Below are 60,948 nucleotides of genomic sequence, written 5' to 3'. Positions count from 1 at the left end.
AAATAATAATAAATAAATAAATTTCAAGTGCTTCAGCATTTCACTGTTTGAATAATACTTATTTTTTGTATCATAATGCAGACCAGTTTAACAAAGGTGCTGGCATTATACTGGTGGAAGCAGTGGGATACAATTTGAGTTTTCTATGGCTCTTTACCACAGCCTGCCTGAGCACATACTTCAGCACAAAACAAACTGAAGCTGACAACAAAAACAATGAAAAACAAACTAAATCTACAGATTTTAACAATATAAGTAAATATTTGACCTACTTTTTTGAAAAGATTCTTTTTTTTCTGACATCCTTTCCTGACTGGCAGCTTTTACAATCAGAGTTGTGATCAAGGTCCATTCAAGTGACATCTAATGAGCATCCTGATGCAGTCATGTGACAAGTGAGTGGCTCTGACTACCCATGACATCATTTCCAAAACAGCAGCATACCTGGGGAGCTAATTTTAGAAACCTAGTTTTCTATTACCAAAGGTCAATTTCAACCAGTTCAAGAATACTAAACCTTAAATAATGTGTCCTATCGCACATATAACCTAACCTCTAAAATAATTTCACAAAGAAGAATGTTGGAAAGACCGATCTTCTGAGCATGCTTCAGGCATCCACTGGAAGATTAGTAGTGAGGATGCATGCTGAAGTAGACTGTATCAGAGAAATCTTGTGTGGGGAGTCTGCCGAATTGCTTCTTTCACAGTCATTCCTACTGCTGATATTGTGCTAGAGCAAATGCTGGATCATGAATAAATTCTCACACTGTATTTTGACACACTGCAGTGTATTCTAACCGATAGGCCAGGAAGTCATCCTTTCAGAGATCCACTTACATATACCGCTACCTGCAAGTAGTATTCAATATTGGTGATTCAAACAAGATGTGGTATAATTTCCTAGAATGAGAGAAACCTTTGAACATGCAACCATTTTCCTTCCAGCCTGAAGCAGTTAGGTCAAATACACTCATCTGCATATCTTCAGGACTATGACCTGAGACTAGGCTGCAGACATGTTGAGAAACTTGTACACATTCACACAGCAGCAGCAGTAGCCAAGGAAATGAAGCAACCCTGACTGGAGGAAGGAGCACAGTCAAGGTCTATGGGAAACTTTGGACTGATTTACTTCTAATGCATCCCGGCAAGAAAGACTGCCCTTGTTAAAGCAGCAGGAATTAGACACACAATGTCATATTTGCTGCCCTGCTAGTCTGTTCCTACAGACTGGTTGCCCTCCACAGTCATCTCCCTACCATCGGCCAAGGGAGAGAAAGCCCCATCCAACTCAGGAGCAGTGTTGGGCAAGATACTTAAAAAGTACTTCTAAAAAGTAACTGAGTTAGTAACTGAGTTAACTAACCCATCTACACCAGGCATTTTGTAGAGTATATAGAAGCGTGGGGCAGTGGTTTGACTTGAAACAATTTTTTTTTACTATTTTCCTTGAAAAGCATTTCGAGTTTAATCTCGAAATTTTGACTTGATTCTAAACCTGAACAATAATAATTACAAATTTAATGTATTATTTAATGTGGACCCAGGGCTGGAGTGGTAATCCGGCATACCGGGAATTTGCTCTGTGTGCTGATTCGTTCATTTTCATTATCGACAGTGTATTGTCCGATAAGATCTCTTTATGCAAACACAACCTCCTCTTCTCTGTGCGCTGGTGCACCTTGTAGAACAGAGTTTAGTGTGGAAACAAGTGGCGAAAAGGTGGAGCTGAAAAGCTGACACCTAAAAAGAAAATAAACTAAAAATAGCTGTGACAAATGTGTCAAATGGACCCACAATGTAGGGCTGCTTCTTCTTCACCGTCCACAGCAGCATCAGCAACAAGAGAGAAGAAGAGGGTGAAAATAAAGGGGTGGGGAGACGTAATCAGAAAGTGACATATTCAAGAATCTCTAAGAATCTAAAAGCCGAAGTTTCTTTTAGTCATTCAGAGGTACGGCCCTGAAACACACACACACGGGGCGAATAGAGAGAGAGGGAGGAGCATCGCTGCGTACATTCAGCGCAGACCAAAGCTACTCTCAGTCCATCGCTGTATATCCAAGCCAGATGTTCAACCGGACCGCACGTGTGCCTTCACCTTACCCAGATTCAAGTTTTGCTTCGTTCATCAACGTGCCAGATGTCTGTCGCCTATATCCAGAGTTCCCCGTGGACAGAGCGACGATGGACCCAGTATTCCCGCCTCTGCAGCACGGGTAACACGTGGTTCACTCACTGTTGTGTGTGTTACATCTGCTGCTCTGATTTCACTGACTTATTCTATTGTTGTACACTTCGCGATGTGATCGTTCAGTGTCACAGTCTGACATCACAGTGATACTCACGGTTTTTGATACGGGCGACACGGGCGGTTGCCCGGGGCGGCATCGTGGGGGGCGGCATCACGGGCATCGGCAAAAAATAATAATAAAAATAAATAAATAAATAAAATTGCTCGTACTCATGCTGCCCCGACGCCATGCCAGCGCAGTTTGGAAATGGCATAGGCGTGCTGCTTGCGGCACAGGGAGGAGAGGGCGGGGCGGCGGGAGATTCTCTCGCTGGCTGGAGAAGCGTCTAATAACCATCTCACAAAATAAAACAAAATAAAAACAAACCAACAAACACAAAAACAGCAGACATCATGATACAGACTTATAATTTGCACCGATGTTTTTTCGAAATTCTATACGCGAAAAGTGAGCACGAGAGCCCTCGGTGCGCCTGCTTGCTGCTGAAGTCAAAGTAAACTTTATTGTCATCTCCGCTACATACAGTCCAGTATATAGAGAGACAAGAGGACGAGGCTCCAGTTACAACAGGGCAAGTAAACAAACAATAAATATAAGAAGAGTAAGAAAATAAATACACACTTTAGGACTCGGGGTAAAGGGATCAATAACAATTCAAAATGTATATTTTATACTTTGGTGATTTAATGTCTCACACACAACCTGTCGAAATGGGAGGATCCCCGGCTGCTTCCAATTAGAGCACATTTCATTCATAATGCTGTAAATCCAAGCCCATTATGTGTTCATGATTTGAATCCTGGGTTGTGTGAAATCCCAGAAATAAACCAAAGTGAATTTGTGAACTAAGGTGTAGGTCTGTTAGGTTATGTTGTGATGATTCTCAGGATGGGGGATGGGTGTTCATACTGGAGTGCAAAGTTAAAACCAAGATGGACAAGGAAAGTTCAAAGCCATCAGGTCCTCAGTTTAGAAAAAAGAGAAAAGAAGAGGAGGAGAAATGAGCAAAAGATACAGGTAAGCAGATGTGTCATTGGATAATGGCAGGTCATCCTGAAACAATCAGAATCAGAATACTTTATTAATCCCTAAGGAAATTGGAGTGTTCGCCCAGGGCGCCAGACAGGCTAGGACCGCCACTGGTGATACTGAAACACAAAACCGCTGATCACAAACTTTATGTTAAGAAGAAACTGTGTGAAATCAGAAGTGTTCATTTTGATCTCGTTTTTTTTGTTTCGCAGTGTGACGCCCCCAAGCGTGCCACCAAAACAGGAGAAGTGTTACGACTTTTGTGACCAAACACTTAAATTTGTTGATGGAGAAGATGATTTGGACTGTAAGTATCATGTGGGCACTTTTCAAAGTGATGCCCAACAAATTCAAATCCAAAATATAAATAATGATAAAAATAAAAGAAAACAGTTTTACCCATATTCACACTAACTAATGTTAAATAAAACTCATCAGCATTTATTCACGTGTAACACTGATCGTTTGCTTCTGTGTGATTGTTCTCAGTTTTGTGTGAAGACTTCAAATCTCTCAGAGCTCAGATGTCCTGTGGTCACGCTGTGACCCCGACCTCTCTCACCAACTGGTGTCGCAGGTTGTTGGACCAGGTAGGCCACTAAAGGTTGGCTTTGCTAGAATAAACAAGCAAACAAGTAAATAAATAACAGTGTCATGCAGGATTGTGTTGATTTGTAACAGGACAATGTTATGAGCTCGAATAAATAAACAATAATGAAAACAGGGTCCAATATGTCATCATTTTTTGTTGTCGTGAATTGGATTGTAATGTTTGCTTTCATGTAGATGAGAAAGAAGCTACGCTGACTTAAATCAACACAGAGCAGCTCACTGCTCTGTAAATTCACGAACTTCTCTTAGCAGAAACCTGCTGTGCTCTCAGGGATATAAAACTGTCAGAAATGTTCAATTTCTGTCTTCTCTATTGTAACTTGTAGTGTTTAAATCAATTAAGTTGAATTGCCTCTGCAATTAAACCTGTAATACATCACATTTCTTTTCCAACTTTGTGACTGTGCATGTTGGCTGACTGATCTGCCCTCTGTGAGGCCTCAGTGTAGCTTTGAATTGGACCTGTACTGTTACAGCTGTGATCATTTCAGTATTTCTATAGAGTAAAGAACATAAATAGCTTTCAGACAAAATATAGCAACACAACTCTGTTTCATCAATACAGCAATACAGTTGTGATGTATGATGAAATATTTGAGTGTTTGTAGTTTTAACACTTTCATGCGTAGTGGTCACTTCAGTGGACAGCAATTCAGAGGCTGTTTTCTTGGATTTATGTTGATGGTATACTTGCACATAAACCACTACATTGGACTGATGTGTCACTCCATACCCAATTCATAAGTAAAAATGTATGTTGTCCACCTAAGTGGACATGTAAAGAAAACAATTTGAAAAAGAACAGGTTTTAAAAAAGATGAAGTTCAAAAACCTTGTTTTCATGACTAAAAGTGAATAGAATAATTAAGAAACAAATCCAGATTGAGGTTCTCATAATTCATGCATGAAAGGGTTAATAACGTGCTGAAATTTTTTTTTTTAAATTGTTTAGTGTTTTGTTTTCAACATGCGAGTCTATTAATTCTCACCTCTCCATATTTAATAAAGGGTGAAAGCAGGTTTGTGTGTGGTGGGTCTGGTTGTAGTGCTGAGTGGACTTTTGCAGAGGTTTGTAAAATGGCTCTTCTGGACCCTCAAGAAATGGAGTACTTTCAAAAAACCATGGAATTCAACGCTGCCAGGCAGACACTTACTACTAAGTTGGTAAGTGTTTCATCAACATGTTATTATATACTGTGAATTTAGACTTGATAGACATTTTGCTATTTATAAAATGTTGCCCCACCTCTGTCTCCATGTAGTGTCCTGGATGTGGATTCGCTGTGACGAGAGAGAATGGGTCAGATTTGAATGTCCTCTGTGAAGTGTGCACAGCAGTAGCAGGACGGCCGTTTGAATTCTGCTGGCAGTGTTTGAGGGAGTGGAAGGGTGCACGGCCTCGGAAGGACCACTGTGACAATGGTGGCTGCTGCAACCCATCACTAGAAACATTAGAAAAATGCCCAGATATCACATTGTGTCAGTATGAGTATGAGGATGAGGATGGCGATGACGATGAGGATGAGGATGAGGATGGCGATGAGGATGAGGATGGCGATGAGGATGACGATGAGGATGGCGATGAGGATGACGATGAGGATGACAATGGCGATGACGATGAGGATGACGATGAGGATGGCGATGACGATGAGTGTGATTCTGGAGTCCGTGTGTGTCCCTCTGTCCGTGCCTGTCCCACCTGTGGTTTGCTGTTGGAGCACAGCAAGAAGTATTGCCCATCAGTTGTTTGCCCTCGATGTAGTGGGACGTTTTGTTTTGTGTGTCTCAAGCGCTCTGGCAAATGTCAGATGACCCGGTGCATTCCCGCCCCCAGACAGACCTCTATACCTGTGTGGCAAAAGAAATAATGGGAAAGAAACACTGCTGTTAAGTTTCACTTTATTTTTACCGAGAGTGTCTTTTCTAAATACATTCACTATGTTGTGTTTTAAATTCTCTGCTTTGAAAAACATCAGGCTATAAACAAAAATTATTGTGTTATATTAGTGAGAAATTTACTACCAAATATGATCTTTTCAGATGTGTTATGCTGAACTGTAATGATAAATCTGAAAAATGTCGTTCATTTATAAATTCAGAATAAGGTTAAACATTCTGTGCGCACATGCTGCCCTCTGGTTACTTACAGATTTAACCTGTCACGTCTCATTTCCACACATTTTGTTTGTAGTCCTAGCTACATGATAATAAGTTGTTTAGAGAATATGTTTTTTTCAAAGTAGCTATGTTTAATCAACGTCAATGTGTAAATGTAAATAAAAATGTATCTGTGGGGAAGGAAAGCCAGCAAAACACTGTTCAATGAAATCCTGTGGATTTTTATTTATTCCTTAGATCCTGTAAGTGAACACTGTCATGTAAAATGTGATATTTCATTATACATTATTTAAAAATGGTAGAAATGGACGGCTAAATTAATACAGTAACTGAGTTAAAATACAGATATTTTCATTATTGTTAGGTTACTCATACAGTCTCAGTAGGAGAAGGCTTCACCACTTTGTGGTGTTGGGTTGGGGAGTGCAGGTAAACCTGTTTTCATTCTTTGTTTTTCATTTCTAGTGAAACATTTTATAACGGACAATATAAAAATATTTAACTCTTAATCTGATTAAAGTTTAGCTGTTTAGAGGTTAACTTTAATTTCTAGTTGTTGGTGTAATTCCAGGATATCAGTATATTTTTCACTCTGTTTAAATCGTTTAAAATCATAGTTAACTTATTTGCATGTAAATCACAGCATGAATTGCGCTGAGGCAAATATTTTAGTAATTTCTGTTTCCCCAAATCCAACTTACGATATCTGATATATAATACTTGTGTCAGAAAAGCCAGTCTGAGACTGTGAGATGAGGCTAAGCTCTTTGCCACTGCATTCAGCACCTGGTCGTGGTGCCACAGATAGCAGCCATCGTGGAGAGGCTGTGGGCAGCTGCTGAGAAGATGATCCAAGGAACCTCGTCTAAAGGGGAAGAAAGGGGTCTCACTCTTTCTCAAGATGACAATGGTTTACCAGTTTAGCCAAAACATCTATTTTTCCATACTCCCACAGTCCTACTGCTCTGCTCATTCCCCGTTTGTCCACACCTCCTTCAACCTCTTCCTGATGTAGGTGGTGTTACTTTTTGACCCAGGCCTCTAGGCCTATCACCAGGTTGCCGACACGGGCCTTTTGTCTCAGATGACCATGATGAAGGCCTATGATTCCATGATAATCAGTTAACCATTGTAAACTTAGGTGCTTGTATTCCAAGCATGAATGTTCTGCTCTCCCCCTTAGTGCTGGTTAAGTGATACATTATGAAGAACATTGCCTGCATTGGTTTGGTTGCAGAAAATGTATTACAGAAAATACACACTAAGATTTAAATATGGAACTGAAGTCGACGTGTAAACGAAAAAGTTTAACTAAAGATGAAACATGTAAACGATGCTCATCATAATGCTTCTGAGTGTAGAAGTAAATCTGGTTTTCAACATGATTTCAAACACCGTCATTCAGCTGAACACTGGAAACTACCTATTAACTAGAACTGTCTGTATATGTGTTTGATATGTAACCAGAACAATGTTTGGTTTGGTTTTTGCTTCTTTACATCCTGGTTGATGTGCCAAATGGTGGCCCTGAGTGGATTCATAAGTCCTGTTGTACAAACATTCATATTAAGTAATTTCAACATCCAGTGTGATGCACATTCAGAACATTGCAGTGGCAAAAGGAACACAATAATCCCCCAAACTCTCTAAATAAAATAATAAATCCAGGTCATAATGCAAGAAACACAGCGTCACTAGTCGGATCAGCTTTGACTACCTGGTGTACGTTCATAAAAGAGTGATAAAAAATAAATAAAGCTGGACTCTCAGCAGCACTAACCCTTTTATTACATATAGCAAAACCATATAAGTGCTGATCTGCAGTCGTATGACTTCTGGTAACTGCTGGAGAGAAAGTGAAAATGACAAAAGAAAAATAAACGAAACAATCTTGGGGACGTTCCCTGGTGTGTGCAGAGGTCAGTGTCTGTGTTTACTGCTCAAACCTGAGAAGGATAACAGGTGGGATCCAAATGAACAGAGTTCAGATATTTCCAGGAAAACTGAACCTTTAAATTTGTCTAAAGATGATGTGGTTTCACTATGAAAGCAATTAAAGTTTGATCTCTACGGCTTAGTATGTTGTTGTTTACAGGTTAAGATCTTCTAAATTTACATATTTTCTCAATGTTTGTGCAGGTAATGAACACCTTTACTGTGATGTGAGTCACTGATTACATAGTTTGAGCAGTTAAAGAAGTTGCAGTATTTTTAAGATCCTTCCACACATTTTCACTTCTCTTCAGGGAGTGTGAGGTCTCAAAAGCTTCAGCTTCTTTTTTTGAAGTCACAATTTTCAAAACAAGCTTTTACATAGCTCATTATTTTTAGGTAATGAAGCTGAGAATGAAGAAGCTGGCATGAGAATCAGCACCTCCAAGTCTGAGGCAATGGTTCGCAGCTGGAAATGGGTGGAGCTCCCATCAGCACCACTGGTCAGAGACGAGCTGCTGGAGTCGAGGACTTCAAGTCTCCTGGGGAGTTGTTCACGAGTGATGGGGGAGTGGAGCAAGAGATTAACAGGCAGTTTGGTGTTTTACTTGTTTGGTGTGGAGAAGAGAGCTAAGCGTAAAAGTGAAGCGGATAATTTACACGTTCTTCCCCTCACTGTGACGGTCACGAGCTGTGGGTAGTGACTGTGAGAATTAGACTGTGGATACAAGCAGCAGAAGTTTCTCCTGAAGGGTGAGGGCTCAGCCTTAGAGATAGAGTGGTATTATTGTTGTTGTTGTTGTATTCTTTGTTTAGAAATATTATTGTAATTTTATTAGAATCATGAAATGATAAATGCTGGGAATTCCACTCGTTTTATAGGCCCGGAATAAAGGCTATCAAATAAACATGACAGTGGTTTTTAGAGTCCCAGGGGAAATCCTGTGTTTAAAGTAGTTTCACTATCACTTTCTCTTTAGACATTTAGAATAAATGAGTTAACTTTTAATAATATTGTGTGAAAGCTGAGCAGCATTACATGGTTAGTATATGTCATTATTCAGTTTATCCACATGTAACCAATGTTGTACCTTTTAATATTTTACTTATTTTACCTGTGGGTTTTCCTTCCTTCCTGTAATGTTATTGCTGAGAGACCATATTGATAAGTGAAAACGTTAAATGTGATCTTTTGCAATACTTTATTGAAAAATGTGGTCCAAATGCAGCAATGTTGATTTAGAAGTATTTACAGGAACAGCTAAACTAGTACAATAATCAGGTTAAGCTGGAAATTTCCCCAGAGAATGTTTCTTTTCCCCAAAACTAAGGTTTTGGACTTCATTTTCTCCATGCCCCCTGACTCCTCTGAAACAGTCTTCTCTTTTGTCAAAGCAAACCATGAGAAAGCCAGATTTATTTTTGTTTCTTCGATATTTAACAGTCATTTAACATTTTATGAATATACATTTTTGTGGTTGCTAATAGAATAAAACATGTCACAGAAAATAAACAATTAGATTGAAAAACATGATCCAGGGTCATTTTTGAATAAAAAAAGTTTAAATAGATATGAAACACACAATGCTCATCATAATGCTATTCAGCTCAGTTTAGATTAAATTAGTCAAACATGATTTCAAAATGTTTTCAAATGTTGTCATTGACATAAAAACTAAACCACTCGACATACAGAAATCAGAGGAATGTGAGCAGAATAATGACATTTGGTGATATGTATTTATTCATGTAGACTGTAAAAGGATAATGCGTGAAGTAGTAAATAGAAAATCACTTTTTTTCTCAGCATTTACTCTGTGGAGGTTGCTCTATGTACTGTTACATTTTTTTCCTGTTCTTCCTGTAATGATAATTTTACAAGGTTCCTTCCTTATTGTTTGTATCCTCAGTTTCAGACAGTGGATCTGCGTGATGTCACGCACACACCTCTGACTGTGAGCACAAATCCCCACCAACTTGTTAATAAAAATAACAAGTTGGTTAATTAAAAATGTACACCCCAATTAATCATTATTCCTTCCATGCAATATTGAATTAGTGCTGGTATGGTAGGAGGCATAAAATGCAAAGAAAGCACAAAGGAGAAGGAAAGCCATAGATGCCATACTTCAGAGTTTTGTTCTTTACATGTATTTATACTTTGGTGTATCCTGTAACTTTGATATAATCAGATGAATTCATGATGGACTCCTTCATCCTCCATGAACCTTAATCACCATCTGCACAACTGAGCCGGTTTTGATTCCGTATTTTGTCACTGGTGCAGAGTCGTCGTCCAGTGGCGTGCCATCAACGTGCAGCTTCATATTATCCTTTGTGTATCCTACAAAAGCTTAACAAAGCACAGAGAGGATTTTACTTTACTATGTCATAAATAATTTTATTCTGTTCCCTATGTTAGAGTGAGCCTCATCAGAATGTAATAATAAATAAAGCTGACTGGTAGCAATTTTATTAATGATACTAGGGTCGCTTTTGTATATGCGGTTAATGCCATTGGCAACACAATTCCTCCACTGTTTGTGTTCCCACACATACATTATGCAGACCACTGTGTCAGAGATGGACCAGTAGGAAGTATTGGTAGTGGAAATAAATCAGGATGGGTGCCAGAAACAGATTTCCTCATCTTTCTGAAGCACTTTGCAAACCACACCAAGGTAAGCCATGATAAAAAGTAATGGAATTGCGATGCTGGTGAACAACTACATTTTTTCAGCTTCATTGTTATGTTCAAAATTGGTGCAAGAGTTGTAGGTTATAATGCCCACTGAGCCAATGAGGCCAAACTCAAGGAAGACCAACCAAAATTAATGAAATATTCAGTTGCAGAAAATTCCATAATTTGTCTTTTTTGGGGGGTTGGAATATGTTCAAAAGCTAGATTTCTGCATTCTGTCACACACACACACACACACACACACACACACACACACACATAGCTACATAAATGGCTCTAAGTGCATTCATGTGTTGAATAAACAAAGATTACACGTTAATGTTTTGTTAGTACCCTTATTTCATTGTGTTACATTTTACCCCAGGATATGTTACAACTAACCCAGACTATGGGGTTAATTGTAACATTTCACTCTTCGTGTTTGAGACCATACCATGCAATGGGTAATTGTACTGCAGAGAAAATAGCTGCACTATTTAATAGCCGAGACATGTAAATACTTTGCATTACATTTTGAATCCACTACCTTAAAAGAGCTTCAATTTACAGACAGAAATGTCAAAAATGTTACAACTATCCCCGGTCTCCCCTACTATAGAGCTCCATAAACGATGGTAATTGATCACATGAGACCACCGCAGAAGAGCCTGTTGTCCGCTTATTTGATTCTGACATCACACCATGACTCACACAATAAATGATGTAATGTAACCCGGTAAAAATTAAAGCAGATAAATCAATTACTTACTTTTGTATCGGTTATTGCGTTGATGGATGCATCATGCATGCTGGGTACTTTATTGGACTGGCTTTATAAAGTGTGCTACGCTCCTTTTCAAGTTGCGACATTTTATTTTTCTTAACCTTTTCCTTCATTCTGCTACAACTTTAACATATTCTGTCCAACTTCTCTTACCTGCAGTAAAAACCTGAATATGTAGTTTTTTATTTTTGTAATGTAAGACACAAAAACTCTAGAAAGAGTCAGCTGACGGTGTTGCTGTTACCAGTTCTAGAAGTAAAAGGTAATAATTTCATGGAATGGAGAATGATTTAAAACATTTTTGTGCATATATACGTACGTCAGAAGTGCATATATCTTGCCACACCGCATGTGCGGTAAGCTAGCTAAAGTAGTTACTGTTAGCCAATTACGTTCAACCTTATCACAGATTTTAAACCCTTATCCAGGGTACATTCGCATGGTTGCTGTTGTTTCCACTTGGTAAAGTTTGAGGGTTCTAATAAGGGTTGCCAGATTGGGTTGATGCTTAAAATCCTGCCAGATGTTATCTATCTATCTAGTTCTCAGAGAGAGAGAGAGAGAGAGAGAGAGAGAGAGAGAAAGTTAGATAACATTTATTATGATTGATTTCTATATGCTGTATCTCAGTGATTTCTATGATGGATTCATGTCTGTTTTTAGCGCAGTACTGTCTTACGGTCCATAGACCACAAGCATCCAATTTCGATTTTTCGGCCTTTTCCCTTGCATGTGCAGATTTTTCCAGATCTTCTGAATGTTTTGATTATACTGCACGTGATGAGATATTCAGTCATCACAGACATCATCCTTTTATCATTTTTCTGCCACTTATTTGTTGTGTTGCTGGGAGGAGTATTCAAGGTGATAATGTCCAGAACCTCGATCTCATTGGCTACCTTCTCCAGCTCTTCTGGGAGGACACCAAGGTGTTCCCAAGCAAGCTGACAGACATAATCTGTCAAGCATATCCTGGGTCTAGGGTATGTTATATTGTTTCAGAGGGGTCTGCAGTTACAGTGTACCTATTGCACAGACTTCTCACTGAAGTGTAAATCCCAAGTAACTCCACCATAGCAGAAACCCTCTGCCAACTAGCTGTGCCTAGAATTTCCAGAAAAGTTGTGAACATAATCATTGACAAAGGCAATGGTGGCAGAGTCCAACCCAAAACAGGAACAGATTTGACTACTGAAATAGGCTCTTGTTATGGTTGTAAAGGGACTGGTAATGTAATGTAGACCACGCAGGCAAATTCCCAAACATCCTCATAGAGCTGGACCAATGTTCTGCAACCCACACAGAAACAGCATTGCTTCTGAATCTGAGGTTCAGATAAGAGATCGACTCTCGTCTCCAGCACCCTGGCTTAGACCTTACTTGGGAAGCTGAAAGGGGAACCACCACTATGGTCTGCCACTTCAGAGGCACAGACCCACAACATCCAGTGCCTTAATGAATTCAGGGTGAATCCTATCCTGGTAAATGGTAAATGGCCTGCATCGACCCAAGGGGCCTGGCTACTGGATACTTGACGATTATATCACAGTTCAGTGCAGTTTTTTTTTTAATTTAATGATGATTGTTTACTAAATGATTTTAGTATGTTTAATTAAAACTTGATGTGTAAAACATGCAGTTCATTAAAATAAATTATTTCCATTTCAAAATAAAAAAGAATCCCTGAAGTTAAACATACAAGCAGTTTAATATATAGTTTTAACAATGCTTCTAAGAAAGGAAATAAATAAAGGAAAATGGATTTGTAGGTTGAGAAGCAGAGTTGAGTATCAAATCTTCTGAGCTAATCCCAAACAGCTCCACACTTTGACCCTACAATCCAGCTGCTATAGGCAGAATCTGGAGTCACTGCAGAACCTAAAGCTTCACCATGTTCTGGTTCCAGTGCATCATCCTACAGTTTCCCTATGACATTCCCCTGCTATACTTGGCCTTCAATTTGGAGATGGTACTGTAATTAATAATGCTGCTGCTTGCCCTTGAAGAGCCCAAGCTTAAAGGTGCTTTATGGTAGTAGTGTTCACATCACCATGCCAAGGAATTCAGTGTAGAAATAAATCTCCCTGTTAAGCAAGATTTTACATGTTATCATTCTGATGAAAACTACCTAACACACTCTCATTTGTAATGAACTGGTTCTTCTATAGCACTTTTCTACTCTATCTGAGCACTTCCACTTTATACAACTACTTCATTCACCCAATCACACAAGCACTTTTCTCCAAGCTGTTAAGTGCTTACTATCTAACATTCACACTTGGAAATAAAGTGCATTGGAGAGCAACATGGGGTTGGTATCTTGCCCAAGGATATTTGGCAAGCAGACTAGGATTGAACCACCAACCTTGCAGTTAGTAGCTGACCTGCAACCACCCCATTTTGTCTGCTTTTGTTGTTGTTGTTGTTTTGTTTTTGTTTTTTGCTGCTTCACATCTGGTTTGTTGTGCCAAATGATGGCTATGAGTGAATTTATCAGTCTTTTTGTAAAAACATATAAAAAATAAAACATTTTAACAGCCAGTTTAATGCACATTCAGAACACCACATTGGCAAAAGCAACACATGAAGCCCACAAACTCTCCAAGTAAGATAATTCACACAGAGTCTCTGATTGGTAGATCAGGTACTTTCCTCAACTTGAACTACTTGGTGGAAGGTTTCAAAAGTAGTGCAATAAAACCCATAAGTCATTAAACAAATGAATAAACATTGACCCCCCGCAGCACTAACAGGGATTGTGAAAGTGTATAAAATAATCACAACTTCTAATCTGTAGTCACATGACTTCTCATAACTGCTGAGTTGAAATCGAAAGAAATAAAGAATAAATAAATAAAAATCTTAGGGGCATTCCCTGGTGTGTGTGAAGGCAGTTTCAGTGTTTACTCGTCATTCGAACAGGTGAAAGGATAGCAGGTGAAATCCAAATGAACCGACTGGCAACAATCCCAGAAAACTGAAAGGACAGGGGAAGGAGAGGGACAAGGGTACTGGGAATCTGCTGACAGAGAGTAGTGAGGGTGATGCAGATGGAGGTGTGCAGTGAGGAAGGAATTTGGCAGAATGACCATGGTGCAGCATGAGCAAAGCACCACAGCACTCGTGCCAGCAAACAGGAGACTGTGAATGGAAAACCCAAACAAGAATAAATCTTTTGATGAAGATAACAGAACCAGAATCACAGCACAGTGGCAAGATGAGAAGATTCAACAAAGAGATATGACCTTCTGTGCAGCAGAGTATGCTGTTGCAAAGACGAAAGTCTTCTAAATTCACATTTGATATCTTTATTTGTGCAGATAATGAGCAGCTTTACTGTGATATGAGGCATGCACTGGCTGCACAATTAGACCAGTTAAAGCAAGAACAGTATTTTTAACCCACAGATTTTCCCTGATATGGAAAAGTACTGTGTATATATATATATATATATATATATATATATATATATATATACACAGTACCTGGCAATATTTGGATGGTCCTCAGAGTCACGTCAGCTGCCCCTCTATCTCCAGATGGCTGTGGACCCTGGGATGGCGGTGGCAAAGAAACTCATCCTACTGACTTGGAAGTCAACTACCCAACCAGGTTTGGAGTACTGGCTCAACAAGATGCTGTCTGTTCTACAACTGGAAAAGCTCAGACTAAATAAACTTGGCACTCAAAACTAATTTGGGACGATGTGGGGGCCTTTTTTGGCCCAGTGTAACATCGATCTGCATTTATAAGAACATTTTATGTCAACACATTTTATGACAACTTTTTCTGTAAAGTTATTTGCCAATTCATTTGTTTACCTGAGGGTTCCCACATTAACTATGGCTACTATTGGGAAGGATATCCTTGGTTTCTGCACCTTCTCTTCTTTTTTGAGTCTCTAATGTCTCAACATGTTTGTCTGTTTTTTGTGTGGAATATTTTTTTTAGTTAGTTCTTTATTTATATTCTGCACTAAAACTGCTAAATAAAATATTTTAAAAAATAGATGCACCAAACTTTGTTAAATGATCCGACATGTTAACTGCAGGGCTGCAGCTTCTGCACCATCTACGGCAGCACCAGCAACAAGAGAGAGGAAGAGACGGAGGAGTGTGAAACTAAGGGGTGGAGAGATGTATTTAGGAAGTGACAGATTCAAGGATCTGTAGCTTTGAGTCATGATATGTTGCACTGCGGTGCAAGAACGAACCTAACAACAACCAACCTAAATTTTTACGGATTTTTTTTTTTTTTTGCTATTATTTTTAACAGAGCGACCATGGGTCAGACGCTCGACACCTTATACGCCAAACGTTACCCAGTGTCAGGTGTTGCTCCGGTGTTCGTCACCGCGACAGATGTCTCTCGGCTGTATCCAGACAGAGCGACGATGGCCCCGGCTCACAGGTAACACTCTGCGTGGTTTACTGACTGATGTGTGGTCTGATTTCACTGCTAACGATTCTTATGTTTGGACTTCTATTGTTGCAAATTGCGCGATGTGATCATTCAGTGTCACAGTCTGACATCACAGTGGTAGCTACTGAAACACGAAGCCGCGGATCAAAAAGTTTATATTAAGAAGAAACACAAAACGTGTGCACGTATCCGAAATTTGCGCAACACTGCCGCGAACACACTATTTTATCTTCAGGTGGATTTTCTTTTTCGAAGTGAAACCGTTAAGTGTTCATTCTGATCTGTTTGTTGTTGTTTGGCAGTGTGGCGCCACCAAGCGTGCCAACAAAACAGGAAAAGTGTTACGACCCTCATGACAAAACACTTAAATTTGTCGATGGAGAGGATGATTTGGACTGTAAGTATCACGTGGGCACTTTTCAAAGTGCCATCGAACAGATTCAACTACGATAATAATAAAATAAAATAATTTTACCTGCATTCACATGAACCAAGGTCAAACAAAACGCATCGGCATTTATTCCTGTGACATTGATTTTTTTTTTTGCTTGTGTGTGATTGTTCTCAGTTTTGTATGAAGGCTTCAAATCTCTCAGAGCTCAGATGTCCTGTGGTCACGCTGTGACCCCGACCTCTCTCACCAACTGGTGTCGCAGGTTGTTGGACCAGGTAGGCCACTAAAGGTTGGCTTTGTTAAAATAAACAAGCAGACATATATAAATGAATAACAAGGGTTGGCAGGGTTGCATTGATTTTTAACAGGACAATGTCACATGAATGTGAATAAATAAAGAAAATTTGAAAACAGTGGCAATTATATCATCGTTATTTTTTGTAATGAATTGGATTGTGACTTTTACTGTCATGTAAAGAGAAAGAGAGAAAGAAGCTACGCTGACCTAAATCAACACACAGAGCAAATTGTAATTAACTGTAAATTAATTATATTATCTCAGCAGAATCCTGCTGCCTGATCATGGAAATAAATAAAAAGGACAGAATTTTTCAGCTCCTGTCTTCTCTGTTTTAAGTTGTTGAATTTAAATCCTTTAAAGTTAAATTGCCTCTGCAATTAAACCTTTAATAGATTTCTTTTTCAACATGGTTGATTGTGCATGCTGGCTGACTGATCTGCCCTCTGCGAGGCTTCAGTGAAGCTTTGAATTACAGCTTTTCTGTTACAGCTGTGATAATCATGTGTGTGTTTCATCAAATAATTACCACATATAGCAATACAGTTCTGATGTTTTATGAAATATTTCACTATTTATGATTTTTAATCTAACTTACAGGGGAAAACAAACAACTCATCAAATTGTTTGGTGTTTTGTTTCCAACATGTGAGTCTAATCATTCTCTCACCTCTCCTTATTTAATAAAGGGTGAAAGCAGGTTTGTGTGTGGTGGGTCTGGTTGTGGTGCTGAGTGGACTTTTGCAGAGGTTTGTAAAATGGCTCTTCTGGACCCTCAAGAAAAGACATACTTTCAAAAAACAATGGAATTCAACGTTGCCAGGCAGACAATTGCTACTAAGTTGGTAAGAGTTTCATTTTAATATTATGTTTACTGTAAATGTAGAATTGTAATTAGACATTTCATCAGGTATTAAATGTCTCACATCTGTCTCGATGTAGTGTCCTGGATGTGGATCTTCTGTGACGAGAGAGAATGGATCAGACTTGAATGTCCTCTGTAAAGTGTGCACATCAGTAAAAGGACGGCCGTTTGAATTCTGCTGGCAGTGTTTGAAGGAATGGAAGGGTGCACGGCTTCGAAAAGACCGCTGTGAAAACAATGGCTGCTGCAACCCGTCACTAGACACATTAGAAAAATGCCCAGATATGACATTAAATTCATATCATGGTGTCTGTGTGTGTCCCTCGGTCCGTGCCTGTCCCACTTGTGGGTTACTGTTGGAGCACAGCAAGATACTTTGTAAATCGGTTGTTTGCCCTCGATGCAATTTGAGGTTTTGCTTTGTGTGTCTGAAGAAGCCTGTTGAATGTACAAAAACCGGGTGCATTCTTGCCCCCAGACAGACCTCTATACCTGTTTGGCACAAGAAATAATGGGAATGAAACTTAAACACTGTGTGTAAGCACATGCTGTCCTCTGGTTAGTTACACATATAACCCGTGTCATCTCCTTAACACACATTTTTGTTTGTATTCCTAAGTACGTGAGGACTGCTCTTGTTTCCTCTAAACTGTTCCGAGCAAACTTCTCTTTTAATAAAACCTTGCTATTTTTAATAAAAGTTAATATAGAAATGTAAATAAAAACGCATCTCTGGGAAGAAAACACTGCAAAACCATATTAAATCCTGTGAATTTTTCTTTCTTTCTGCCATTTTATTCCTTAGGTCCTGTAAGTGTAACACTGTCATGTAAAATGTGATCCTTTATGGTACATTATTTTTTTAGTGGTACAAATGAAATGAAAATACAGTAACTGAGTTAAAATCCCTATATTTTCATTATTGTTAGGTTACTCATACAGTGTCAGCAGGAGAAGGCGTCATCACTTTGTGCTGTTTGAGTAGGGGAATGGAGGAAAACCTGTTTTTATTCTGTTTTTTATTTGTACCCCAAAAATCTGATAATAGACAACATATACGTTTTTAACTCTTAATCTGAGTAAAGTTTAGCTGTTTGAAGGTTAACTTAAATTTCTAGTTTCAGTGTAATTCCAGGGGATCAGTATATGTTTTACTCTATTGAAATTATTTAAAAACATTACACAGAAGATCTTCTATTTCCTCAAATCCAAGTTCTGATATGTGATATTCCAAACTGCATCCAGAGCAAAGGAACAGAAAGGTGTCTTGCCCTTTTCCCAGACATAAAGCTTTATCAGGCAAGGCAAAACGTCCATGCTTTCACAGCCACACTGCTCTACTCATTTAGTGTTTGTCCATGTCTGCTTCAACCTCTCCCTAAAATCGGTTGTGTTCCTCTTTGCACCAGGTTTTGCTAATCTTGATCTTTGGAAAATAGCCACTTAAATTTCTGGTTTCAGTGTGATTCAAGGGTATTTTTTACTCTGTTTAAATTATTTTGAAACATTGTTAACTTCTTCACATGTAAATCACAGCATTAATTGCACCGAGGTAAACATTTTAAAGAAGAACTTCTATTTCCCCAAATCCAGCTTATGATATATGCACACCTCAGAAAAGCAGGCCTGAGACTGTGAGATAAGGGTGAGCTCTCAGCCACTGCCTTCAGCAACTGATCGTGGTGCACAGGTAGTGTGCGGGCAGCTGCTGAGATGGTGCCTGCATTGCTATGGTTTCCGGCAGAACAAAAGTTGTAGAAAATACACATTAAGTTTTAAACATGGAACCCAAGATGATGTGTAAACCAAAAAGTTCAACTAAAAGTAAAACAAGTAAACAATGCTCATCATAATGCCTCATAGCTGAGTATAGAAGTAAATCTTGTTGTACAACATAATTCAATTAAGATGAACACTGGAAACCACCCAACAACTAAAAACTGCCCACACCAGTGTTTGTTATGTAACCAGAACAATGTTTCATTTGGTTTATTTGTTTCTTTACATCCTGGTTGTTGTGCCAAATGGTTGCTGTGAGTGGATTCAAAAGTCCTGTTGTACAAACATTCAGATTAAATAATTTTAACATCCAGTTTGATGCACATTCAGAACATTGCAGTGGCACAATATCACAATAATCCCCCAAACGCTTCAAATAAAATAATAAATCCAGGTCATAACACTAAAAACACAGCACCACTAGTCAGATCAACTTTGACTACACCATGCAAGTTTACAAAAGATAAATGGATAAACCCCATTAATCATTACATAAATAAATAAACCTGGACTCTCAGCAGCACTAACACTTTTATTTATAAGTGCTGATCTGCAGTCGTATGACTTCTTGTAACTGCTGGAGAGAAACTGAAAGTAGCAAAAATAAAATAAACAAAACGATCTTGGGGACGTTCCCTGGTGTTTGCAGATGTCAGCATCTGTGTTTACTGCTCAAAACTGAGAAGGATAACAGCTGGGATCCAAATGAACAGAGTGTGGATAATTCTGGGAAAACTGAACCTTTAAATTTGTCTACAGATAATGTTGTTTCACTATGAAATCAATAAAAGTTTGATTTCTACAGTTTGTTGGTTGCAGGGCAAGATCTTCTAAATTCATTTTTTCCTTCTCAATGTTTGTGCAGGTAATGAACGGCCAAACGTGGCTTTACTGCGATGTGAGTCATGAACCGATTACACAGTTTGATCAGTTAAAGAATTTGCAGTATTTTTAAGATCCTTCCACTCATTTTCACTTCACTTCATGGACTGTGAGGTCTCAAAAGCTTCAATTTTCAAAACAAGCTTTTTCATATCTCAGTTATTTTTAGGTATTTGAGCTGAGCATGAAGAAGCTGGACTGAGAATCAGCACCTCCGAGTGTGAGACCACAGTTCTCAGCTGGAAATGGGTGGAGTGCACATCAGCACCACTGGTCTGGATTGAGCTGCTGCCCTGAGTGGAAGATTTCAAGTATCTCAAGGACTTGTTCATTAATGATGGGGGAGTGGAACGAGAGATTGACAGGCACTTTGGTGCTTTTCTGGTTTCTTTATTTATTTTACAATAATAAACATAGGAAACCATTTTGTAGGCCTGGAATGAAGGCTATTAAATAAGCATGGCAGGGGGTTGTAGAGTGCCAGAAGTTTTAAGCAGTTTTGCTATCATTTTCTCATTTTCTCTTCACACATTTAGAACAAGTAAAATGACTTATTGTTACATGGTATCGTCATTACTGATAGGGTCGTCTAGGGCACAACACCATCCCTGGAACAATCAGAGACAATTCTGCTACAATGGCAAAAGCAAGACGCACCAGAGCTCTGTGTGTGATCTCGTGCAGGAGAGAGAGAGCGAGACGAGCGCTGCTCCTGCCGCTTGAACCCCAGTCCCTCTCATTTAGCACCCCCGGGGCACTGCTCTTTACTGTGGTACATGAATATGCATAGGTTCATTAACATATGACATCTTACACAAGCATACATGTGAACAAAGAGTACCTGCCTCTGTGTATTTGTAAGTACGCGTGTGCGTGTGTCAAAATATGACTCTGCGAATGACTCCCCAAAGCTAGGGTTCCGGTGCTAGGAACACAGCGGACCACCTAAACAAAAGGCTCATATACTTAAACAGATACAGAGTAGGTGTCCTCCCATAGTATAAATCAGAAAGAGAAGGTACGACCTCTCTCATGACCTAAGAATGTGTGTCCATGCCAGAATGCAGTGCTTGCAGACTACTAAGGATCAGACCTTCTATCAACATACAATTGATTATATACCTCTAAGCATATATGAGTATGTGTTTCTAAGCACAAATGACAATCCAACAATATAAACCTAAATTACATGCCCAGCACATCTTACAATTCGAGTTATGTGCAACCAATGTTGCATCTTCTTTTGCTGACTATTAAAGACTAGTATGTGTGTAAATATAAAACACAGCATTTATCGCCAAATTTGATGCATACATGTGAACAAGTTAGCAACACCTCATTTGATGTAAACCTTTGGCCTATTTTCTTCCTGCCTGCTTATTGATTGGAGCTCATATAGATAAATGATCTTATAAAATGTGATCCTTCATAATACTTTATCAAAAAATGCGGTCCAAATGTGCCAATGTTGATTTATAAATCAACATTGGCACATTTGGACCGCATATTCTATATATTCTATCTTCTATAGAAGTATTTACAGGAAGAGAAAATCTAGTACAAATTTTTCTCAAAATTCAAGTTGAAAACTGGAAGCCTTTATATTTAATTTTATCTATGACTGTCTGACTCCTCTGAGACAGTCTTCTCTGTTATCAACGTTAAAAAATGCAAACCAGGAGAAAGCGAGATTTCTATTTCTTTTTTTCTATATTTACATTTTAGTCGTTTAACATATTCTGAGGATTACCTTAATTGCTTGGTTGCTAATAGAACAAAACATGCTGCAGAAATAAACACATCAATTTAAAAACTTAATCCAGAATCATTTGTGCATCAACAAGTTTAATTATAACTGAAACACATAAACAATGATCATCATGATGCCTTTCAGCTCAGCTTAGAAAGAATTTATTAAACATGATTTCAAAAGCTGTCACTGACAGAAAAAGTGGAAACTACCAAACATTCAGGCATCAGTGATCAGAACATTAACATTTGCTGATATGCTTTATTTATCTACATCAGAAAAGGATAATGTGTAAAATGGGAACCTGAAAATACACTTGTTATTTCAGCATTTGTTTTGTGGATCTTGCTCTAAGTACCATTAGATTTATTTTGATCTCTTTCAAAAAACGTAATAATCTAAGGTCACACACACACACACACACACACACACACACACACACACACACACACACACACACACACACACACACACACACACACACACACCCCTCTGACTGTGAGCACAGAAGGTCCACCAACTTGTTGTTATAAAAAATAGAAATTTACATGAAAAATGTACACAATAATTCATCATTAATTATTCCAATTAATATTTAATTAGTGTCAAGCATAGATATGACACAAACCGTAAAATGTAAAGAAAGTGCAAAGGAGAATGAAAACCACAGATGTCACACCAATGAGAATCATGCATTTTGTTACTTATGTGTATTTATAGTTCAGTGTTTCCTGTAACTTTGATGCATTCAGATGAATTTATTGTTGACTCCTTCAGCCTCCATCAACTTTCCTCGTCATCTGCACAGCTGAGCCGTCTTTGATTCCACAATCGGCCAGTGATGCAGAGTTGTCATCCAGTGGCTTGCCATTAAAGTGCAGTTTGATATTTTCCAAAGTGTAATCTAGAAAAACTTAACACAGATAGGGAGGGTTTTACTTTGCAGTTGCAGCTTTAGACTAAACATAACTGCACATATGTTATAAATAATCATATTATCTTCCCTGCATTAGAGTTTGATTGAAAATAAAGGTGACTGGTAGCAGTTAGCAGCTAAGCAATTTTAGTCTAAGTGACCATACGTATAACATAAAATAAAAAATAAAAAAAATAAAAAGGTACATACAAAACCAAGTTTTTGAATGTAGAATCACTTAGTAGTGATAAATACATTTTTTAATGTATTTGTTTTCAGTTTTTAAGTAACCTACCAAGGATGAAGAGCTTTTTCAGCACTTCCCCTTTAAAACAGCCCACAATCATTGCTTCCAGCTGTATCTTGTGCAGCCAAATCGAATGCCTCTGACCATCAGGACAGATAATGATGATTTCAATCATTCCTAGGAGATGAAGCCTTAATCCTTCCAGGTTCTCCATCTTAAGGTTATGAGAGGTGACAGTTAGTACCTTTGTTAAACAGCGCTTAACACATTTCTTAGATTACATATCATAACAACAGAACAAAAACACAATTTTCTTTTTTTAGAAACATGTCACCGGTTTTCTAAGTGCAACAATTTTTGAAATGCAATGAGCAACTTCAGAGTCAGTTCATGTTTTTATACCCAAATATAAAGTTACGATAAAAATGTAAGATAAAAATTTACACAAAATTAATCATTTTTCCACGTAGTATTAAATTAGTGTTGAGAGTGAAAGGAGACGTGACATGTGAAGAAAGCTCAAATTAATGATAGACTCCTTCACCCGCCATGAACCTTCCTCACCGTCTGCACAGCTGAACTGGGCTTGATTCCACATTTGGACAGTCGTGCAGAGGCGTGGTCATGTGACTTTCCTTGATCATTCTTTGTGTATCCTAAACACACATAAGACGGGTCAGAGCGGATTTTACTTTGCAGCCTTTAGACTAAATATAGCTACAATGACATTATAAAAAACTATATTATCTTCCACGCTTTAGAGTGAACAGTAGCAGAAGTTATTGTTGAAAGTAAAGGTGGACGGCAGCAGTTAGCAGTTATATTGATATTATACAGGTCCAAGTAACTGTATGTGTAAATTTCATGCGCTAGAGAAAAACGCAAATGCAAAACATGTTTTAAAACATTGAATGTAAGCTCACTGAGAACCGATAATTTCATTTTTTAAGTTAATTAATTAATTAATTAATTAATTAATTAATATTTTTACCTTCGTTTGCGCAGATTTTCAGCACCCTCTTGACGTCGCTCAGGGTCACGTCTGGCAGCTGGTTCATGCGCCGTTTCACCCCCCTCATCGGACTCACAGGCAATACAGCGGCGGCACACATCACTTTGTTAGGAAGTCAGGATGCGATCCTTTCAGGTTATCAGTCTGAAGGCAACAAGTTGTGCAAGGTGTGTTACCAATTTGTTTAACTTCGCCTGAGGGGCGGGGTTGTCCATTCGTTGTTTCCTTTCAACCAGGAAATAACATTGTAAACATATAAACATGGTATTGATCTGATCTGGTGTTCATTAGTCATTTTGTATAACCATATAAAAAATTAAAACATTTTAACATCCAGTTTGATGCATATTCAGAACACCACAATGACAAAAACAACACATGAAGCCCATGCACAAACTCAGATAATCCAACCCAGAGTCTCTGATCTGTAGATCGGGTACTTTCCTCAACTTTGGCTACATGATGCAAGGTCCCAAAAGTAGTGCAATCAAACCCAAACAGATTTATTTATAAAATAAATAAATACACCTCAAATATTACAGTTAGTAGCACTAACACGGATTATGTGAAATAAAAGTGTATAAAATAATCAAGAATTCTAATCTGTAGTCACGTGACTTCTCATAACCGCTGGGTTGAAATCGAAAGGAAAAAATATCAACACAAAAAATCTTAGGGGCATTCCCTGGTGTGTGCAGAGGGTAGGTTTAGTGTTTAATGTTTCTTCAAACAGCTGAAAGGATAACTGGTGAAATCAGTTTTCCCAGGAAAACTGAGAGGACAGGGGAAGGAGGGGGGAAAGGGAAGAACTGGGAATTCACCATCTTGATTTTTCAAGAGTTAAATAAAGTGTGTCATCTATTTACTGTCTTTAAATTCACTTTCATATAATCGTTCACAAAGGTTCTACCACATCACACCTTTTAATGCTGGCTGGAGGATTTAAAATCTTAATGAAAGTCTCAAAAAGTTTTATATCCCAGACTTTAGGTAATTGTTTTTACTTTTTGCCTTGCATTTACCAGTTTGGTAAGGACTTTTTCTTCGCTCTTCTCAGAGGTGAGAGCCTGAAACACACATAGGCGCGCACGCGCGAATAGAGAGAGGAGGGGAGGAGCATCGCTGCCTACATTCAGCGCAGGCAAAAGCAACTCTCAGTCCATCGCAGGATATTCTTCCGTAACCAGAGACAGAACGCAGTGACAGTAAAATCCAAGCCAGATGTTCAACCGGACCACAGGTGTGCCTTACCCAGATTTAGGTGTTGCTCCGTTCATCAGCGTGCCACATGTCTATCGCCTGTATCCAGAGTTTCCCGCGTACAGAGCGACGATGGCCCCATACCCGGTTCCGCAGCACAGGTAACACTGCGTGCACCTGTTGCTCTGATTCCACGGGCTTTTTTTTGTTATTGTTGTAAACTGCGCGATGTGATCGTTCAGTGTCACAGCGGAGCCAGAGACTCAAAGCATGGGGGAGGGGGGCGGTAGAAACTACTGATAAACATGCTGTGAAGTTGAAGATTTATTAGGCTGTGTTTTGAGTTTTGTTCGAAATAGAATAACTTCATATAAGAAAAAGAATATCACACATGCATGACATATGTGTACTTATATATCTACTTTTTCTACCTTTTCACCATATATCTTTTTTAATTAGGCAGCAAGGCAGAACAAAATCAGGGCTGTATCAAGGCACGAGGACTAAACCCCAATTCAACCAGACCCAGAACTGATCTGGAATTAAAACAGGACTACAACAGTTCAAAATCAGGACTACTTAGGACTTATCCAAGAAAGAACTAGAATAAAAACTAGATAATAGTCGCACTGAAAATCATTATAGACCTGTACTACAGTTATTTTTTTAATTCTACCAAAGTCCACTATTTGGATTCAGAAAAGTTTATTTAACTATTTAGCCTTGTTGGGCTTATCATCAACTTATCATAAACCAGATTTTTACATACTCTCCAGATAAAAACACAAACACTTTTTTAATTGTAAAAAATCAAATCAGTTTTGGTTGTTATCTCTTGATTTTCCCATGTCAAAGAAACGGGCTCTGTGTTTTGCCTTATATGCGTCCACAGGTGTGCCACCAATTTACTCACGTGGACTTTACTCCTAAATCAGAAGCTTCTTAAGCTCAGAATGGAATCGTCTGCAGTTTTCTTATTAATTAAAAATAATCTCAGTGTATATGTACTCCTAAATTTGATGACAGTGATACAAAAATAGACATCTCTCTCTTTATTCTGTTTACTCTAAATTGATGTTTAACAGTAAAAACACTTCCCTAAAGTGTATGTAAATATCTGGTTTCAATTGTGAATATACTGCTGTGTATTGAAATTTCTCTTGTTTTGCATAGAAATGTATTGAACAACATACAGCATAATATATAAAATAACAATTACCTGAGTAAGGTAAGGCTGCCCTGGGGCCTCCTCCCGGTGGGACATGCCCGGAAGACCTCACCCAGGAGGCATCCTTGTCAGATGGCCGAACCACCTCAGCTGGCTCCTTTCGATGTGGAGGAGCAGCGGCTCTACTCTGAGCCCCTCCCGGATGGCTGAACTTCTCACTCCATCTCTAAGGGAGAGGCCAGCCACCCTTCGGAGGAAGCTCATTTCCGCCACTTGTATCCGGACGTAGATCGACCGGTAAATTGAGAGCTTCGCTTTTACACTCAGCTCCCTCTTCACAACGACGGACCGGTGCAGCGTCCGCATCACTGCAGCCACAGCACAAATCCGTCTGTCGATCTCCAGCTCCCTTCTCCCATCACTCGCGAACAAGACCCCGAGATACTTGAATTCCTCCACCTGGGGCAGGAACTCATCCCCGACCCGGAGTCGGCACTCCACCCTTTTCCGGCTGAGAACCATGGCCTCAGATTTGGAGGTGCTGATCCTCATTCCCGCTGCTTCACACTCGGCTGCGAACCGTTCCAGTGCAAGTTGGAGGCCTTCACCTGATGAAGCCAATAGAACCACATCATCCGCGAAAAGCAGAGATGAGCTTCTGAGGCCACCGAAGTGAAAGCCCTCCGCCACTTGGCTGCGCCTAGAAATCCTGTCCATAAAAATTATGAACAGAACTGGTGACAAAGGGCAGCCCTGGCGGAGCCCATCACCCACCAGGAACGAGTCCGACTTATTGCCGGCAGTGCGAACCAAGCTCTTGCAACGGTTGTATAGGGATCGAATGGCCCGTAGCAATGGGCCAGACACCCCATACTCCCGCAGCACCTCCCACAGGACACCCTGAGGGACTCGGTCGAATGCCTTCTCCAAGTCCACAAAACACATGTAGCTTTTGCCCCCTGGTAGGGTCTCCCATGGGAAATTGGTCCTGGGTGAGGGACCAGACAAAGAGCGATTTAGAAGACCCTCATGAACAAAACATCAAGGGAACAGTTTACCCTGCCCGGGATAGGGTTACCGGGGCCCCGCCCTGGAGCCAGGCCCGGGGAGGGTGCCCGAGGGCGAGCGTCTGGTGGCCGGGCCTTAGTCCATGGGGCCTGGCCGGGCACAGCCCGAAAAGGTGACATGGGCCCATCCTCCCGCAGGCCCACCACCTGCAGAAGGCGCCATAGGGGTCGGGTGCATTGTGTGCCGGGCGTCGGCCAGGAGCGGAGTGATCCCCGGCTGCCAAGACTGGCAATTGGGAAACACAAAGCCGCTGATCACAAACGTCATGTTAAAAAGAAGTATCTGCCTCTAGGAAAAGTATTCTACTTTGAAGTCCAACTGGAAGTGTTCATTCTGATTTGTTTGTTGTTGTTTTTCAGTGTGATGCCTTCAAGCGCGCCAACAAAACAGGAGAAGTGTTACAACCCTCACGACCCCACACTTACATTTGTAGATGGAGAGGATGATTTGGACTGTAAGTATCATGTGGGCACTTTTCAAAGTGACATCGAACCAATTCAAATCTAAAATATAAATAATGAAAAGAATTTAAAAAAATAGTTTTATGTGTTTTCACACTAACCAGAGTAAAAAAGAATGCATGCACATTTATTCGTGTGTGACATTGATTTTTTTACTTCTGTGTGATTGTTCTCAGTTTTGTATGAAGGCTTCATATCTCGCAGAGCTAAGATGTCCTGTGGTCACGCTGTGACCCCGACCTCTCTCACCAACTGGTGTCGCAGGTTGTTGGACCAGGTAGGCCACTAAAGGTTGGCTTTGTTAAAATACACAAGCAAACAAATAAAAACAGCATCCGGCAGGGTTGCGTTGATTCTTAACTTGACTATGTTACATCTACGTGAATAAATAAAGAATAATGAAAACAGTGGCCAATACATCATTGTTTTTTATTGGTGTGACTGTAACGCTTACTGCCATGTAGCGGAGACAGAAAGAAGCTACGCTGACTGAAATCAACACACAGAGCGTTGAAGTGCTGTAAATTCATGAACTTCTCTCAGCAGAAACCTGCTGTGCTCGCAAGGAAATAAATAAAACAGTCAGAAATGTTCAGCTTCCGTCTTCTCTATTGTAACTTGTAGCATTTAAATGATTTAAGTTAAATTGCCTCTGCACTGAAACCTGTAATACATCAGTGAGGCTTCAGTGTAGCTTTGAATTCCACCTGTTCTGTTACAGCTGCGATAATTTCAGTGTTTCTCTAACGTAAAGAGCATAAATGACTTTCAGACAACATATAGAAACAAAACTCTGTTTCATCAAATATTTGTACATATAGATGGACATTTCTGATGTATGATGAAATATTTCTTAATAATGTAACTTCTTGAAAAAACTCATCAACTTGTTTGATGTTTTGTTTCCGACATGTGAGTCTAATCATTCTCTCACCTCTCCATATTTTAATAAAGGGTAGAAGCAGGTTTGTGTGTGGTGGGTCTGGTTGTAGTGCTGAGTGGACTTTTGCTGAGGTTTGTAAAATGGCTCTTCTGACCCCTGAAGAAATGGAGTACTTCCAAAAAACCATGGAATTCAACGCTGCCAGGCAGACACTTACTACCAAGTTGGTAAGTGTTTCATCAACATGTTATTATATACTGTGAATTTAGACTTGATAGACATTTTGCTATTTATAAAATGTTGCCCCACCTCTGTCTCCATGTAGTGTCCTGGATGTGGATTCGCTGTGACGAGAGAGAATGGGTCAGATTTGAATGTCCTCTGTAAAGTGTGCACAGCAGTAAAAGGACGGCTGTTTGAATTCTGCTGGCAGTGTTTGAGGGAATGGAAGGGTGCACGGCCTCGGAAGGACCGCTGTGGAAATCGTGGCTGCTGCAACCCATCACTAGAAACACTAAAGAAATGCCCAGATATCACATTTCATGGGTATGACGATGAGTTTGAGTCCGAGTATGAGGATGACGATGAGTTTGATTCTGGAGTCCTTGTTTGTCCCTCTGTCCGTGCCTGTCCTACCTGTGGTTTGCTGTTGGAGCACAGCACGATGGCTTGCCCATCAGTTGATTGCCCTCGATGTAATGTGACATTTTGTTTTGTGTGTCTGAAAAACTCTGGCGAATGTTTGACCAGTTGCATTGCTGCCCCCAGACAGACCTCTATACCTGTGTGGAAGAAGAAATAATGGGAAAGAAACAAGGCTGATAAGTTTTTCTTTCATTTATTGAGAGTGCCTTTTCTAAATGAATTCACTATGCCGTGTTTTAAATTCTCTGCTTTGAATAACATCACATAATAAATAAAAATTGTTGTGTTTTATTACTGAGAAATTTACTACCAGATGTGATCTTTACAGTTGTGTCATGTCTGAAGTCTAATGATAAATCTGAAAAATGTTGTTCATTTATAAACTTAGAATAAGATTAAACATTCTGTCTGCACATTTTGTCCTCTGGTTAGTTACATATGTAACACAGGTTGTTGTCTCCTAATCACACATTTTGATTGTATTCCTAGCTACACATTGATAAACTGTTTAGAGAAAACGTTTCTTTTAGTAAAATTTAGTCATGTTTAATCAGTATCAATGTAAATAAAAACGTATCTCTTGGGAAGAAAAGCCAGCAAAACCAACTTCAATAAAATCCTGTGGATTTTTATTTATTCCTTAGGTCCTACAAGTGAACACTGTCATGTAAAATGTGATCCTTCATTATAGATTATATAAAAATGGTCCAAATGAAATATTGACTTAACAGTTAAATTAATACAGTAACTGAGTTAAAATGCAGATATTGTCATTATTGTTAGGTTGCTTATACAGTATCAGCAGGAGAACGCTTCATCACTTTGTTCTGCTGAGTTGGGAAATGCAGGAAAATCAGTTTTCTTTATTCTTCATTTGTACAAAAAAAAAATGATAAAGACAATATAAATATATTTAACTCTTAATCTGATTAAAGTTTAGCAGTTTGAAAGTTAATTATTTTTTTAGTTTCAGTGTGATTCCAGTGGATCAGTATTTTACTCTGTTTAAGTTATTTAAAAGCATTGTTAACTTATTCACATGGATTGTGCTGAGGTAAACATTTTGTAGAAGAACTTCTATTTCCCCCAGTCCAAGTTATGATATGTGATATTCCAAGGAGCAGCTTCCAGAGCAAAGGGGCAGAAAGGTGTCTCTTTCTCAAGACGATTGAAGTTTACCAGGTTAGCCGAAACATCTGTTCTCCTTGGTCCTAAAGTCCCACTGCTCTGCTCATTTCCTGCTTGGCCACACCTGCTTTGACCTCTTCCTGACGTAGGTGGTGTTTTTCTTTGTAGAGTTGGATGTCTCAAGACCAAGACCGGTCTTGGTCTTGAGACCACTTTTACATGGTCTTGGTCTTGTCTTGGTCTCGCTGTCTCGGTCTTAGTGGTCGGGAGATTTAGAGTCAACAGTATCCACGACACACAACGTAACGTTCGATAATGTGTCGTGCGCAAAAACATCAGCTCTAAGAGCCGTGCTTAGAGAGTGCTTTGTAGTGAATCAGAAGAATTGACTCCCATTGAGCGAGAGCCGGCTCCTCACTTAATTTCCTTTGGCTGCTCAGCTCTCACACAGTGGCTCAGCTATGCTCCAATCCCTCCATATTGTGGCCAACCGCATGCGAGGATATGGGATAATATCATTGTGTGAAAAACAGAGAGGGTGAGAGACGCGACAGTCAAGTGGAGCGTGAGCCTGTCCTCTCAGTAAGTGAGTGAGACAGTAGACAGCGGTGAAGAGGAGTGCATCGCAAAAACACATAAATATGCCTGACACCTGTAAACGAAGCAGCATCTGGCTGCAGTTTAAAGACATTTTTGTCTCGGTCTCGGTCTCATCTCAACTTTGTCTTGGTCTTGACTCGGTCTGTCTTGGTCTTGTCTTGGTCTCGATACCCTCTGGTCTTGGTATTGTCTTTGTCTTGGTTTAGGCGGTCTTGAATACAAGTCTACCTCTTTGCCCCATCACCAGGTTGCTCACCTGGGCCTTTAGTCTCAGATGTCCACTGGAAACTACCTATTAACTAGAACTGTTTGTATCAGTGTTTGTTATGTAACCAGAACAATGTTTGGTTTGGTTTTTTGCTTCTTTACATTCTGGTTTTTGTGCCAAATGAAGGCTAGGAGTGGATTCATAAGTCCTGTTGTACAAACATTCATATTAAGTAATTTCAACACCCAGTTTGATGCACATTCAGAACACTGCAGTGGCAGAATTAACACAATAATCCTCCAAACTCTCCAAATAAAGTAATAACTCCAGGTCATAGTGGTAGAAACACAGCGCCACTGGTCATATCAACTTTGACTGTATGGTGCAAGTTACCAAAGAAAAAGTGATAAAACCCATAAATCATCACATAAACAAATAAACCTGGAGCCTCAGAAGGAAAGTAAAATCATATAACTGCTGATCTGCAGTCATATGACTTCTTGTAACTGCTGGAGAGAAAATGAAAGTGAAAAAAACAGAATAAATAAAACAGTCTTGTGGACGTTCCCTGGTGTGTGCAGAGGTCAGTTTCTGTGTTTACTGCTCAAACCTGAGAACGATCACAGCTGGGATCCAAATGAACAGAGTGTGGCTAATTCTGGGAAAACTGAAATTTTTAATTTGTCCCAAGATGATGTGGTTTCACTATGAAAGCAATAGAAGTTTGACTTCTACAGTTTAGCATGTTGTTGCTTGCAGGGCAACATCTAAATTCATTTGTCCTCCTTTTTTGTGCACGTAATGAACAGCTTTACTGTGTTGTGAGCGATGCACCAATCACAGAGTTTGATCAGTTAAAGAAGTAACAATATTTTAAAGATCCTTTCACACATTTTCACTTTACATCAGGGACTGTAAGGCCACAAAAGCTTCAGCTTCTTCTTTTGGAGAAGGAATTTTCAAAACAAGCTTTTTCATAGCTCAGTCATTTTCCAGGTAATGAAGCTGTGTGGGAAGAAGCTGGGATGAGAATCAGCACCTCCAAGTCTGAGGCCATGGTTCTCAGCTGGAAATGGGTGGAGTGCACATCAGCACATGTGGTCAGGGATGAGCTGCTGCCCCGAGTGGAGAACTTCAAGTATCTCGAGGACTTGTTCATGAGTGATGGGGGAGTGGAGCGAGAGACTGAGAGGCACTTTAGTGCTTTACTGGTTAAGTGTGGTGAAGTGAGCTGAGTATAAGAGTGAAGCTGGTGATTTACATGTTAATCTATGTTCTTCCCCTCACCCATGGTCATGAGCTGTGGGTACTGACTGTGAGAGTTAGACTGTGGATACAAGGAACAAAGTTTCGTCTGAAGGGTGAGGGCTCAGCCTTAGAGATAGAGTGGTATCATTGTTGTTGTTATTGTCATTTTATTACAATCATGCAATAATAAATGTGGGGAATTCCATTTGTTTTGTAGATGGGGAAATAAACATGACAGAGGTTTTTAGAGTCTCAGGGGAAATCCTGTGTTTAAAGTACTTTCACTATCACTTTCTCTTCAGACATTTATAATACATCACATGAGTTACTGTTAAATAATTCATAAAAGCTGAGCATTACATGGTCAGTTTATGTCATTATTCAGTTCGTGTAGCCAATGTTGCACCTTTTAATATTTTACTGAATATGAAAGACTTGCGCGTAACTGTAAAACATTTTATTATTATTATTGATATAAACCTGTGGATTTTTCTCCCTTCCTGCCTCGTTATTCATCGTATAATGATCATGTAAAGTTTGATTCTTTATAATCCTATTTCTTCAACGTTTACACCTGAGGCATTTCACATCTGAAAAAGATTTCCTGTGTCGTTGTAGTGGAACATAACATGTCACAAAATAATAAACAATTAGATTTAAAAATATAATCCAAGATCATTTGTGAACCAAAATGTTCAAATTACTCTGAAACACAGAAATAATACTCATCACGATGCATGGCAGATCAGTTTAGAAATAATTTATTAAACATGATTTGAAAATAATTTCAAATGTTGCCATTGACATAAAAACCAGAAACTACTGAACACAGGCTACAGGAATCCTTTTTCTATTTATGTACATCATAAAAGGATAATGTTGTGTAAAATAGGAAATTGAAAACAAATTTCTTTTTTCAGCTTTTATCTTGTGGATGTTGCTCTTTGTACTGCTACATAATTATAATAATATGAGGTTACACACACAAACACACACACACACACGTTTAAAATTTATATTGGATATAAAGGTGATATTCTCTATACTTATTGTTTAAGTGATTAATGTGAGCTAAAAGATCAGAAATCTAAAAAGGCTCTGTTTCAGACTGCGGATCTGTGTGATGTCATTGAGAGGAGATAATCCTAATTTGTTATCCCTGGAACAGAAGCCCCACCAACGTAAATAAAATAAAATAAAATAAAATAAAATAAAATAAAATAAAATAAAAACTTAATCATTATATATTCCGAGCTGAGAACCGGACTATTCATTTATGCGTGCAAGTGAGCGAGCTCCATGTAAAAATGAAGAAATGATGAGAGAAGGAAAGTCGGAGATGCCAGACTTAAATCAAAATGATGCGTTTTCTCTTCTTCGCGTATTTATAATTCAGTCCATCCTGTTCATTTGACGTGGTCACATGAATTAATGATGGACTCCTTCACCCTCCGTGAACCTTCCTCACCACCTGCACAGTCGAGCCGGCTTTGATTCCACAATCGGCCAGTGATGCAGTGGGCCGGTCCAGTGGCTTGCCATCAACGTGCAGCTTGACATTTTCCTCAGTGCATCCTAAAACACCTTAAGACAGGACAAAGAGGATTTTACATTGCAGCCTTCAGACTAAACATAGCTACAAATATGTCCTAAATAATTATAACATGTTCCCTCCATTAGAGTGAGTGGCATTAGAGGTTATTGTTTAAAATAATGGTGAGTTTAGGGATTTTATCAGTATTATACAGATTTAGGCTAACTGTGTGTGTAACTTTACAAGCAAAAGAAATCTGTTTAAGATGTTTGCGCGTTTGTTCCACATTTTTAGTAATCCCCCCCCCCCCCCCCCCCCCCAAAAAAAAGGCATGCTAACAAAAAAAAAACCCAGAATATGCTTTATAATGTTTGCATATAGATTAACTAAGCACTGATAATTACATTTTTTAAATGTATTTATTTTCACATTTTTGGTTGTTTACCTAGGATGACGATCGTCTCCAGCATTTCCACTATGAAAGAACTCACAGCCATATTAAGCATTTCGGTGTGCAGCGGCATCAGATGCACCTGACCTGCAGGCGTGACAACGGCGACTCCTGCCATTATTTTGTTCAGGAGGCGAATGTGCCTTCCTTCCAGCTTCTCCGTCCAAAGATTACGCGAGGTAACGGTTTGTTTACGCTACTTATACCTCCCACTCGGGGTTGGAGGCAGGCTGCTGTCAGTTCGTTGTTACGTTTTAACAGGGAAATAAAACGCTAACGTGTCATCGTTGGGATTTTTCGGTTATGATGATATTCAAGCTATTATTAACATCTTTTTAAAAAACGAAGTGAAAGCATTCCTGTCTTCTTTTGTATTGTTTCGCAGTCAAAAATGTACACGGTAAGTATAAAGACATGGGTAAGTAGGGAAGATAGTTTCAGTTGTTTAATCACTCCTTATCAAATTCAGTGTACGCTACCAAACGTTTCGACACGCCTTCTTATTTCATGTTTTTTCTTTATTTCCATGAGTATTTACATTGTAGATGAACACATATGGAATTATGTGGTAACCAAAAAATGTGAAATAACTCAAAATATGTTTTATATTTTAGATTCTTCAAAGTATCGGCCCTTTGAGCTTCACAAGGTAGTCACCTAAAATAGTTTTCCAACAGTCTTGAAGGAGTTCCCAGAAATGCTGGGAACTTGTTGGCTCTTGTCCCTTAACTCTATGATCAATCTCATCCCAAAGTAGTTCACCTGAACAGTAGTGGTTTTTGATATGAGCGACCTGGGTCGTTGCCCAGGGCGGCATCGTGGTGGGGGGCGCCATCACGGGCCATCAAAAAATAGTTGATTGCACCCATGATGCAACGACATCATGCCAGCGCATTTTTGGGATTGCATGAGCACCGATCGGTTTTCTATCGCCCATTTGCGAGGAGTAAGGGCGCCCCCTGTTTGTTTATGTAATTGGATTGCACTTTGTCTCTGTAGCCCCTTGTCTTGATCAAGTGCTGCTTTTGACAGTGCTGCAATATTTCCGACAGGAGAAACAGACCCAGACTTTGACAGGCAGCTTTGTTCACTTCTAGATATTGAGGAGCTTCTTCAGAAAGCTGTTGTAAAAGTTGGTAGACCAGATAGTGGAACTATCACCACTATCTGGTCTACCCAATGCCATGACTCCAGACAGGGTTGAAAGATGGCCTCAGGATTTCCCAATTCCTACATTTTTCTATGAGATAGAACTCGTACTTGGTGAGGGTGATGTTGCTTATGAGAGAAAAGGAAAGGCTCCCAAGTTGTTTAGGGAACAAAAGCATGACATTCTTGAAATTCTTGCAGCTAAAATGCATAGTTTCAATGCATACCCCAGTGATCGGGACGTATCGGTGGTAGCTGAAGCTCTTGTCACTAAGCATCCTTGTCTAAAGGAGCCTGGATCACAGACAGGTCAGCATGGGTGCAAAAATAGGACGTTTAAGATGGGGAACTATCATGCTAAATTGAGTCGGGTTTAATCTGTAAACCTAAAAGTTCAAATAAAGCCTAAGCATGTAAATGATGTTCACCACAATGCCCATTATTCAGTGTAGAAATGAATCTCCTTATTAAAAGCATGATTTCAAATGTTGTTCAGATGAATACTGGAAACTACCTAAGACACCCTCATCAGTTTGATATGTAACCAGAACAATGTTTGTTTAGTTTATTTTTTTGCTGCTTCACATCCGGCTTGTGTCACTATGAGTGAATTTATCAGTGCTGTTGTATAACCATATAAAAAATAAGACATTTTAACATCCAGTTTGATTCACATTCAGAAAACCACAATGGTGAAAGCAACACAACAAGCCCACAAAATCTCCAAGTAAATCACCCAGAGTCTCTGATCTGTAGATCAGGTACTTTCCTCAACTTGACTATGTGGTGCAAGGTTCCAAAAGTAGTATGATAAAACCAATAAAGTCATAAAATTAATAAATAAACCTTGACTCTCTGCAGCACTAACAGGGATTAACTAAAATAAAAGTGTATAAAATAATGACGACTTCTAATCTGTAGTCACATGACTTCTCATAACTGCTGGGTTGGAATCAAAAGTAACAAAGAATAAATAGAAAAAATCTTAGGGGCATTCCCAGGTGTGTGCAGAGGGTGTTTACTGTTCAAACAGGTGAAAGATTAACTGATGAAATCCAAATGAACTGATTGTCAACAATCCCAGGAAAACTGAAAGGACAGGGGAAGGAGAGGGAAAAAGGAGGGACTGGGAATCTGCTGACAGAAAGAGAAGTGAGGTGAGGCAGATGGGGGTGTGCAGTGAGCAAAGAATTTGGCAGGTTGACGCAGCCTGGTGAAGCATCAGCACCATAACACCAATGCCAGCACACAGAAAACTGTCAATGGAAAACCCAATAAAGATCACAGCACAATGGCAAGATGAGAAGATTCAACAGAGAGATAAGCCTTCAAATTTGTCTGAAGATTATGTGGTTTTGCTAATGTTTTAATAGTAACCTGCAACACACCCAGTGAGCGTGATTCAAAGTGGATTTAATAAACACACTGCAATGTGGAGAGAAACATCCCAGCCAAAACACTAGGATCATCTCTGCCCATGGCTGCCACCCTGAACTCTTTTGTACACACACAGACAAATACATTACATGCTGGCCCATGTCACGGGGGTACCTTCATTATTCATTATTTTTTTGTGTAGTTTTTATTGAAGTCTAATGTCTGCCTTGGTTCATTATTTGGTTCTAGGAGTCATCACATTCTCAGTTTTCAAATTTACAGGCCGTAAAAGAACCTCAGTATTTTCACCCTGAAGAACAAAGAGTAAAACGTGTTCTTTCATCAAAAGCTGAACGATGAGTTCACTACATTCAAATCACCCCTTTCTGAAGTTCTGGGGGTAAAAGGGGGTTTAATCCTGTACTAGCAAGATGTACCTAATGAAATGTCTGGTGAGTGTATGTGTCTTTCTTAAGAGCTCAGCTCACACATTGGTGTACAAGCCCCACCTTGTGGAAGTAGGAAAATAACTTTTTTTTTTGGTACTCCGTTAACTAAACAAAAGGTTGATTCTGTTCATGTGTATGTAATGTTTTTAGTGGGAGAAATGTTTTATCATTCATCCAAGTGATTTATCCAGTCTAAAGACTGAAGGCTGAATAAGTCAATAAGATAAAAATGAAAGTTCACTGCAAAAAGTGGCATCAGAGTTCAACTGTTTGAATCATAATCAAAGGAAACTGAGAAGAGTAATAACAGAATTCCCTCATTCAGAGGATTTTAAATGAATCTTACAGCTTTTAGTGTTACCAACAGTGAGGACAGGTGTCACAAGTTAATCTGGCTGTGTAATAAACAGATAAGATGATCAGTGTTGTCTTTGCTTAATGACTGGTTTTAGTCTTGACAATCCACATTGCTGGCATTTCATCTTTTAACATGTTTGTGGGTAGATTTGAATGCACCAGATGTAAGTGCAGCCACTCAGCCTCTACTCAATGTGGTCATAGAAGCAGGTGCAAATGTGTCACAAGTTAATCTAGTAGTACGCTATGGCATAGGTGGCAGTAGTGGACTGAGCTCCATTTGAGACTGCTCCAGCTGCTATGTGATAGTCAGTGAACCTGCTACAAATTGAAGATCATATGCAAATTTTGGAAATTAAATCATGAATCATCCTAACTTCGATTTAAAACAAAAGATTTCAAACTCTCCTCCAGACTCGATAACACACGACAAACCAACTGACACACCTAAGTCACTCACGTTCTTAAATCCACTCACTCTCACAAGCTCTACTAAATCACAAAGGCGCTTGTTTATTACTAATCACTGTGTAACTGCTGTAAATTCACGAGCTTCTGTCTTCTCTATTGTAACTTGTAGCACATAAATCTTATAAGTTAAATTGCCTCGGCAATATAAACCTGTAATGTATATATCAAATATTGCACCTCCAAATATTACGTCTCCATGTAGTGTCCAGGATGTGGATCCACTGTGACGAGAGAGAATGGGTCAGATTTGAATGTCCTTTTTAAAGTGTGCACAGCAGTAAAAGGACAGCCATTTGAATTCTGCTGGCAGTGTTTGAGGGAGTGGAAGGGTGCACGGCCTCGGAAGGACCGCTGTGAAAATGATGACTGCTCAAACCCGTCACTAGAAACACTAAAAAAATGCTTGTGCAGATATCACATGGTATGGGTATGGAGTCCATGTGTGTGTGCCTCTCTGTCCGTGTCTGTCCCACCTGTGGTTTGCAGCAATTAGGAATGCCCATGTACATGTTTGTTAACCAGTTGCATTGCCCCCAGACAGACCTCTATACCTGTTTGGAAGAAGAAATGATTGGAAAGAAACAGGCCGTTAAGTTTCACCTACTTTGTATTGAGAGTGCCTTTTCTAAATGTACAGTAAGTGTCAGCATGCTGTGTTTTAAACTCTCTGCTTTAATAACATCACATTATAAATTTACTAACAGATGTGATCTATACAGCTTTCTCATGTCTGAAGTCCAGTGATAAATCTACATAAATCTAATGTCATCCATTTAAAAAATTTAGAATAAGGTTAAATTGTCTCCTTATCACACATTTTGTTTGTATTCCTAGCTACATGATAATAAATTGTTTAGAGCAAATGTTTGTTTTAGTAAATTGTAGTTATATTTAATCAACGTCAATGTTTAAATGTAAATAAAAATGTATCTGTGGGGGAAGAAAAGCCAGCAAAATCCTGTACAATAAAATATTGTGGATTTTTATTTATTTCTTATATCCTGTAAGTGAACACTGTCATATAAAATATGATCCTTCATTAAACATTATATAAAAAATGTTATAAATGAAATATTTATGTGACAGTAAATAAATACAGTAACTGATTTAAAAGGCAGATATTTTCATTGTTGTTAAATTGCAGTATCGGTAGGAGAAAGCTTCATTACTTTGTGCTGCTGAGTTGGGAAATGCAGGAAAACCAGTTTTCATTATTTGTTTTTCATTTGATAATAGACTACATTTAACTACATTAACTCTTAATCTGATTAAAGTTCAGCTGTTTAAATGTTAACGTGAATTTCTAGTCTTAGTGTGATCCCAGAATGACTATAGTTTTTACTCTGCTTAAATCATTTAAAATCATTGTTAACGTATTCACATGTAGATCACTGCATGAATTGCACTGAGGTAAACATTTTATAGAAGAACTTATGTTTCCCCAAATCCAAGTTATGATATATGATATATAATACACATGTCAAAAGAGCAGGTCTGAGATTCTGATATGAAGCTAAACTCTAAATCACTGCCATCAGCACCTGATTATGGTGCCACAGATAGCAGCCATCGTGCAGAGTCAGTGGGCAGCTGCTGAGTAGATATTCCAAGAGCAAAGGAGCAGAAAGGAGTTTCACTCTTTCTCAAGATGATAAAGGTTTACCAGGTTAGCCAAAACATCTACTCTCCTTGCCACCACAGTCCCACTGCTCTGCTCATTCCGTTTGGCCACACCTGCTTCGACCTCTTCCTGAAGTAGGTGGTGTTCCTTTTTGCCCCAGGCCTCTAGGCCCATCATCAGGTTGCTCAAGCCATCTTAGACCATTTGTCTCAGATGACCATGATGAAGGCCTATGATTCCATGATAAGCTTATGAGTTAACCACTGTAAACTTATGTGCTTGTATTCCCAGCATGAATGCTCTCCTTTTACCTTTAATGCTGGTTAAGTGATACATTATGAAGAACATTACCTGCATTGCTTTGGTTACCAGCAGAAGAAAATGTATCACAGAAAATACGCACTAAGATCTAAATATGGAACCCAAGATGATCTGTAAATGATAGAGTTCAACTACAGCTGAAACATGTAAACGATGCTCATCATAATGCCTCGTAGCTAAGTGTAGAAGTAAATCTGGTTTTACAACACGATTTCAAAGACTGTCATTAAGCTGCACACTGGAAACTACCTACTAACGAGAACTGTTTGTATCAGTGTTTGTTTTGTAACCAGAACAATGTTTGGTTTGGTTTTTTGCTTCTTTACATCCTGGTTGTTGTGCCAAATGAAGGCTAGGAGTGGATTCAGCAGTCCTATTTTACAAACATTCAGATGAAAACTTTTAACAATCAGTTTGATTCACACTCAGAATATTGCAGTAACGCAACAATCCCCCAACTCTCCAAATAAAATAATAAATCCAGGTCATAATGCTAGAAACACAGCACGACTGGTCAGATCAACTTTGACTATATGGTGCAAGCCTATAAAAGATAGTTATAAAATATAATCAATTAAATAAATAAACCTCAACTCTCAGCAGGACTAATACTTGTATTATATAAAGTAAAATCATATAAGTCCTGATCTGCAGTCATATGACTTCTTAAAGCTGCTGGGGAGAAACTGAAAGTGACAAAAAACAAATGAAACAAAAATATATTGGTGACGTTCAGAGACCTGGTGTGTGCAGATGTCAGTTTCTGTGTTTACTGCTCAAACCTGAGAAGGATAACAGGTGGGATTCAAATGAACAGAGTGTGAATAATTCTGGGAAAACTGAACCTTTAAATTTGGCCAGGGGGAGATCTTCTAAATTCACTTATTTTCTCAATGTTTGTGCAGATAATGAATGGCTTTACTGTGATGTAATTCATGAACCGACCAGTTAAAGAAGTCACCAAATTTTCAAGACCTTTCCACACATTTTCAGTTCACTTCCGGGAATGTGAGTTCTCAAAAGCTTCAGCTTCTTCTTTTGGAGTAACAAGAGGGCCCATCAGCACCGCTGGTCAGGGATGAGCTGCTGCCCCAAGTGGAAGATTTCCAGTATCCCTAGGACCAGTTCATGAGCGATGGGGGAGTGGAGCCAGAGACTGACAGGCAGTTTGGTCCTTTATTAGTTTGGTGTGGTGAAGAGAGCTGAGTGTAAAAGTGAAGCTGATGATTTACAGGTTGATCTATGTTCTTCCACTCACCCGTGGTCACCAGCTTTGGGTAGTGACTGAAGAAATGAGACTGTGGATACAAGCAGCAGAGTTTCTTCTTAAGAGTGAGGGCTCTGCCTTAGAGATTATTATTGCAGAATATTATTGCCAAATTTCATCTATGCATTTGAACAAAACATTTGATGTAAGTCTGTGGATTTTTCTTCCTTCCTGCCGTCATTATCTATCTATCTATCTATCTATCTATCTATCTATCTATCTATCTATCTATCTATCTATCTATCTATCTATCTATCTATCTATCTATCTATCTATCTATCTATCGAGACGTGATTAGGAAGTGACACATTCAAAGTTCACTAAAAGCTGAAACGTACTTAATCATTATGCGGCACTGCAGTGCAACTAAGAATTAATTCAACAACAACCAATGTGATTTTTTTACCTTGTCTTAAATGTAATAAATTTTTAAACTTCATCAATTAATTAATTAATTAATTAATTTTATTTTTTAATTTTTTGCTGAGCGATCATGATGGGTCTTCTGGACCAAAGTCTGATTTTTATTTTTATTTTTTGTCCCAGTCCAGCCCTGTGTGAACCAAATATCGTTGTTGTAAACTCAGGCAATCAGCCTAAACTGGAGTTTCTTCACACCTTCAGAGGCATTACCCTGAAACACACGCCCGAATAGAGAGAGAGAGGGAGGAGTATCGTTGCTTACATTCACAGCGGACCAAAGCGACTCTCAGTCCATCGCTGGATATTATTCTGTGAACAGAGACAGTAAAAGCCAAGCCAGATGTTCAACCCGGCCTTATGCGAGCGTTCAGATATTTTACTGAGACGAAGGTTTGCTTCCATCTTGCTAGATGACTGTCACCCTTACACGGAGTTTCTCGTGGACACAGCGACGATGGCCCCAGCATTCCCGCCTCCGCGACACAGGTAACACTGTGGTTCAGTCACTGTTGTGTGTGTGTGTGTTTCATCTGCTGCTCTGATTTCACTGACTTTTTCTATTGTTTTAAACTTCGCGCTGATCACAAACTTTATGTTAAGAAGAAACTGTGTGCGACTATCTGCCTCCAGCGAAATTATGTCTCTTTGAAGTGAAACCGAAAGTGTTCATTTTAATCTGTTTTTTGTTTTGTTTTGTTTTTCACGCCCTCAAGCGTGCCAACAAAACAGGAGAAGTGTTACGACCCTCGCGACAAGACACTTAAGTTTGTCGATGGAGAAGATGATTTGGACTGTAAGTAGGCCTGTTACCTGAGCACTTTTTAAAGTGACATCGAACAGACATACATATACATACATATTATATATATATACATTATATTAAAATATTTTACCTGCGTTGACACTAAAGTTAAACAAAACGCATTAGCATTCATTTATGTTTGACACTGATTTGTTTTGCTTGTGTGTGATTGTTCTCAGTCTTGTGTGAAGACTTCAAATCTCGCAGAGCTCAGATGTCCTGTGGTCACGCTGTGACCCCGACCTCTCTCACCAACTGGTGTCGCAAGTTGTTGGACCAGGTAGGCCACTAAAGTTTGGCTTTGCTAAAATAAACAAGCAGACATATATAAATAAATAACAGCGTCATGCAGGGTTGTGTTGATTTTTAACAGGATTTTTATGTTATGTCAACGTGAATAAATAAAGAAAAATGAAAACAGTGCCCAATATGTCATTGTTTTTTGTGGTTGTGAATTGGATTGTAATGTTTACTGTCATGTAGATGAGAAAGAAGCTACGCTGACTTAAATCAACACAGAGCAGCACACTGCTCTGTAAATTCATGAACTTCTCTTAGCAGAAACCTGCTGTGCTCTCAAGGAAACAAATCAAACAGTCAGAAATGTTCAGCTTCCGTCTTTTCTATTGTAACTTGTACTTGTGCATGCTGGCTGACTGATCTGCCCTCTGTGAGGCCTCAGTGTAGCTTTGAATTACACCTGTACTGTTACAGCTGTGATCATTTCAGTGTTTCTATAGAGTAAAGAACATAAATAGCTTTCAGACAAAATATAGCATCATAACTCTGTGTTTCATCAAATTTGTACATAATTTGTACATATAGCAATACAGTTGTGATGTATGATGAAATATTTGAGTGTTTGTAGTTTTAACCCTTTCATGCATAGTGGCCAGTTATTCAAAGGCTGTTTTTTTGTATTTGTGTCAGTGTTGATGGTATACTTGCACATATACCACTACATTGGACACTGATGTGTCACTTCATACTCAATTCATAAGTCAATACGTGTATTGAGTTTAAAAAACTCTTTCGAAAAAGAAAATGTTTGAAAAAAATGAAGGTCAAAAATCTTTTTTTCATGCCTGAAGATGAATAAAAATATTTAAGAAAAAAAAATCCAGATTCAGGTTGTCATAATTCATGCATGAAAGGGTTAATAACCTACTGAAAAAAACTCATCGAATTGTTTAGTGTTTTGTTTCCAACATGCGAGTCTATTAATTCTCACCTCTCCATATTTAATAAAGGGTGAAAGCAGGTTTGTGTGTGGTGGGTCTGGTTGTAGTGCTGAGTGGACTTTTGCAGAGGTTTGTAAAATGGCTCTTCTGGACCCTCAAGAAAAGACGTATTTCAGAAAAACCATGGAATTTAACATTGCCAGGCAGACACTTACTACTAAGTTGGTAAGTGTTTCATCAATATATTATATATACTGTGAATATAGACTTGATAGACATTTTGCTATATATCAAATATTGTCCCACCTCTGTCTCCATGTAGTGTCCTGGCTGCAGATCCACTGTGACGAGAGCAAATGAATCAGATTTGAATGTCCTCTGTAAAGTGTGCACAGCAGTAAAAGGACGGCCGTTTGAATTCTGCTGGCAGTGTTTGAGGGAATGGAAGGGTGCACGGCCTCGGAAAGACCGCTGTGAAAATGATGACTGCTGTAACGAGTCACTAGAAACACTAAAAAAATGCCCAGATATCACATTAAATCGGTATGTGTATGACGATGAGTATGAGTCCGAGTATGGAGATGAGTATGAGTATGGAATCCGTGTGTGTCCCTCAGTCCGTGCCTGTCCAACCTGTGGTTTGCTGTTGCAGCACAGCAAGAAGGGCTGCCCATCAGTTTTTTGCCCTCGATGTAATGGGACATTTTGTTTTGTATGTCTGAAGCACTCAAGTACATGTTGGGGGATCAGGTGCACTCCTGCCCCCAGGCAGACCTCTATACCTGTTTGGAAGAAGAAATAATGGGAAAGACACAAGGCTGATATGTTTCACTTTCTTTGTATTGAGAGCGTCTTTTCTAAATGTAAATGGCACTATGCTGTGTTTTAAATTCTCTCCTTTAATAACATCACTTTATGAATAAAAATTGTGTTTTATTAGTGAGACATTTAATATCAAATGTGTTCTTTACAGCTCTCATGTCTGAAGTCCAATGATAAACCTGCATAAATCTAATGTCATTCATTAAAAAAACTTTAGAATAAGGTTAAACATTCTGTGTGTGCACATGCTGTCCTCTGGTTAGTTACATGTATAACATATATTGTCTCCTTATCACACATGTTGTTTGTATTTCAAGCTACATGGCGATAAATTGTTTAGAGAAAAGGTTTCTTTTAGAAAAATTTAGTTATGTTTAATCAATGTCACTACTTAAACACTACTAAAATGTAAATAAAGATTTATTTGTGGTAAAGAAAAGCCAGAAAACTCCTGTGGATTTTTATTTATTCCTTAGTTCTTGTAAGTGAACACTGTCATCTAAAAATAAGATCCTTCATTATACATTATATAAAATGTGGTACAAATGAAATATTGACTTTATTGCTAAAATAATTCAGTATCAAAATACAGATAATTTCATTATTGTTAGGTTAGGTTACTCATACAGTCTCAGCAGGAGAAAGCTTCAGCACTTTATGCTGTTGAGTTGGGAAATGCAGGAAAACAATTTTTTGTTTTTCATTTGTACCAAAAAATTTGATAATGGACTAAATAAAATTACTTGACTCTTAATCTGATTAAAGTTTAGCTGTTTGACGGTTAACCTAAATTTCTAGTTTCAGAATGATTGTATGATTTTTACTCTGCTTAAATCATTTAAAATCATTGTTAACGTATTCACATGTAAATCACAGCAAGAATTGCACTGAGGTAAATATTTTACAGAAGAACTTCTGTTTCCTCAAATCCACATTATGATTTATGATATATAACACACATCTCAGAAAAGCAGGTCTTAGATAGTGATATGAAGCTAAACTCTCAACCACTGCCTTCAGCACCTGGTCGTTGTGCCACAGAAAATAGTGTATTACAGAAAATACGCACTAAGATTTAAATATGGAACCCAAGATGATCTGTAAATGAAAGAGTTCAACTACAGCTGAAACATGTAAGTGATGCTCATCATAATGCCTCGTAGCTAAGTGTAGAAGTAAATCTGGTTTTACAACATGCTTTCAAACACGGTCATTGAGCTGCAAATTGGAAACTACCTACTAACGAGAACTGTTTGTATCAATGTTTGTTGTGTAACCAGAACAATGCTTGGTTTGGTTTTTGCTTCTTTACATCCTGGTTGTGCCAAATGGTGGCCCTGAGTGGATTCATCAGTCCTATTTTACAAACATTCATATTAAATAATTCTAACATCCAGTTTGATGCATATTCAGAACACTGTAGAAGTAACACAATAATCCCCAAAACTCTCCAAATAAAATAATGAATCCAGGTCATAATGCTAGAAACACAGCGTCACCGGTCAGATCAACTTTGACTTCATGGCGGTAGTTTACTAAATATAAAGTGATAAAACCCATAAATCATCACATAAATAAATCTCCACTCGCAGCAGCACTAAGACTCTCATTATATAAAGTAAAACCATAGAAGTGCAGTCGTATGACTTCTTGTAACTCTTGGAAAGAAAATGAAAATGACAAAAACAAAGTAAAACAGTCTTGGGGACGTTCCCTGGTGTGTGCAGAGGTCCGTGTCTGTGTTTACTGATCAAATTTGAGAAGGATAACAGGTGGGATCCAAATGAACAGAGTGCAGATAATTCTATGAAAACCGAAGCTTTAAATTTGTCTGAAGATGATGTGGTTTCACTTTGAAAGCAATAAAAGCTTGACTTCTACAGTTTAGCATGTTGTTGCTTGCAGGGCAAGATCTTCTAAATTCACAATTTTTCTCTCGACGTTTGTGCAGGTAATGAACGGCTTCACTGTGATGTGAGTCATGCACCAATTACACCGTTTGACCAGTTAAAGAAGTTAACTTTTTTTTAAAGATTCTTCCACACATTTTCACTTCACTTCAGGGACTGTGAGGTATCAAGAGCTTAAGCTTCTTCTTTTGGTGTAACAAAACAAGCTTTTTTCCTCGCTCACTCATTTTCAGCTAATGAAGCTGAGTGTGAAGAAACTGGGATGAGAATCAGCACCTAAAGTCTGGCCATGGTTCCAGCTGAATGGGTGGAGCGCCCATCAGCACCACTTTTCGGGGATGAACTGCTGCCCTGATTGGAAGATATCAAGTATTTTGAGGGCATGTATAATAAGTGATGGGAGAGTGGAGCAAGAAATGGACAGGCAGTTTGGTCCTTTATTGGTTTGGTGTGGTGAAAAGAGCAAAGGGTAAAAATAATTAAGATTATAACTAGAAACTCAAATTAAAGATCATAACAAAATACTTAAATGTGGCCTGATGTATTTGAGTAAAATATTGGCCTGAATTGTCCAAGCTCCAACGCCAGGATTTGAACAAGTTAGCAACACCTCATTTGATATAAGCTTGTAGATTTTTCTTTCTTCCTGCCATGACGTTACTTAGAGCCCATGCAGATAAGTAAAAATCATCATGTAAAATATGATCTCTTTTTTAAATTTGTTATCAGAAAATGTGGTTTAGTTGTCCCAATGTTGATTTTAAAGTATTTACAGAAACAGCTAAACTAGTATAATAATCAGGATAAGGTGAAAATTTCCTCAGAGAACGTTTCTTTGAGGTTACATAATGGAACGTTTTGCATTTAATTTTTTCATTGACAGTCTGATTTCTCTGAGACAGTCTTCTATTTTATCAAAGTTAAATGATGCAAACCACGAGGAAGCCAGATTCCTATTTATTTCTTCCACATTTAGCTTTGAGTCATTAAATATATTCTGAAAAAGATTTACTTAATCGTTGTGATTGTTAACTGAACAAAACATGTCACAGAAAATGAACAATTACATTTTAAAATATAATCTAGGATCATTTGTCAATCACAATGTTTACATACAGACATCAGTGAGCCAACCAATAACATTTGGTGATGTGCATTTATTCATGTACATTGTAAAAAGATAATGTATCACATAGGAAATTGACAATCAGTGTGTTCCTTTGTTTCAGTATTTACTTTGTGAAGGTTCGTCTGTGTATAGTTACATTTATTCTAATTTCTTCCTGTAATAATAATAATACGAGCTTCCTTACTGATTGTTTGTATCCTCTGTTTCAGACAGTGGATCTATGTGATGTCAGTGAGACGAAATAATCCTAATATTGCCATCTCAGGCACACACCTCTGACTGCGAAAACAGAAGCCCCAGAAACTTGGTAATAAAATAAAACAAAACTTTTGCACCTCAATTAATCATTATTAATATGTAATACTGAATTAGTGCTGACTATAGGTATGATAGGAGGCGTAAAATGTGAAGAAAGTACAAAGGAGAAGGAAAGCCATAGATGCAATACTTCAATCAGAATTTTGTGTTTTGTTCTTTACATGTATTTATGGTTCGGTATATCCTGTAAATTTGATGTAGTCACATGAATTCATGATGGACTCCTTCATCCTCCATGAACCATAATCACCGCCTGCACTTTTTTGCCGGCTTTGATTTTTAGTACAAAGTCGTTGTCCAGTGGCATGCCATCAATGTGCAGCTTCAAAACATCCTTAGTGTATCCTACAACAGCTTAACAGAGGACAGAGAGGATTTTACTTTACAGTCTTTAAAATAAACATAGCTACAAATATGTCATCAATAATTATACCATGTTCCCTGCATTAAAGTGAGCCACATCAGAGTGATTGTCAGTAAAGGTGATCCGTAGCGGTTAATTAATAATATAATAATATATTTTTATTATGAATAATAATAAAAAATAATTTCAAGAAAAAATCTTCCAAGGCATTTGCACTTCATAAAATTTTATTGATTCTTTTAAATAAAAAAAAAAAAAAATGAATGTAGAGTCATTAAGCACTGATCATTATAATTTTTATTTATTTGTTAACAATTTTTAGGTTACTTACTTTTCATCATGAGCATTTTTAGCACTTCCTCTTTGAGAAGGCTCACAGTCATTTCTTGCAGCTGTTTAGCGCTCAGAGGCATCACGCGCCTCTGACCATCAGGCAAGATAATGAAGACTTCTAAAAGCATCTGAAAGTTATGAGAGGAGACGGTTACTACCTTTGTTTAACAGCGCTTAACACATTTATTAGATCACATATCATAAAAAAAGGAAAACACAAATAGTTTAGAAACCTGTCTTCTCTTTTCAGTGAATGCTCTAAGTGCAACCATTTTGAAATGAAGTGATGAAACTCGGTTCATGTTTTTATACCAAAATATTAAGTTAAAATAAAAATGTAAACTAAACATTTACACAGAAATGAATTATAATTTATTCCATGTGATATTAAATTTGTGCTGGGCATAGGTGTGACAGGAGCCTTAAAATGAGAAGAAAGCTCAAATTAATGATGGACCCCTTCCACCTCCCTGAACCTTAATCACCTGCACAGTTGAGCCGGCTTTGATTCCGCAATCAGCCAGCAATGCAGAGGGGTTGTCCAGTGTCTTGCCTTCAACTTGCAGAGTGACATGTTTCTCAGTGTATCCTACAAACACAGTATTAAACAGGTTTGAGTAACTGTATGTGCAACAAATTAAAAAAAATCTTTGAAGGTGTTTGCACTCCTATTCACAACATTTAATAGTTTTTTTGGTAAAATAAACAACAACAAAAAACAAAAAGAAAACAGGTTTTAGGGACAGTTGATCATATCCTCATTAAAGACTGTAGGTTAGATCATTATTTATTTAATGTATCAGTTTTCAGTTCTTAGGTTATTTACCATGGATGGCCCACACTCTCAGTATGTCCTCTTTGAACTGGCTTACAGTCATACTCTGCAGCTGTCCGGGGCACAGCATCATCGACACCCTCCGACCATCAGGCAAGATAATGAAGACTTCTAAAAGCATCTGAAAGTTATGAGAGGAGACGGTTACTACCTTTGTTTAACAGCGCTTAACACATTTATTAGATCACATATCATAAAAAAAGGAAAACACAAATAGTTTAGAAACCTGTCTTCTCTTTTCAGTGAATGCTCTAAGTGCAACCATTTTGCAATGAAGTGATGAAACTCGGTTCATGTTTTTATACCAAAATATTAAGTTAAAATAAAAATGTAAACTAAACATTTACACAGAAATGAATTATAATTTATTCCCTGTGATATTAAATTTGTGTTGGGCATAGGTGTGACAGGAGCCTTAAAATGAGAAGAAAGCTCAAATTAATGATGGACCCCTTCCGCCTCCCTGAACCTTAATCACCTGCACAGTTGAGCCGGCTTTGATTCCGCAATCAGCCAGCAATGCAGAGGGGTTGTCCAGTGTCTTGCCTTCAACGCGCAGAGTGACATGTTTCTCAGTGTATCCTACACACACAGTATTAAACAGGTTTGAGTAACTGTATGTGCAACAATTAAAAAATTAAAACAAATCTTTGAAGGTGTTTGCACTCCTATTCACAACATTTAATAGTTTTTTTGTAAAATAAACAACAACAAAAAACAAAAAGAAAACATGTTTTAGGGTCAGTTGATCACATCCTCATTGAGGACTGTAGGTCATAATTTTTTTTTTAATGTACCAGTTTTCAGTTCTTTGGTTATTTACCATGGATGGCCCACACTCTGAGTATGTTCTCTTTGAACTGGCTTACAGTCATACTCTGCAGCTGTCCGGGGCACAGCATCATCGACAACCTCCGACCATCAGGCAAGATAATGCCGAGTTTACAATTTTCCTTGTTTAGGGGGGGAACTTGTGATCTTTCCAGGTTGTCTGTCTGAAGGTAATGAGAGGTAACAGTTAGTACCTTTGCTAAACAGCGCTTAACATTTTTTATACCACATATCATGGAGACAAAAGAAAACGCAAATATTTTAGAGACATGTCACCGCTTTTCAGGTAGCCCTCGACGTCCAGCTATTTTGAACTGTAGTGAGGAACTTCAGACTTAGTTCATGTTTTTTAAAAAATATAATATTAAAATAAAGATGTCAGATAAAAATGTTCACTTCAATGAATTATTATCTATTCAGTTTAATAAAGAATTAGCATAAGTATGACAGGAGCCGTAAAATGTGACAAAAGTGCAAAGGGGAGCAAAAGCAAAAGATGCTACACTTCAATCAGAATCGTGCATCTTTTTCTTTACGTGTATTTATGATTCATGAATTTGATGTAGTCAGATGAATTAATGATGGACTCCTTCACCCTCTGTTAACCTTCCTCACCATCTGTACAGTTGAGCCGGCTTTGATCCCGTATTTTTTCACTGGTGCAGAGTCATCATCCAGTGGCTTGTCATCAGCCAGCAGCCTGATATTATCCTTATTGTATCCTAAACACACATAACACCGGACAGGGAGGATTTTACTTCGCAGCCTTTAAACTAAATATAGCTACAAATGTGTCATAAATAATTATATTATGTTCCCTGCATTAGAGTGAACTGCATGAGAGTTTGATTGTAAATAAAGGTGATCCTTAGCAGTTAGCAGTTGAGCCGTTTTATTAGTAACTATAATATAATATAATATAATATAATATAATATAATATAATATAATATAATATATGAAGAGATTAAGAAATTATTAAGAAATTTGAATATAGAGTTTTTAAGTGCTGATAACTATAATTTTAATGTATTTATTTTCTGTTTTACGTTACTTACCTTTCTTGATGAGCATTTTCTTCACTTCCTCTTTGAAAATGCTCACAATCATTTCTTGCAGCTGTATGGCGCTTAGGAGCATCGAACACCTTTGACCATTAGCCAAGATAACGAAGATTTCACACATTGCCTTGTTTAGGAGCACCTGAAGGTTATAAGAGGTGACAGTTATATCTTTGTTTCCATGTAGTATTAAATCAGCGCTGAGTATAGGTGTGACAGGAGCCTTAAAATGTGAAGAAAGCTCAAATTAATGATGGACTCCTTCAGCCTCTATTTACCTTCCTCACCACCTGCTCAGCTGAGCCAGGCTCGGCAGTGGACAGTGGTGCAGAGTCGTGGTCCAGTGACTTTCCTACATATTTCTCAGTGTATTCTAAACACACATAGCACAGAACAGAGAGAATTTTACTTTGCAGTTTTTAGACTAAATATAGCTACAAATACGTTTTAAATAATTATACCATACATTAGAGTGAACCACAACAGAGAATATTTTAAAAATTAAAAAAAAGAAAATAAAGGTGACCGTAGCAGTTAGCAGGTCAGCAATTTTATTCATATTATCTGATACCTAAGTGTATCTCTAGGTACAACATTACAAAAAACAAATATGTGAACGTGCTTTCGCTTCACAAAATTTCACAGATTTTTTTGTAAATAGCAAACAAACATGTTTTAAGACATTTGAATAAACTGGGACAGTGGCGCGGCTGCCCCTCTGTGGGTCTTCCTTGGTCTCTTGCGTTCTGGGGGCCTCTGGATGTCTGGAGTTTTGATCTCCTCCATACCTGCTTGATACCATAAAGGACAGGGCTGTGGCCCCCCCACACTCCCTAGCAGATCATTACATGGAGAAACCTTTGGAATGCAAGCATGCTGATCCACACAGGTATGCACACAGGTGTACACACGGGTATTCACAGACGCGGACTACAGCTTTCTTGGCTGCTGCCTCAAAGCACACTGTGTGCTGTCTATCTTGCGTGCTGCACAATATCGTTTATTATTTAGTAACTATTGATATCTACTGCTAGCTAGTTTATTGTGATGGTGCTTTTTTTTCTTATTATGTTGCTCTTTGTTGTTTGCTTTCTCTTCTGTTTTTTTTCTCCATACAGGTGACCCAGGAGTTTTGTTTTGTTTTTTTGTTGTTTTTTTTCTTTCTTCCCCCCCTTCTCACCGTCTCTTCTCCCCTTTGGTTTTCTTTCTCTCCCTCTCTTTCTTTCATTCTTTCCCCCTGTCCTATCCCACAGTCATGTCTGTCCCGTTTGTAGCAACTGAAAATAAATTCATAATTATAATAAAGGTCAATCAAATGGACCAATATGGCAAGGCCATGATGATCCACTTGGTAAAATAAATCCGCTTGGCATCTTTCTTGGCCTCAAGACAACAATTCTGATGGCTATAGATCCAAACGGGACAAAAAAAAAAAAAGACATTTGAATATAGACTCATTAAATTACTAATAATTACACATTTATTTCAGTTTTTATATTACTTACCTTTCAGCAGGTGGGGATTTTTCTTCAACCCCCACCCATAGTGGGGGTTCATAACATCGACTGGCGCCATTGCTTTGTTTAGAAAGTGAGGCTGCGATCCTTTCAGGTTCTCCGTCTGAAGGTTATGTGAGTCGACGGCGTGTTTATATTATTTATAGACTCGCGGGTGGGTGTTACCTGTTCGTTGTTTCATCTTCAAAGGGAATTAACATTGCACACATTATCATTATCATTCATCTGACTCTACTGTGGGTATTATCGACACACCTTTAAAATTCAAAGTGAAAGCATTTTTGTGCATTTTTTCTGTTGTTTCCCCACACAAATTATTTCTTAGTAAATGAAAAAGACATGAGTAATAAGAAATACATTTTCAGTTGTTTAAACAGTGCTTAACAAACAGTGCTTATCATGCCACGTGCTATAAAAAAGAAAATGCAAACTTGTCTCTGCTTCTCAGTATGTCCTCGATGTGCAACCATTTTGAACTGGAGTGAGGAACTTACACTCACTTCATAGTTTTATACCAAAATATGATGCAGCACATTGGACTACTCTGAAAAGCCAGAAATTAATCAAACACAAAATTCAACCACTGAAAACATTCAGTTTAGCAGTTCAGGCAAGCAACTATAATTTGGGGTCTTATAAATAATAATAGTGTTTTACTATTTTTTCTTACTTTTTGTAAAACAGTAACTTAGCAAACAATGACTGAGAACCTTCACAACATATTGCCCTAAACTTTGGGAGGAACACCCTTCAATTGGTGTGGAAGTATAAAAAGGACTCAAGGAAACTAGCGGATTATAGGAACAATCTCCGCATCAACCTAAGATACAGACAAACTAGAGTCGTTCCTAAGAGTTTGTGCCTTGGATTCATGGTCAGGGGACACAGAGCTGTGTTGATTCTAGGGAGCGCACAAAACAACTTCTAAGTGAAAGGATAAGACAGGTCCATTTCACTGTTGATGCCCTCCGGACCAAATTAGCCAGACTCTGCAGGAAGTGAAAACACTTCTACCCTCCCCTATCTTGTAAACAAGGCTCAGCATGCCCAACTCACTAAAGGAAAAGAAAGACAACTCAGGAAATTTCACACTTTACTAACAAAAATTAGAGCCTATGCCACACAGAGGAGAACAGGAAGACTTCACAACTGAAGGCAGTCAGGAAAAATTCAATAATAATGTGGGCTGTATTCTTAAATGAAAAGAACAAGTAACTGCTTTGGAGAGGGGAAAAGCATGTAGCTAAAAAACTAAACTAAACTCCAGTCCAGTGGAATACCAAAGAAAGATGACAAAAAATGATTACTTACCTGTTTTAGAGGGTCCCACCTGAAAATGAAGCAGCTAATGAAAGAGGTGAAGAGAGAAAGATGGTAGCTTGGTCAGCATTAGTGGCCTCTATAATGTATGCAAATACATGTGGGTTGGAATCAAGCGCGCCCCCAGAAGACAAACAGAACCAGCAGATTGAAACTGAACAAAGAGAATTGTAAGCAAAACAAAAAAATTATAGTTTCAATTGTTTTATTTTTTTCAGTTTCAATACAAGATTTTTTCAGTACATTTATTTCAGTTACAATAATTTTTTTTCAGTTTCAATATTTTGTCAGTTTCATTTTAAGTTGGCATCAATGCTTAATCAAAATTTAATAAATAAAACATGCAGTTCATTTACATAATTTAATTTCAAATTACAAAACAAAGTATCCCTGAAATTAAAAATACAAGTAACACGAAGGTTTAGGGAATTCGGGGTGACCATTTCTATTCTGTGTTTATCATTTGTACTGCGTGATTCGGGCTAAACTCAGCAAAAAAATTTAGGAAATTTGTGTTTGGTTCTGGTTAATTATTTCTTTTTTGTGCTTCTTGGCAATAAAGGAAAACTAATTTGTGGGTTGAGCAGCAGAGTGAGTATCAAATCTTCTGAGCCAATGCTAAACAACTCCAAACTTTGACCTTTCGATCCAGCTGCTATAGGCAGAATCTGGACTCATTGCAGAATATAATGTTCCACCACATCTTCTGGTTCCAGTGAATCATTTTGGGAATAACAATACAGACAGGTCTGAGTGCAGGGCAGTGACTGACTGTGTAGAGAGCCGTCTGCCAGATCATCCTGCAAACCATGACCATAAATCTGTAGCTACAGCCTACAGTTCTCCTCAGTGCTGACACTGAGAGCAAACTTGTTCACTTTGGGGTTTGTCTCTGACATTCCCCTGTTATACTTGGCCTTGCATTTGGAGATGGTACTGGGGCTCGCTCCAAATAATGCTGCAGCTTGGTTTTGCAGAGCACCAGCTTGAAGTTGCCCCATGGCAGTAATGTTGATCACAATGCCTGGAAAATCATTGTAGAAAAAGATCTCCTTATTAAATCAAATGTTGTCATTCAGATGAGAACTGGAAATTACCTAACACACCCTCATCAGTCTCATATGTAACCACAACAATGTTTGGTATTTTTCTGGGTTTTTGTCTGCTTCACATCCGTCTTGTTGTGCCAAATGATGGCTATGAGAGAATGCATTAGCTGTGTTGTATAACCATATAAATAATACAACTTTTTAACATCTAGTTTCATGTAAATTCAGAACACAACAGTGGCAAAAGCAACACAATAAGCCCACAAACTCTCAGAGTTTGTGGGCTTATTGTACAATGTTCCAAAAGTAGTGCAATAAAACCCATAAATCATAAAATAAACCTGGACTCTCAGGAGCACTATGAGGGCTTAAGTAAAATATGTATAAAATAATCATGATCGTTAATCTGCAGTCACATGCCTTCCGATTACTGCTGGAGAGAAACCGAAAGTAATAAAGATTAAATAAATAAAGAATTTTAGCAGCATTGCCTGGTGTGTGCAGAGGGCATGGCAAACCGTGGGGGGTGTGGGGAAGGAGGACCCAGGCGCGGTGCTCTATGTACAAGCAGTGCGTTTATTTACAGTGATGGAACTGATACACAACAATAATACATCCCCGTGTGCTCCCGACTTCCACTCCGTGTCTTCTCCCAGTGTTTGTGCCCATGTGTCTGCTCCCTCGTGCCAGTGCACTCTGTGTCTGCTGCCCTCTCATCCAGCAATCCTTCCTGGGAAAATAGAGGCAGTAGTTAGTACCCTCAGTTCACTTGGTAAGCTCACACTCACAAACAGACCAGCTGGAGAACTGACGGGAAGTCTCACAAAATGATCCCACGCCAGTGGGAGCTCCAAGACTCTCTTAAGTAGCTCCCCCGACGAGGCCTGATCAGCAGCAGGTGTGTGGCTTCGGGTGTGGCCAGTCCGCCAGCAGGGCCATACCCACCAGGCCTGAAGGCGCCCGCAGAAACACACACACACACACAAGCAGGGATAACGAGGGACAGCAATACAAAATATATATTATAATATTAGTCCATAACTGCTCAGGGATCCCAGGACCCTGACAGGTTCAGTGTTTACTGTTCATTCAAACAGGTGAAAGGATAACCGATTGGCAGCAATCAGAGGAAAAAGAAGGGAGACTTAACACAGAGATATGACTGTCTGTGTTTGTGGTTTTGCCATGAAAACAAACATTTCATGTGTGCAGCAGAATCAACTTTTGGAGATTTACTTACCTGGATGGTTGAGCATGCATCAAGATGTTCTTTTTTTTGTAGTTTATATTGAAGCCTAATGTCTGGTTCAGGTCATTATTTGGTTTCTCACTGTTTAACTTTCCTGGCTGTAAAACAACCTCTGTATTTTCCCTCTAAAGAACAAAAGTACAATATGTTCTTTCATCAAAAGCTGAATGATATCTGGTTAGTGCATGTCTTTCTTAAAAGAAGTTCACATGTCATTTGGTGCACAGCCCCACCTTGTGGCAGTAGGAAAAGTACTTTTTAGGTACTCCGTGAACTATATGAACTGCAGTATATCCGGTATCTGTGATTAATGGTCCTTTTATTAGAAAAAAGACTGATTCAGGTACTAATGTGATATGTGGAATGCTAACTGACACTGATAAACCCATCAAGACTTTTAAATGTAATTAAATAAGCTTTAGTTGATAAAACTGCTGGTGGTGCTTTATTGTAGTTTTAATATGTTGATGTTGAAAAGAATCAGCTTGGTTGCAAGAGTTAAATAACTTTAACTGTGTTCAAATTAACTTCCATGTAGTCATTCATATTAACTATAGACTAGAGGACTTAATGAAAGCCTAAAAAGAAAAACCCCAAAAGCATTATATCCCAGATTTCAGGTCAGTCCTTTGCAGTAACCATTTTGGTAAGGACATACAAACAACAGCTCAGAGTAACAGTTCATGAACATTTTAAAGCCACAGTTTTAAATTCGCTTTCAGAACAATTTCTGAAAGCTGAGCCCACGTCCTCATTTTAGGTTTGACAGCTTTTAGTTGGTAAAGATGAACTGCTTGGACAAGAACTGAGCTGTCGCCTGATCATTGGGATTTAAATTTAAAATTTAAATTTAAATAAAATTGAATTTAATTGAAATATTTAGATATTTCCGAAAACACATTGTAGTGACGTATACTGAACACAATAAATGATATAATGTAAACAACTACCTGAGAAAAAGCAGATAAATTAATTACAGGCATTTACTTTTGTATCGATTATTGCATTGATGGAGGGAGTGATGTATGCTGGGTAATGGCACAGCTAGTGACTGGGTGACTTTATTCACTTTATTCATACCCGCTTTGGATGTTATCAGTCCATACAATGTGCGTTATTAGCACAAATCTGTCCCATAGATATGGGCCATCTCCACCTGCTAATTTGTTCAGAAGGTTGTTATCATCCATCCAGATGGAGGATCACTAAAAGGAGCGTGGAAAGACTCCAGAATCCACTCTGGCTGGAATCCGGTGAATACAGCAGTGTTTACAGGTAAGACCATTTAAATGGACAGCATTTATAGAATGACTATTAAAAGTCAGTGAGTGTCAAAAATGTTAATGTGGTAACGTTTATGGTGTGAGCATTAGATTATATTGTAGTAAAGCTGTTACTTTTTAAACCACGTTAGGACAGAAATATTAGCTTCTGTTATGGACTAATGAAGTTACTAGTTAATAAAGTTTCCAGTAAAGTGATTTATCGCTGCCACAGATTGACAGTAAATATCCTAATTAGCTTCATTGCATCAATGCATCAGTTTCAGTGCTTCATTTAAACTGTATGACACTTATACTGACCCAGGGTCAGTGTAAAATACAATCCTAGCTGTGTGAACAAAGCCTGGCTCTTTTAATCCTGCATGACAAACCGCAGGATGCAGGTTTATTGAGCCTCTTTCCTGCTGGCACACCTGTCACACCTGAGAGTCAGCTACAAACTTACAGTAATGTGTACATCTTGCAAAGACTGCCAGACTCTGTAATACTGTAAATGATCAGTGACTCGGGTTAAAACTAAACCTTAAACAGTACCTCTGTGTCTGTGTGTGTGCTGAACATCTAGAATCAGGATGAGTCAGGCTGCACATTGCTGGCATTGCGTCTTTCAACAGGTTTGTGGGTAGATTTGGATGCACCAGGGGTAAGTGCAGCCACTCAGCCTCTACTCAATGTGATCATAGCAGCAGGTGCAGATGTGTGTCACAAGTTAATCTAGTAGTAGGCTATGGTTCTTGGCCACAGGTGGCAGCAGTGGACTCACCTCCATTGGAGACTGCTCCAGCTGCTATGTGATAGTCAGTAGATGGATTCCAAATTGAAGATCATATGAAAGTTTTGGAGACTGTTTATTACTAATCACTGTGTAACTCCTGTAAATTCACAGTAACTGCCATCTCCTTACAAATGTTTATTGGATTAACCACACTTATACAGACTGTATATAACTACCACCTCTAAAATGTTTGTTTGCAGAGAAAAGACACAGACAGACGATGCTTACAGGATGTGATGTGACAACACTAATGAAATATTGATGTGTCATTTTTGTTCAAGACGTTTTTCTTATGGGCCAAAATATTAAGATCATGATGAACAGGGGTGGTGATTCCTATGACTTTGTGTATGTAATTTGGAATTTTTTACAAATGTGGTCCAAAATAGATACATGATATCATTTCATTCATTTTAAAGGTTTATTTGCATGACGCACAAACAGACAAAATTGAAAGGTACAAATGTGTTGTGCATGAAACGAATTCAAACGTGGTGCAGATGTGTGTCACAAGTTGATCTGGCTGTAGGCTGTGGCACTTGGCCAGAGGTGGCGCTGGTTGATTCGAGTCCATGTTAGTGCACAAAGTAAACTGCTCGCTTTAGTTGTGCAGCAAAAACGCTGAAACCAGAGAAATAAAAACGTGCGAGGGGGACGATAACGACGAGTCTCCCGATCGTTTACTCTTGCTGTCCCGTGAACAACATCGGCGTGGTGTTAATTGTTTGCTGTTTTCGCGATCGCGTCGCGCATGAGGATATCACCAGGTAAACTCGCGACGTTTTTAAACATTATTGTTCAACAGCATCAAGACTGACGGAGTGTGTTAACCTCACAAGTGTCACAGATGACACATTTGGCGTTTTTTTTTTTGCTGGTTTGTCGGTAGCAGCTCCTGAAACGCAAGACTGCCACACCGGAACACCGGCTGTAGCTTTTCAGCTCACAGCCCGACACATACCAACAACAGCATAGAGAGCACAGACGTTAAGGCGGCGAGGCGTGATTGCGGGTGCCGCTCAGGTGCGTCCTTTTCCCCTGGAGCGGCGCTGCAGACCACGCCCGCCACGCACATTAACCAGGTAAAATACACATTTAGGCAGAATTTTGCAAATATCTATTTTTAATTTTTTAGCAGCATAGTGCTTTTTTTCCCAATTATTTTTTAAAAGTCAGGTCAAGGCTCCAAAAGCCCAAAGGCGATATAAGGGTGGCGGCTCCCAACAGTTTTTGTTTGCTACATGGATCATTTTAGTTCAGCTGGGTGTCTTTCCTTTTGTTATATTTCTTTAAGAGTTCAAAATGTGTTAATTACATAAATAAAATGTAATTTTCTCTGTGGCACTTCATAAGCAACACACCTTAGTTGTTCACACAAAGCATAAAGGTAAAAAACAATATAAACAGTGTTATCTTCATTTTCAATCAATCAATAATTTTAGATGTCAAAAAGTATTTGCAAAAACATACTCAGGAGAAATGTATAAAATCAGCTTTATTCTATGATGTTATACACATTATTATAAAAATCATTTTCTCATGACTGGAACATCAACTACCTGAGAGTAAAAGTGCAACTAAGTTAGAAAACCAATTTTATGCCATTTATGTGGATATAAACATATTTCAACTATATTCATTTTAAAAGGTGTGCTGCACTGTCAGCCTATGAGCACAGACCTTTAGACAACCTATGTAGTGGTACCAGCTTAAGTTGTCAAGTTTTGGAAAGAGGCCACTGAGTGGTGCTCCATCCCTGCAATGCGTGGGCTGACTTCATGGCTGCAAAGGTCACAAAGTCATGAGGGTTGTTTTAAAGCTGAGCCAGCTGCTTCAGCGCCTCCCCCTCGCAGCGCATGCAGTGGTAGCCTATGGTAGCAGTGGCATCGAAGCAGCCCTGGCCGAGGTAAAAGTCCATCGATGGTTTGTTCCAGTTCAGGATGGTGAAGTTGAGCTGGTGGCAACCAGCAGCCAGAGCCAGCTACAGGAGGGCAAAACCAAGAAGGAAGACAGGAATGACTGCTGAGCTGAGATCTGTATGCTACCTCTGAGACACTGTTCATCATTTTTTTGTGCAAATATTGAAAATAGGAAAATCCTCAAGGTTTATCTTCTACAGTGTTCACACGTTTTACTCACCTGTGCCACCTTGCTCATTAGTG

The 60,948-nt window shown here is 38.7% G+C and overlaps 6 protein-coding genes and 1 pseudogene across 7 annotated transcripts in view; 4 read left to right on the top strand and 3 right to left on the bottom strand.

The window, feature by feature from the left end:
* Nucleotides 1-1,964: 1,964 nt before the first annotated feature.
* LOC147335663 (uncharacterized) lies at nucleotides 1,965-6,323 on the top strand. Its single transcript, XM_086280736.1, has 5 exons — nucleotides 1,965-2,221; nucleotides 3,502-3,596; nucleotides 3,779-3,879; nucleotides 4,910-5,065; nucleotides 5,164-6,323. Exons 1-5 carry the CDS (start codon nucleotides 2,073-2,075, stop codon nucleotides 5,767-5,769), a joined length of 1,107 nt encoding a protein of 368 aa, XP_086136862.1. The 5' UTR covers nucleotides 1,965-2,072; the 3' UTR covers nucleotides 5,770-6,323.
* A 9,215-nt stretch (nucleotides 6,324-15,538) lies between these two features.
* On the top strand, nucleotides 15,539-18,260 carry LOC147335662 (uncharacterized). Its single transcript, XM_086280714.1, has 5 exons — nucleotides 15,539-15,825; nucleotides 16,140-16,234; nucleotides 16,406-16,506; nucleotides 17,219-17,374; nucleotides 17,472-18,260. The coding sequence occupies exons 1-5, from the start codon at nucleotides 15,602-15,604 to the stop codon at nucleotides 17,904-17,906; spliced, it is 1,011 nt and encodes a 336-aa protein (XP_086136840.1). The 5' UTR covers nucleotides 15,539-15,601; the 3' UTR covers nucleotides 17,907-18,260.
* A 4,124-nt stretch (nucleotides 18,261-22,384) lies between these two features.
* On the bottom strand, nucleotides 22,385-24,165 carry LOC147335661 (uncharacterized). Its single transcript, XM_086280723.1, has 4 exons — nucleotides 23,960-24,165; nucleotides 23,533-23,624; nucleotides 23,017-23,182; nucleotides 22,385-22,718 (listed from the first exon to the last, which is right to left on the bottom strand). Exons 1-4 carry the CDS (start codon nucleotides 24,078-24,080, stop codon nucleotides 22,579-22,581), a joined length of 519 nt encoding a protein of 172 aa, XP_086136849.1. The 5' UTR covers nucleotides 24,081-24,165; the 3' UTR covers nucleotides 22,385-22,578.
* Nucleotides 24,166-25,119: 954 nt separating this feature from the next.
* LOC147335660 (uncharacterized) lies at nucleotides 25,120-29,818 on the top strand. The gene is made up of 5 exons (XM_086280800.1): nucleotides 25,120-25,341; nucleotides 27,776-27,870; nucleotides 28,054-28,154; nucleotides 28,832-28,987; nucleotides 29,086-29,818. The coding sequence occupies exons 1-5, from the start codon at nucleotides 25,202-25,204 to the stop codon at nucleotides 29,560-29,562; spliced, it is 969 nt and encodes a 322-aa protein (XP_086136926.1). The 5' UTR covers nucleotides 25,120-25,201; the 3' UTR covers nucleotides 29,563-29,818.
* Nucleotides 29,819-41,877: 12,059 nt separating this feature from the next.
* LOC147335659 (uncharacterized) lies at nucleotides 41,878-45,238 on the top strand. Its single transcript, XM_086287521.1, has 5 exons — nucleotides 41,878-42,495; nucleotides 42,723-42,802; nucleotides 42,991-43,091; nucleotides 44,062-44,217; nucleotides 44,315-45,238. Exons 1-5 carry the CDS (start codon nucleotides 42,350-42,352, stop codon nucleotides 44,792-44,794), a joined length of 963 nt encoding a protein of 320 aa, XP_086143647.1. The 5' UTR covers nucleotides 41,878-42,349; the 3' UTR covers nucleotides 44,795-45,238.
* Nucleotides 45,239-47,751: 2,513 nt separating this feature from the next.
* On the bottom strand, nucleotides 47,752-53,291 carry LOC147335658 (uncharacterized; annotated as a pseudogene). The gene is made up of 10 exons (XR_015128606.1): nucleotides 53,099-53,291; nucleotides 51,872-51,966; nucleotides 51,591-51,735; nucleotides 51,150-51,256; nucleotides 50,527-50,698; nucleotides 50,182-50,285; nucleotides 49,695-49,824; nucleotides 49,354-49,457; nucleotides 48,867-48,996; nucleotides 47,752-48,525 (listed from the first exon to the last, which is right to left on the bottom strand). The product of XR_015128606.1 is annotated as an uncharacterized LOC147335658 (transcript).
* Nucleotides 53,292-60,329: 7,038 nt separating this feature from the next.
* LOC147335657 (thialysine N-epsilon-acetyltransferase-like) overlaps nucleotides 60,330-60,948 on the bottom strand; it is a 23,241-nt gene continuing 22,622 nt past the window's right edge. The window contains exons 5-6 of the mRNA XM_086280647.1: nucleotides 60,926-60,948; nucleotides 60,330-60,767 (exon numbers count right to left, since the gene is read on the bottom strand). The exon at nucleotides 60,926-60,948 is cut by the window's right edge and continues 18 nt beyond it. Of these exons, the coding sequence (XP_086136773.1) occupies nucleotides 60,600-60,767; nucleotides 60,926-60,948 (191 nt within the window). The 3' untranslated portion in view covers nucleotides 60,330-60,599. The remainder of the gene's footprint in view (nucleotides 60,768-60,925) is intronic.

This window comes from Aulonocara sp. 'chitande type north' Nkhata Bay, linkage group LG3, assembly GCF_057382095.1.
Source record: "Aulonocara sp. 'chitande type north' Nkhata Bay isolate Kocher_YH1m ecotype deep benthic linkage group LG3, A_spYH_male_GT1.1, whole genome shotgun sequence".
In the NCBI taxonomy this organism is placed as follows: domain Eukaryota; kingdom Metazoa; phylum Chordata; class Actinopteri; order Cichliformes; family Cichlidae; genus Aulonocara; species Aulonocara sp. 'chitande type north' Nkhata Bay.
This window is presented reverse-complemented; position numbering and strand designations above follow the sequence as displayed.

Excerpts from the sequence above, each read along its gene's own strand:
- LOC147335660 (XM_086280800.1), top strand. The coding sequence starts at position 25,202 with ATGTTCAACCGGACCACAGGTGTGCCTTACCCAGATTTAGGTGTTGCT. Across the intron at positions 25,342-27,775 it reads TACCCGGTTCCGCAGCACAG|TGTGATGCCTTCAAGCGCGC; the intron begins GTAACACTGCGT and ends GTTGTTTTTCAG. Across the intron at positions 28,988-29,085 it reads AGACACTTACTACCAAGTTG|TGTCCTGGATGTGGATTCGC; the intron begins GTAAGTGTTTCA and ends GTCTCCATGTAG.
- LOC147335662 (XM_086280714.1), top strand. The coding sequence starts at position 15,602 with ATGTTGCACTGCGGTGCAAGAACGAACCTAACAACAACCAACCTAAAT. Across the intron at positions 16,235-16,405 it reads TGGAGAGGATGATTTGGACT|TTTTGTATGAAGGCTTCAAA; the intron begins GTAAGTATCACG and ends GATTGTTCTCAG. Across the intron at positions 16,507-17,218 it reads GTCGCAGGTTGTTGGACCAG|GGTGAAAGCAGGTTTGTGTG; the intron begins GTAGGCCACTAA and ends TATTTAATAAAG.
- LOC147335661 (XM_086280723.1), bottom strand. The coding sequence starts at position 24,080 with ATGTGTGCCGCCGCTGTATTGCCTGTGAGTCCGATGAGGGGGGTGAAA. Across the intron at positions 23,183-23,532 it reads CCAGTTCAGCTGTGCAGACG|ATGGAGAACCTGGAAGGATT; the intron begins GTGAGGAAGGTT and ends CATAACCTTAAG. Across the intron at positions 22,719-23,016 it reads GAAAAAGCTCTTCATCCTTG|TTTTTCTAGATTACACTTTG; the intron begins GTAGGTTACTTA and ends ATCTGTGTTAAG.
- LOC147335659 (XM_086287521.1), top strand. The coding sequence starts at position 42,350 with ATGTTCAACCCGGCCTTATGCGAGCGTTCAGATATTTTACTGAGACGA. Across the intron at positions 42,803-42,990 it reads TGGAGAAGATGATTTGGACT|TCTTGTGTGAAGACTTCAAA; the intron begins GTAAGTAGGCCT and ends GATTGTTCTCAG. Across the intron at positions 43,092-44,061 it reads GTCGCAAGTTGTTGGACCAG|GGTGAAAGCAGGTTTGTGTG; the intron begins GTAGGCCACTAA and ends TATTTAATAAAG.
- LOC147335663 (XM_086280736.1), top strand. The coding sequence starts at position 2,073 with ATGTTCAACCGGACCGCACGTGTGCCTTCACCTTACCCAGATTCAAGT. Across the intron at positions 2,222-3,501 it reads TTCCCGCCTCTGCAGCACGG|TGTGACGCCCCCAAGCGTGC; the intron begins GTAACACGTGGT and ends TTTGTTTCGCAG. Across the intron at positions 3,597-3,778 it reads TGGAGAAGATGATTTGGACT|TTTTGTGTGAAGACTTCAAA; the intron begins GTAAGTATCATG and ends GATTGTTCTCAG.